This window comes from Triticum urartu, chromosome 5 (genome assembly GCF_003073215.2).
Source record: "Triticum urartu cultivar G1812 chromosome 5, Tu2.1, whole genome shotgun sequence".
NCBI lineage: Eukaryota > Viridiplantae > Streptophyta > Magnoliopsida > Poales > Poaceae > Triticum > Triticum urartu.
In genome coordinates this window covers 452,685,809-452,736,983 of record NC_053026.1, presented here as the reverse complement: position 1 = coordinate 452,736,983, position 51,175 = coordinate 452,685,809, and the positions used below count along the sequence as shown (strand labels likewise).

Sequence of the window (51,175 nt, the reverse complement as noted above, 5' to 3'; positions counted from 1 at the left end):
TGGCACAGAATTAAGACATTGTGGAAATTGTTTCACAACTAATACAGTCTGGAACACCATAGTGTGATGGTGTGTCTGAACATCATAACTGCACCCTATTGGATATGATGCATACCATGATGTCTCTTATCGAATTACCACGATAGTTTATGGGTTAGGCATTAGAGATAACCGCATTCACTTTAAATAGGGCACCACGTAATTCTGATGAGATGACACCATATGAACTACGGTTTAGAGAAACCTAAGCTGTCATTTCTTAAAAGTTTGGGGCTGCGACGCTTATGTGAAAAAAGTTTCAGGCTGATAAGCTCGAACCCAAAGCGGATAAATGCATCTTCATAGGACACCCAAAACAGTTGGGTATACCTCCTGTCTTAGATCCGAAAGCAATAAGGGATTTTTCTAGAATCGGGTCCTTTCTCGAGGAAAAGTTTCTCTCGAAAGAATTGAGTGGGAGGATGGTGGAGACTTGATGAGGTTATTGAACCGTCACTTCAACTAGTGTATAGCAGGGCACAAAGAGTTGTTCTTGTGGCACCTACACCAATTGAAGTGGAAGCTTATGATATTGATCATGAGACTTCGGATCAAGTCACTCCCAAACCTCGTGGGATGACAAGGATGCGTACTACTTCAGAGTGGTACGTAATCCTGTCTTGGAAGTCATGTTGCTAGACAACAATGAACCTACGAGCCATGGAGAAGCGATGGTGGGCCCGGATTCCGATAAATGGCTCGAGGCCATAAAATCTGAGAGAGGATCCATGTATGAAAACAAAGTGTAGACTTTGGCAGAACGGCTCGATGTTCGTAAGGCTATTGAGTACAGATGGATTTTAAAAGGAAGACGGACAATGATGGTAAGTATCACCATTAAGAAAGCTCGACTTGTCGTTAAGATTTTTTCCGACAAGTTCAAGGAGTTGACTATGATGAGAATTTCTCACTCGTAGCGATGCTAAGAGTCTGTTGGAATTATATTAGCGATTACTGCATTATTTATGAAATCTTGCAGATAGGATGTCAAAACATTGTTTCCTCGACGATTTTCTTGAGGAAAGGTTGTATGTGATACAACCGGAAGGTTTTGTCAATCCTGAAAGATGCTAATAAGTATGCAAAGCTCCAGCAATCCTTCTAAGGACTAGAGTAAGCATCTCGGAGTTGGAATGTATGCTTTGATGAGATGATCAAAGATTTTGGGTGTATACAAAGTTTATGAGAAACTTGTATTTCCAAAGAAGTGAGTGGGAGCACTATAGAATTTCTGATGAGTATATGTTGTTGACATATTGTGGATCAGAAATGATGTAGAATTTCTGGAAAGCATATAGGGTTATTTGGAAAGTGTTTTTCAATGGAAAGCCTGGATTAAGCTACTTGAACATTGAGCATAAAGATCTATAAGGATAGATCAAAACGCTTAATGGTACTTTCAAATGAGCACATACCTTGACATGATCTTGAAGGTGTTCAAGATGGATCAGTCAAAGAAGGAGTACTTGCCTGAGTTGTAAGGTATGAAGTTAAGACTTAAAGCTCGACCACGGCAGAAGAAAGAGAAAGGACGAATGTCGTCCCCTATGCTTTTGTCATAGGCTCTATACGGTATGCCATGCTGAGTACCGCACCTGATGTGTGCCTTGCCACATGTCTGGCAAGAGGGTACAAAGGTGATCCAGGAGTGGATCACTAGACAACGGTCAAAATTGTCCTTGGAGTAATAAGGACATGTTTCTCAATTATGGAGGTGATAAAGAGTTCGGCGTAAAGGGTTACATCGATGCAAGCTTTAACACCTATCCGAATGACTCTGAGTAGCAAACCGGATACGTATAGTGGAGCAACCATTTGGAATAGCTCCAAGTGGAGCGTGGAAGCAGCATTTATAATATGACCTAGAGATTTGCAAAGTACATACGGATCTGATTGTTGCAGACCCGCTGACTAAAACCTCTCTCACAAGCAAAACATGATCAAACCCCAGAACTCATTGAGCCTTAATCACATGATGATGTGAACTAGTTTAGTGACACTAGTAAACTCTTTGGATGTTGGTCACATGGCGATGTGACCTATGAGTGTTAATTGTTGGGGAACGTAGTAATTTCAAAAAATTTCCTACGCACACGCAAGATCATGTGATGCATAGCAACGAGAGGGGAGAGTATGATCTACGTACCCTAGTAGATCGACAACGGAAGCGTTTGGTTGATGTAGTCATACGTCTTCACGGCCCGACCGATCAAGCACCGAAACTACGGCACCTCCGAGTTCTAGCACACGTTCAGCTCGATGACGATCCCCGGACTCCGATCCAGCAAAGTGTCGGGGAAGAGTTCCGTCAGCACGACGGCGTGGTGACGATCTTGATGCACTACTGTCGCAGGGCTTCGCCTAAGCACCGCTATAATATTATCGAGGACTATGGTGGAAGGGGGCACCGCACACGGCTAAGAATATGATCACGTGGATCAACTTGTGTCTTTCTGGGGTGCCCCTGCCTCCGTATATAAAGTACTAAAGGGGGGGGGGGCGCGGCCGGCCTAGGAGAGGCGCGCCAGGAGAGTCCTACTCCCTCTCGGAGTAGGATCCCCCCCAATCCTAGTTGGAATAGGATTCGCGGAGGGGGGAAAAGAGAGAGAGGGGCCGGCCCCCTCTCCTTGTCCTATTCGGACCAAGGGAGGGGAGGGGCGCGCGACCCATGATGGGCTGCCTCTTCTCTTTTCCACTAAGGCCCATTATGGCCCATATAGCTCCCGGGGGGTTCCGGTAACCTCCCGGTACTCCGGTAAAATCCCGATTTCACCCGGAACACTTCCGATATCCAAACATAGGCTTCCAATATATCAATCTTTATGTCTCGACCATTTCGAGACTCCTCGTCATGTCCGTGATCACATCCGGGACTCCGAACAAACTTCGGTACATCAAAATGCATAAACTCATAATATAACTGTCATCGTAACCTTAAGCGTGCGGACCCTACGGGTTCGAGAACAATGTAGACATGACCGAGACATGTCTTCGGTCAATAACCAATAGCGGAACCTGGATGCTCATATTGGCTCCTACATATTCTACGAAGATCTTTATCGGTCAGACCGCATAACAACATACGTTGTTCCCTTTGTCATCGGTATGTTACTCGGCGAGATTCGATCGTCGGGTATCTCAATATCTAGTTCAATCTCGTTACCGGCAAGTCTCTTTACTCGTTCTGTAATACATCATCCCGCAACTAACTCATTAGTTGCAATGCTTGCAAGGCTTAAGTGATGTGCATTACCGAGAGGGCCCAGAGATACCTCTCCGACAATCGGAGTGACAAATCCTAATCTCGAAATACGCCAACCCAACATGTACCTTTGGAGACACCTGTAGAGCTCCTTTATAATCACCCAGTTACGTTGTGACGTTTGGTAGCACCAAAGTGTTCCTCTGGTAAACGGGAGTTGCATAATCTCATAGTCATAGGAACATGTATAAGTTATGAAGAAAGCAATAGCAACATACTAAACGATCGGGTGCTAAGCTAATGGAATGGGTCATGTCAATCAGATCATTCACTTAATGATGTGATCCCGTTAATCAAATAACAACTCTTTGTTCATGGCTAGGAAACATAACCATCTTTGATTAACGAGCTAGTCAAGTAGAGGCATACTAGTGACACTTTGTTTGTCTATGTATTCACACATGTATTATGTTTCCGGTTAATACAATTCTAGCATGAATAATAAACATTTATCATGATATAAGGAAATAAATAATAACTTTATTATTGCCTCTAGGGCATATTTCCTTCAGTCTCCCACTTGCACTAGAGTCAATAATCTAGATTACACAGTAATGATTCTAACACCCATGGAGCCTTGGTGCTGATCATGTTTTGCTCGTGGAAGAGGCTTAGTCAACGGGTCTGCAACATTCAGATCCGTATGTATCTTGCAAATCTCTATGTCTCCCACCTGGACTAGATCCTGGATGGAATTGAAGCGTCTCTTGATGTGCTTGGTTCTCTTGTGAAATCTGGATTCCTTTGCCAAGGCAATTGCACCAGTATTGTCACAAAAGATTTTCATTGGACCCGATGCACTAGGTATGACACCTAGATTGGATATGAACTCCTTCATCCATACTCCTTCATTTGCTGCTTCCGAAGCAGCTATGTACTCCGCTTCACATATAGATCCCGCTACAACGCTTTGTTTAGAACTGCACCAACTGACAGCTCCACCATTTAATGTAAACACGTATCCGGTTTGCGATTTAGAATCGTCCGGATCAGTGTCAAAGCTTGCATCAACGTAACCTTTTACGATGAGCTCTTTGTCACCTCCATACATGAGAAACATATCCTTAGTCCTTTTCAGGTATTTCAGGATGTTCTTGACCGCTGTCCAGTGATCCACTCCTGGATTACTTTGGTACCTCCCTGCTAGACTTATAGCAAGGCACACATCAGGTCTGGTACACAGCATTGCATACATGATAGATCCTATGGCTGAAGCATAGGGAACGTCTTTCATTTTCTCTCTATCTTCTGCAGTGGTCGGGCATTGAGTCTTACTCAACTTCACACCTTGTAACACAGGCAAGAACCCTTTCTTTGCTTGATCCATTTTGAACTTCTTCAAAACTTTGTCAAGGTATGTGCTTTGTGAAAGTCCAATTAAGCGTCTTGATCTGTCTCTATAGATCTTAATGCCTAATATGTAAGCAGCTTCACCGAGGTCTTTCATTGAAAAACTCTTATTCAAGTATCCCTTTATGCTATCCAGAAATTCTATATTATTTCCAATTAGTAATATGTCATCTACATATAATATCAGAAATGCTATAGAGCTCCCACTCACTTTCTTGTAAATACAGGCTTCTCCAAAAGTCTGTATAAATCCAAATGCTTTGATCACACTATCAAAGCATTTATTCCAACTCCGAGAGGCTTGCACCAGTCCATAAATGGATCGCTGGAGCTTGCACACTTTGTTAGCTTCCTTTGGATCGACAAAACCTTCTGGTTGCATCATATACAACTCTTCTTCTAGAAATCCATTCATGAATGCAGTTTTGACATCCATCTGCCAAATTTCATAATCATAAAATGAGGCAATTGCTAACATGATTCGGACAGACTTAAGCATCGCTACGGGTGAGAAGGTCTCATCGTAGTCAATACCTTGAACTTGCCGAAAACCTTTTGCGACAAGTCGAGCTTTGTAGACAGTAATATTACCGTCAGCGTCAGTCTTCTTCTTGAAGATCCATTTATTCTCTATTGCTTGCCGATCATCGGGCAAGTCAACCAAAGTCCACACTTTGTTCTCATACATGGATCCCATCTCAGATTTCATGGCTTCAAGCCATTTTGCGGAATCTGGGTTCACCATCGCTTCTTCATAGTTCGTAGGTTCATCATGATCTAGTAGCATGACTTGTAGAACAGGATTACCGTACCACTCTGGTGCGGATCTTACTCTGGTTGATCTACGAGGTTCAGTAGTATCTTGTTCTGAAGTTTCATGATCATCATCATTAGCTTCCTCACTAACTGGTGTAGGTGTCACAGAAACAGTTTTCTCTGATGTACTACTTTCCAATAAGGGAGCAGGTACAATTACCTCGTCAAGTTCTACTTTCCTCCCACTCACTTCTTTCGAGAGAAACTCTTTCTCTAGAAAGTTTCCGAACTTAGCAACAAAAGTTTTGCCTTCAGATCTGTGATAGAAGGTGTATCCAATAGTTTCCTTTGGATATCCTATGAAGACACATTTCTCCGATTTGGGTTCGAGCTTATCAGGTTGAAGCTTTTTCACATAAGCATCGCAACCCCAAATTTTCAGAAACGACACCTTTGTTTCTTGCCAAACCACAGTTCATAAGGCGTCGTCTCAACGGATTTTGATGGTGCCCTATTTAACGTGAATGCGGCCGTCTCTAGAGCGTATCCCCAAAACGATAGCGGTAAATCAGTAAGAGACATCATAGATCGCACCATATCTAGTAAAGTACGATTACGACGTTCAGACACACCATTACGCTGTGGTGTTCCGGGTGGCGTAAGTTGCGAAACTATTCCACAATTTTTCAAATGTACACCAAACTCGTAACTCAAATATTCTCCTCCACGATCAGATCGTAGGAATTTTATTTTTCTTGTTACGATGATTTTCTACTTCACTCTGAAATTCTTTGAACTTTTCAAATGTTTCCGACTTGTGTTTCATTAAGTAGATATACCCATATCTGCTTAAGTCATCTGTGAAGGTGAGAAAATAACGATATCCGCCACGAGCCTCAATATTCATCGGACCACATACATCTGTATGTATGATTTCCAATAAATCTGTTGCTCTCTCCATAGTACCGGAGAACGGTGTTTTAGTCATCTTGCCCATGAGTCACGGTTCGCAAGTACCAAGTGATTCATAATCAAGTGGTTCCAAAAGTCCATCAGTATGGAGTTTCTTCATGCGCTTTACACCGATATGACCTAAACGGTAGTGCCACAAATAGGTTGCACTATCATTATCAACTCTGCATCTTTTGGCTTCAACATTATGAATATGTGTGTTACTACTATCGAGATTCAATAAGAATAGACCACTCTTCAAGGGTGCATGACCATAAAATATATTACTCATATAAATAGAACAACCATTATTCTCTGATTTAAATGAATAACCGTCTCGCATCAAACAAGATCCAGAAATAATGTTCATGCTTAACGCTGGCACCAAATAACAATTATTTAGGTCTAATATTAATCCCGAAGGTAGATGTAGAGGTAGCGTGCCGACTGCGATCACATCGACTTTGGAACCGTTTCCCACGCGCATCGTCACCTCGTCCTTAGCCAATCTTCGCTTAATCCGTAGTCCCTGTTTCGAGTTGCAAATATTAGCAACAGAACCAGTATCAAATACCCAGGTGCTACTGCGAGCATTAGTAAGGTACACATCAATAACATGTATATCACATATACCTTTGTTCACCTTGCCATCCTTCTTATCCGCCAAATACTTGGGGCAGTTCGGCTTCCAGTGACCAGTCTGCTTGCAATTGAAGCACTCAGTTTCAGGCTTAGGTCCAGGTTTGGGTTTCTTCTCTTGAGTAGCAACTTGCTTGCCGTTCTTTTTGAAGTTCCCCTTCTTCTTCCCTTTGCCCTTTTTCTTGAAACTAGTGGTCTTGTTGACCATCAACACTTGATGCTCCTTCTTGATTTCTACCTCCGCAGCTTTCAGCATCGCGAAGAGCTCGGGAATAGTCTTATTCATCCCTTGCATATTATAGTTCATCACAAAGCTCTTGTAGCTTGGTGGCAGTGATTGGAGAATTCTGTCAATGACGCAATCATCTGGAAGATTAACTCCCAATTGAATCAAGTGATTATTATACCCAGACATTTTGAGCATATGCTCACTAACAGAACTGTTCTCCTCCATCTTACAGCTATAGAATTTATTGGAGACTTCATATCTCTCAATCCGGGCATTTGCTTGAAATATTAACTTCAACTCCTGGAACATCTCATATGCTCTATGACGTTCAAAACGTCGTTGAAGTCCCGATTCTAAGCCGTAAAGCATGGCACACTGAACTATTGAGTAGTCATCAGCTTTGCTCTGCCAGACGTTCATAACATCCGGCGTTGCTCCAGCAGCAGGCTTGGCACCCAGCGGTGCTTCCAGGACGTAATTCTTCTGTGCAGCAATGAGGATAATCCTCAAGTTACGGACCCAGTCCGTGTAATTGCTACCATCATCTTTCAACTTTGCTTTCTCAAGGAACGCATTAAAATTCAACGGAACAACAGCACGAGCCATCTATCTACAATCAAGCATAAACAAGCAAGATACTTATCAGGTACTAAGTTTCATGATAAATTTAAGTTCAGTTAATTTACTTAAAGAACTCCCACTTAGATAGACATCCCTCTAATCCTCTAAGTGATTACGTGATCCAAATCAACTAAACCATGTCCGATCATCACGTGAGATGGAGTAGTTTCATTGGTGAACATCACTATGTTGATCATATCTACTATATGATTCACGCTCGACCTTTCGGTCTCCGTGTTCCGAGGCCATATTTGTATATGCTTGGCTCGTCAAGTATAACCCGAGTATTCCGCGTGTGCAACTGTTTTGCACCCGTTGTATTTGAGCGTAGAGCCTATCACACCCAATCATCACGTGGTGTCTCAGCACGAAGAACTTTCGCAACGGTGCATACTCAAGGAGAACACTTCTTGATAATTAGTGAGAGATCATCTTATAATGCTACCGTCAATCAAAGCAAGATAAGATGCATAAAAGATAAACATCACATGCAATCAATATAAGTGATATGATATGGTCATCATCATCTTGTGCTTGTGATCTCCATCTCCGAAGCACCATCGTGATCACCATTCTCACCGGCGTGACACCTTGATCTCCATCGTAGCATCGTTGTCGTCTCGCCAAGCTTGTGCTTCCACGACTATCGCTACCGCTTAGTGATAAAGTAAAGCATTACATCGCGATTGCATTGCATACAATAAAGCGACAACCATATGGCTCCTGCCAGTTGCCATAACTCGGTTACAAAACATGATCATCTCATACAATAAAATTTAGCATCATGTCTTGACCATATCACATCACAACATGCCCTGCAAAAACAAGTTAGACGTCCTCTACTTTGTTGTTGCAAGTTTTACGTGGCTGCTACGGGCTTAAGCAAGAACCAATCTTACCTACGCATTAGAACCACAACGATAGTTTGTCAAGTTGGTGCTGTTTTAACCTTCGCAAGGACCGGGCGTAGCCACACTTGGTTCAACTAAAGTTGGAGAAACTGTCACCCGCAAGCCACCTCCGTGCAAAGCACGTCGGGAGAACCGGTCTCGCGTAAGCGTACGCGTAATGTCGGTCTGGGCCGCTTCGTCCAACAATACCGCCGAACCAAAGTATGACATGCTGGTAAGCAGTATGACTTATATCGCCCACAACTCACTTGTGTTCTACTCGTGCATATAACATCAACATATAAAACCTAGGCTCGGATGCCACTGTTGGGGAACGTAGTAATTTCAAAAAAATTCCTACGCACACGCAAGATCATGTGATGCATAGCAACAAGAGGGGAGAGTATGATCTACGTACCCTAGTAGATCGACAACGGAAGCGTTTGGTTGATGTAGTCGTACGTCTTCACGGCTCGACCGATCAAGCACCGAAACTACGGCACCTCCGAGTTCTAGCACACGTTCAGCTCGATGACGATCCCCAGACTCCGATCCAGCAAAGTGTCGGGGAAGAGTTCCGTCAGCACGACGGTGTGGTGACGATCTTGATGCACTACTGTCGCAGGGCTTCGCCTAAGCACCGCTATAATATTATCGAGGACTATGGTGGAAGGGGGCACCGCACACGGCTAAGAATATGATCACGTGGATCAACTTGTGTCTTGCTGGGGTGCCCCTGCCTCCGTATATAAAGGACAAAGGGGGGGGGTGCGGCCGGCCTAGGAGAGGCGCGCCAGGAGAGTCCTACTCCCTCTGGGAGTAGGATCCCCCCCCCCAATCCTAGTTGGAATAGGATTCGTGGAGGGTAGAGGAAAGAGAGAGAGGGGCCGGCCCCCTCTCCTTGTCCTATTCGGACCAAGGGAGGGGAGGGGCGCGCGGCCCATGATGGGCTGCCTCTTCTCTTTTCCAGTAAGGCCCATTATGGCCCATATAGCTCCTGGGGGGTTCCGGTAACCTCCCGGTACTCCGGTAAAATCCTGATTTCACCCGAAACACTTCCGATATCCAAACATAGGCTTCCAATATATCAATCTTTATGTCTCGACCATCTCGAGACTCCTCGTCATGTCCGTGATCACATCCGGGACTCCGAACAAACTTCGGTACATCAAAATGCATAAACTCATAATATAACTGTCATCGTAACCTTAAGCGTGCGGACCCTACGGGTTCGAGAACAATGTAGACATGACCGAGACATGTCTCCGGTCAATAACCAATAGCGGAACCTGGATGCTCATATTGGCTCCTACATATTCTACGAAGATCTTTATCGGTCAGACCGCATAACAACATACGTTGTTCCCTTTGTCATCGGTATGTTACTTGCCCGAGATTCGATCGTCGGTATTCCAATACCTAGTTCAATCTCGTTACCGGCAAGTCTCTTTACTCTTTCTGTAATACATCATCCCGCAACTAACTCATTAGTTGCAATGCTTGCAAGGCTTATGTGATGTGCATTACCGAGAGGGCCCTGAGATACCTCTCCGACAATCGGAGTGACAAATCCTAATCTCGAAATACGCCAACCCAACATGTACCTTTGGAGACACCTGTAGAGCTCCTTTATAATCACCGAGTTACGTTGTGACGTTTGGTAGCACACAAAGTGTTCCTCTGGTAAACGGGAGTTGCATAATCTCATAGTCATAGGAACATGTATAAGTTATGAAGAAAGCAATAGCAACATACTAAACGATCGGGTGCTAAGCTAATGGAATGGGTCATGTCAATCAGATCATTCACTTAATGATGTGATCCCGTTAATCAAATAACAACTCTTTGTTCATGGCTAGGAAACATAACCATCTTTGATTAACGAGCTAGTCAAGTAGAGGCATACTAGTGACACTTTGTTTGTCTATGTATTCACACATGTATTATGTTTCGGTTAATACAATTCTAGCATGAATAATAAACATTTATCATGATATAAGGAAATAAATAATAACTTTATTATTGCCTCTAGGGCATATTTCCTTCATTAATCACATAGCGATGTGAACTAGATTATTGACTCTAGTGCAAGTGGGAGACTGTTGGAAATATGCCCTAGAGGCAATAAAAAAATAGTTATTATTATATTTCCTTGTTCATGATAATAGTTTATTATCCATGCTAGAATTGTATTGATAGGAAACTCAGATACATGTGTGGATACATAGACAACACCATGTCCCTAGTAAGCCTCTAGTTGACTAGCTCGTTGATCAATAGATGGTTACGGTTTCCTGACCATGGACATTGGATGTCATTGATAACGGGATCACATCATTAGGAGAATGATGTGATGGACAAGACCCAATCTTAAGCCTAGCACAAAGATCGTGTAGTTCGTATGCTAAACCTTTTCTAAATGTCAAGTATCATTTCCTTAGACCATGAGATTGTGCAACTCCCGAATACCGTAGGAATACTTTGGGTGTGCTAAACATCACAATGTAACTGGGTGGCTATAAAGGTACACTACAGGTATCTCCGAAAGTGTCTATTGGGCTGGCACGAATCGAGACTGGGATTTGTCATTCCGTGTAAACGGAGAGGTATCTCTGGGCCCACTCGGCAGGACATCATCATAATGTGCACAATGTGATCAAGGAGTTGATCACGGGATGATGTGTTATGGAACGAGTAAAAGAGACTTGCCGGTAACAAGATTGAACAAGGTATCGGGATACCAACGATCGAATCTCGGGCAAGTACAATACCGCTAGACAAAGGGAATTGTATACGGGATTGATCGAATCCTCGACATCGTGGTTCATCCGATGAGATCATCGTGGAACATGTGGGAACCAACATGGGTATCCAGATCCCGCTGTTGGTTATTGACTGGAGAACGTCTCGGTCATGTCTGCATGGTTCCCGAACCCGTAGGGTCTACACACTTAAGGTTCGGTGATGCTACGGTTATAAAGGAAGTTTGTATGTGGTTACCGAATGTTGTTTGGAGTCCCAGATGAGATCCCGGACATCACGAGGAGTTCCGGAATGGTCCGGAGGTAAAGATTTATATATGGGAAGTCCTGTTTTGGTCACTGGAAAAGTTTCGGGTTTTATCGGTAACGTACCGGGACCACCGGGAGGGTCCCGGGGGTCCACCAAGTGGGGTCACCAGCCCCGAAGGCTTGCATGGGCCAAGAGTGGGAAGGGACCAGCCCCTGAGTGGGCTGGTGCGCCTCCCACAAGGCCCAAGGCGCAGCTAGGAGGAGAAGGGGGAAACCCTAGGCGCAGATGGGCCTAAGGCCCACCCTAGGGCGCGCCCCCCTCTCCCCCTCTTGGCCACCCCCTCCATCCCATCTAGGGCTGCCGCCCCCTAGGGGTGGGAACCCTAGAGGGGGCGCACCCTCCTCCCCTTCTCCTATAAATAGTGGGGTTTTTGGGCTGCCCAAGAGACACGATTTGATCTCTTCTTGGCGCAACCCTACCCCTCTCCCTCCTCGTCTCTTGCGGTGCTTGGCGAAGCCCTTCTGGAGTACCACGCTCCTCCACCACCACCATGCCATTGTGCTGCTGCTGGATGGAGTCTTCCTCAACCTCTCCCTCTCTCCTTGCTGGATCAAGGCATGGGAGACGTCACCGGGCTGTACGTGTGTTGAAGGCGGAGGTGCCGTCCGTTCGACACTAGGATCTCCAGTGATTTGGATCACGACGAGTACGACTCCTTCAACCCGTTCTCTTGAACGCTTCCGCATAGCGATCTACAAGGGTATGTAGATGCACTCTCCTTCCCCTCGTTGCTGGTTTCTCCATAGATAGATCTTGGTGACACGTAGGAAAATTTTGAATTTCTGCTATGTTGCCCAACACCACCACCCTCGTGGCCAGGTGGCAGCTCCTCTCGCGGTAATTTTTGCACAGTAAATCCTCAAATATTCCCGAAAAAATCATATTAAATTGGCATGGCATTCTGAGGACTTTTATTTTCGGGATATTTTTATATTGCTCGGATAAGTCAGGAAACAGACAGAAAATACTATTTTTACTTTATTTAATATAAATAACAGAAGGTATAGAGAGGGTACAGAAGTTTGTGCTTCTAGTTTCATCCATCTCATGCTCATCAAAAAGAATCCACTAACAAGGTTGATCAAGTCTTGTTAACAAACTCATTCCGATAATCATGAAACCAGAGAATTTTCGAATAACACTAAGTTACCTCAACGTGGATATGCACATCCCCAATAATAAGAATATCATATTTCTTTTTGACAGTAGGAAGAGGAAATTCAAAACCTCCAAATATAATCGATGGAATTTTTCTAATAGAGTTGATACTATGAACTTGAGGTTGTTTCCTCGGAAAGTGTACCGTATGCTCATTACCATTAACATGAAAAGTGACATTGCCTTTGTTGCAATCAATAACAGCCCCTGCAGTATTAAGAAAAGGTCTTCCAAGAATAATAGACATACTATCATCCTCGGGAATATCAAGTATAACAAAGTCCGTTAAAATAGTAACGTTTGCAACCACAACAGGCACATCCTCACAAATACCGACAGGTATAACAGTTGACTTATCGGCCATTTGCAAAGATATCTCAGTAGGTGTCAGCTTATTCAAGTCAAGTCTACGATATAAAGAGAGAGGCATAACACTAACACCGGCTCCAAGATCACATAAAGCAGTTTTAATATAATTTCTTTTAATGGAGCAAGGTATAGTAGGTACTATGGGGTCTCCGAGTTTCTTTGGTATTCCACCCTTAAAAGTATAATTAGCAAGCATGGCGGAAATTTCAGCTTCAGTTATCTTTCTTTTATTAGTAATGATGTCCTTCATATATTTAGCATAGGGATTTGTTTTGAGCACATCAGTTAATCTCATACGCAAAAAGATAGGCCTAATCATTTCAGCAAAGCGCTTAAAATCCTCATCATCCTTTTTCTTGGATGGTTTTGGAGGAAAAGGCATGGATTTCTGAACCCAAGGTTCCCTTTCTTTACCATGTTTCCTAGCAACAAAGTCTCTTTTATCATAACGTTGATTCTTTGATTGTGGGTTATCAAGATCAACAGCAGGTTCAATTTCTACATCATTATCGTTACTAGGTTGAGCATCATCATGAACATCATCATTAATATTTTTACTAGGTTCATGTTCATTACCAGATTGTGTTTCAGCATCAGACATAGATATATCATTTGGATTATCAGGTGGTTCAGCAATAGGTTCACTAGAAGTTTGCATAGTTCTATCATTTTTCTTCTTCTTCTTTTTAGAAGAACTAGGAACATCAATATTATTTCTTTGAGAATCTTGCTCGATTCTCTTAGGGTGGCCTTCAGGATACAAAGGTTCCTGAGTCATTCTACCAGTTCTAGTAGCCACTCTAACATCATAATCATTTTTCTTATTATTCATTTCATTAAGCACTTCTTTTTGAGCCTTAAGTACTTGTTCTACTTGAGTGGTAACCATAGAAGCATGTTTGCTAACAAGTTTAAGTTCACCTTTAATATCAGTCATATAATCACCCAAGCATCTAATCATATAAGCATTTTCTTTTAATTGTCTACCAAAATAAGCATTGAAGTCGTCTTGCTTATACATAAAGTTATCAAACTCATCCAAGCATTGACTAGCAATTTTAATAGGAGGGACTTCAGCTTTATCATATCTATAGAGAGAATTTACCTTTACTACCTGTGTCGGGATATCAGGATCAGGAGGTTCTTTAGTGAATAAATAACTGAGATCATATGTTTCTTCAACAGGCGGTATATTAAGACCATGTATTTCTTCAATAGGAGGTAAATTCTTAACATCTTCAGCTTTAATACCTTTTTCTTTCATAGATTTCTTTGCCTCTTGCATATCTTCGGGACTGAGAAATAAAATACCTCTCTTCTTCGGAGTTGGTTTAGGAATAGGCTCAGTAATTGGAGCAAGAGATGGCTCAGGAGCTGGCTCAGGAGGTGCCAAATTATTTTCATTTGTCAACATATTATTCAATAGAATTTCAGCTTCATCCGGTGTTCTTTCCCTGAAAAGAGAACCAGCACAACTATCCAGATAATCTCTGGAAGCATCGGTTAGTCCATTATAAAAGATATCAAGTATTTCAGGTTTCTTAAGAGGATGATCAGGCAAAGCATTAAGTAACTTGAGAAGCCTCCCCCAAGCTTGTGGGAGACTCTCTTCTTTAATTTGCATGAAGTTGTATATTTCCCTCAAAGCAGCTTGTTTCTTATGAGTAGGGAAATATTTAGTAGAGAAGTAATAAATCATATCCTGGGGACTACGCACACAACCAGGATCAAGAGAATTAAACCATATCTTAGCATCACCCTTTAATGAGAACGGAAATATTTTCAGTATATAATAGTAACACGATCTCTCATCATTAGTGAATAGGGCAGCTATATCATTTAACTTAGTAAGATGTGCCACAACAATTTCAGATTCATAGCCATAAAACGGATCAGATTCAATCAAAGTAATTATATCAGGATCAACAGAGAATTCATAATCCTTATCAGGAACACATATAGGTGAAGTAGCAAAAGCAGGGTCGGGTCTCATTTTATCTCTAAGTGATTCCTTGTTCCATTTAATTAATAACATCTTAAGCTCATATCTATCTTTGCAAGCAAAAATAGCGGCAAAAGATTCCGTATCAAAAAGATAACCCTCAGGAATAACAGGCATATTTTCATCATCACTATCATCATCGTATTCAGATTCAATAATTTCTTTTTCTCTAGTCCTAGAAATTTGTTCATCAAGAAATTCACTAAGGGGCATAGTAGTATCAGGCATAGAAGCAGTTTCATCATAAGTATCATGCATAGCAGAAGTGGCATCATCAATAACATGCGACATATCAGAACGAATAGCAGAAGCAGATGTAGGTGTCGCAAACTTACTCATAACAGAAGGCGAATCAAGTGCAGAGCTAGATGGTAGTTCCTTACCTCCCCTCGTAGTTGAGGGATAGATCTTGGTTTTTGGAGATCTCAAGTTCTTCATAGTGTCCATCAGATATAAATCCCAAGTGACTCAAAGAATAGAGCTATGCTCCCCGGCAACGGCGCCAGAAATTTGTCTTGATAACCCACAAGTATAGGGGATTGCAACAGCTTTCGAGGGTAGAGTATTCAACCCAAATTTATTGATTCGACACATGGGGAGCCAAAGAATATTCTCAAGTATTAGCAGCTGAGTTGTCAATTCAACCACACCTGGAAACTTAGTATCTGCAGCAAAGTGTTTAGTAGCAAAGTAATATGATAGTGGTGGTAGCGGCAACAAAAGTAAAGACAGCAAAAGTAATGTTTTTGGTATTTTGTAGTGATTGTAACAGTAGCAACGGGAAAGTAAATAAGCGTAAACCAGTATATGGAAAACTCGTAGGCACCGGATCAGTGATGGATAATTATGCCGGATGCGGTTCATCATGTAACAGTCATAACATAGGGTGACACAGAGCTAGCTCCAATTCATCAATGTAATGTAGGCATGTATTTCGTATATAGTCATACGTGCTTATGGAAAAGAACTTGCATGACATGTTTTGTCCTACCCTCCCGTGGCAGCGGGGTCCTATTGAAAACTAAGGGATATTAAGGCATCCTTTTAATAGAGAACCAGAACAAAGCATTAGCACATAGTGAATACATGAACTCCTCAAACTATGGTCATCACCGGGAGTGGTCCCGATTATTGTCACTTCGGGGTTGCCGGATCATAACACATAGTAGGTGACTATAGACTTGCAAGATAGGATCAAGAACTCACATATATTCATGAAAACATAATAGGTTCAGATCTGAAATCATGGCACTCGGGACCTAGTGACAAGCATTAAGCATAGCAAAGTCATAGCAACATCAATCTTAGAACATAATGGATACTAGGGATCAAACCCTAAATAAACTAACTCGATTACATGATAAATCTCATCCAACCCATCACCGTCTAGCAAGCCTACGATGTAATTACTCACGCACGGCGGTGAGCATCATGAAATTGGTGATGGAGGATGGTTGATGATGACGACGGTGACGAATCCCCCTCTCTGGAGCCTCGAACAGACTCCAGATCAGCCCTCCCGAGAGGTTTTAGGGTTTGGCGGCGGCTCCGTATCGTAAAGCGCGATGATTTCATCTCCCTAATTTTTTCTCATCGAAACTCAATATATGGAGGTGGAGTTGGAGTCGGAGACGCAACATGGGGCCCATGAGGTAGTGGGGCGCGCCCTAGGGGGGCGCCCCCCACCCTCGTGAGAAGGGTGTGGGCCCCCTGGTCTTCATCTTTGGCGAGGATTTTTTATTGTTGTTTCTAAGATGTTCCGTGGAGTTTCAGGTCATTCCGAGAATATTTGTTTTCTGCACATAAAACAACACCATGGTAATTCTGCTGAAAACAGCGTCAGTCCGGGTTAGTTCCATTCAAATCATACAAGTTAGAGTCCAAAACAAGGGCAAAAGTGTTTGGAAAAGTAGATACGACGGAGACCTATCACTCGCGAACTGCCTCGGGGTTCCCAAGCCCCCGGCAGTTCCAGCTAATGCAACTCATTGGGCCGGGCAGGACCGATCAACGGTCTCTGCCGAATTTTCCGGAGTAGGCTTCTTATTTTTGGGAAACTTTTCGGTCCCCTCATCCTCATCCTATGCAACTGCTTCCAAGACCGGATCCCCATGAATAGCATCACCTGCGCCAGCCAGGAGCAAGAGCTGCTTCGGCTTATACACATACGTTGGAGCGTCCTTCCTCTTATTGTGTGATCTGTCCCTGTTTTTCACCGGCGAGTTCACCTCCTGCTCACCATCAGGTCTGGATTTGGTACTTGAGTTCATGGTTTCTTGTTTGTTACTTGGCGCCAAGCTCTGTCCCCTGGATGAACTGTCATTAGAAGTTGGTTTCTTGTTCTCCTCAGGTGCTCTCAGACTCGGCCCAAAGGGTAGGTCACCCTTCTCATCTCCGGTGCCCGGGGTTTGACAGAAAAATCAAAGTGTCCTAGCCTACCACATGAGAAACAAAAGTAGGGTATCTGCTCATATTGGATGTCATATGGTTCTACCTTCTTCCTCTGAGCAGAATCAATCAGTATCCATCTACGGAGCGGCTTGCTGACTTCCAATGAAACCCTAGCTCTCAGGTAACCACCATTATGATCGAACTTAGCACTAGTGGCTCCCTTGTCAATTATCCGCGCAATGGTTAGGGCCCATGCATCACCTCTCAGATTATAAGGCAAATTAAGAACCCTAGCCCACACCTGGAGCCGATCAAAACTGATCTCATCTGGGCGCATGTGTTCCTCGAACTCAGCCAAGATTACCGCGTTCTTCTTGATATGCCATGGCGATCCAACCCAGACTCTGTATCGATCTCTCTGTGTCTCAAATTCTGCAACAAATTTGTTCGGTCCAACCAAGCGGAATTGCAAACCTCTCGGATTCCCCCATGCTGGCCGAAGCGCGTTGCCAATGGTTTGGATATGATATTGATTGCGGTGAAGAATTTTGCCAGCCAACAGCCACTTCGCCTGACCACCCTCATCGCGATCGTCGATGACGAGTGGGGTAGCCTCCTCCTCGGAGATATCCAGCTTCCTGAGCACTTCCTCCAGCAGCGATTTTGCTGATCTAGGGTTAGTGGGTCCCGAGGTCCCCTGCGTGCTCGACGGAGAGGATGTTGCCATCTCCTACGCCGCTGTGCTCCAGGCAGCCCGCCGATCAGGATCCGCGGCCGCCAATGAGTTCCACGTTGAAACCCTAGAGATTGCCGCCAGGAGCGCCTTATAGGTTCCGGGGAAAAACTTTTGCGTGTTCTAACTGCGGTCAGTCATACATCACTCTATAGAGTGCTTAGCCACATATAGTGGTAGTGGAAGGAGCAGATAATACAACAGCTATACCCATAGACACGAGTTCACGATATGGATACGATCGTAGAGAGCCGGACACGACAGGCACGAGGGCCACTTAGTTGGTGGCGGGGCTCTTCCCGTTCATGGCCGGCAGGACCTGCGCGTCCGGCACCACGTGGCAGACCGCCGCACCGCCGGGCTTCACGCCGAGGAGCCGGAAGGTGGCATGCTCCGGGTCCCACCGGGACGCGTCGGTGCGGCACACGGCAACCGCGGTCATCGCCATGTCCCGGCGCTTGCCATCCAGGGCCAGGACATAGGCCCTCACCGGGCCGGTGGCGCGGCAGCCGTACACGGCCCCTTCGCCGGCTTCTCCCCGGCACACGACGAAACTGGACCCCTCGACCACCCTCACGGAGCGGAAGGCGTACAGCTCCAGCGGCTTTTCTGCCGACGCCTCGGCGGCGGCAGCGGCCTGATGGATCCTGTGGAAGGGCAGGCTTTCCCCGACGCGCACCGCGTCCTCGGAGTAAATTGCAGAAAACCACCAGTTTGAAGGTTAGGTTTGCAAAAAACACTACAATACATTTTTTGCAAAGAAACTATATCTTCAGTAATCTTTTTGCAAAAACCACTGATCGGCGGATCTGGCTCTGTTAAGAGTGTTTATGACAGATGGGGCCCATTTTCTGCGTATGTGGCATAACTTTTTGTGTAAGGTGGGTTTTAATATAAAATTACAAACTAGACCCTCAAATTTTACACAAACACCCTCAAATAAAAAAATGAAAAACACAATTGACCACCAGTGGAGCTCGTGCAAATCAGCCTCATCCCGCCGTCGACCTCACGTTGACCATGGCCGACCGGCGATCCCCCACCATCTCATGTCGTCCTTCTCCTCCCCAATGCTCCTCCGTGGTGGAACTTCTCCCCGGAGAGGATCTAGATCGGGGGTCCTCGTCCTCCTCCGTGGTGGAACCGCTCCTCCCCGACGAGATCTGGATCGGGGGTCCTCGTCCTCCTCCGTGGTCGAACTGCTCCTCCCCGACGAGATCTAGCGTGGTGGGCACCGCCGTCCTGCCGCCATGGTGGGCGCCGCCGCCCTACCTCCGTGCTACAGTATGCTATGGTGCATCAGTGGTGGAACTGCTCCTCCTCCATGGTAGACATCGCCGGCCTATCGGCCGCCAGCTAGATGTGCACGCCGTCCTGGTGCATCGGTAACCGCCCCTGCTGCTCCAGCCTTTTCCCTCCCGTTCTCTTCTTTCCCAGGTCGTCTCCCTTGCCCTCCCACCCTCTTCTTCCCCAGGACGCCCCTGCTCCTCCGATCGCTGACCCAACTGCTCCAGTCACAGCGTCCTTGTCGAGGAACGACAACGACGACTCCCAGTGGCGGCCGTCCTGCCGGTGTCAGGCTCAAGCTGTCAGGACCCCGATTCCAAGTCACATCGATCTAGCCGGTAACACCTCATATCACTTTGCAGCCTCACGCACGGTATTCCCGCGGGTGTCGCCTTACCATGGCCCGGGACCGTTTGCGCCTTTTGGCTCACGTATATGATAGTGTCGCTAGCATCCATATGATAGAGAACCCGGGCCGACATGGCCAGTCGTGAACCCAAAGCGGCACCAACCTATGGGGACAGGCATACATGAATCACATCGGGCATGTCGGTCAGCAGCGTGTGAATCCGGGCTGTAGCACTGGGCTAACAGGACTCCGGAAACCTGGGCTGTAGCAGGCTAGGCAGGACTCTGGATGTCACCGCGTGACATTTCCCCGAAGGGACAGACACAGGAACGAAGTGAAACACATGCCGGCCAGTCAAGTGTCCTGAGCAGTAGTGCTGGGCTAGCAGGACTCCGGTGAACCGGGCTGTAGCGGACTACTATGGCTCATGGAAGCACTAGACTACATTTCCCCATAAGAGAGGCTGCCAAGGATAAACAACTAGATTGTCGGATCCCACACATACCAAGCATTTCAACCATACACACAATATGCTCGATATGTGTAAATACAACATGGCATCACAACATAACTCTACGACTCAAGTATTTATTCATTAGGCTCCGAGGAGCGAGATATTACAAACATGGGTCTCATGACCCAACAATCATAGCATACAAATCAAAGCACATGCGGAAGCTTAACATGTCTGAGTACAGACATCTACAAATGAAAAAGGCTGGGAAGCCTGACTATCTACCAGATCCTGCCAAGGGCACAAGATCGTAGCTGAGGTAACAAGCTAAACGTCGAAGTCCACGTGGAACTACTAGCGAGACTGAAGTCTCTCTGCAAAAACATAAATTAAGCAAACGTGAGTATAAATGTACCCAACAAGACTTACATCAGAACTAACTACATATGCATCGGTATCAACAAAGGGGTAGTGGAGTTTAACTGCAGCAAGCTAGCTTTGACTCAGTGGCTAACCTGAACTACGACTGCAAGCAACTCTTTTGAGGTGGCGCACACGAGTCCACATATTCACCATTCAATACACCACTATGGATCCGCTCCCGTCTCCCTACGAGAAGGCCATCCATTGCACTCACACTTATCTTGCGAGTTTTAGAGTATCCACTTTCACTTGTCTATGAACTGTTATAGGCAAACCAGAAGTCCTTTACCGCGGACACGGCTATTCGAATAGATCATTTATAACCCTGCAGGGGTGTACTTCTTCACACACGCTCTCGCCACTTACCACCATGTACACGTCGTGTATCTCAGCAACCTTCAAGCAGAAGCCTAGCGAGGGAGTCGGCCACGACCTGACTAACCACACAAGTCTCTAGTCCAGGTTTATCGCCTATTCGGGTTCCATCCGCGAGGAGATCCGGCCGGAGTTTCGCTCACAGCTCCAAACGATGTGTGTAGGGTTCCCGAGACACCAAACGGGCGCCCGGTACACCGTGCCACGGTGTATCTACCGCACATCAATAGCCACCCCTAGGGTCAGCGCTACGCACGACCGCCAACACATATCCTACAAACCCAGAAACTAGTTGCAACTCCTGGACAGAGGACAAGGGCAGTTAATAAGTCGAGAGGGTCCATTGGTTTCGGGCCCAATGCGTGGTAGTAGCTGTTCATGGATCACAAACACAGAACTCAGTTCCTAGGAACGGTTTCAATGAACAACCCACCAATGTACTCCTACATGGCCTCTCACTCTACCTTTACCAAATCGTGTTCAACACACTTAGCTCACACACAGTAGGACATGTTCACACTTTCCAATTCATCCCCGATGAATCAGACCTGACACAACTCTAAGCAATAGCAGGCATGACAAACAAGCATGGAATGAGTAGGCACATCAGGGCTCAAACAACTCCTACTCATGCTAGTGGGTTTCATCTATTCTGTGGGCAATGCAGGTCATGCAGAGGAAAGGGGTTCAACTACTGCAACAAGTAAAGATGAATCGTTGTTGTCCTAATGCAGTAAAAGAGAGCAGGAGCGAGAGAGTGGGATTGTATCGGAATGGAACAAGGGGTTTTTGCTTGCCTGGCACTTCTGAAGATATTATAGCTCTTCATCGGTGTCATCGAACTCATCGTCGGGAGCACGTCTATCATCGAGAGGGGACAAATACCGGCAACAGAGAAGGAAAACACAATCAATGCAATGCACAATATGATGCATGATCATGACATGCCAATATGTTGTGTTTTGAGCTAATGCAACTACAACCAGAAGGTTTTGAGCTTATTTGAACCAAAGATTCAAATACAACTCAAGTTGTGGGTTCATATAAGTGCATTAACATGTTTGACCTAAACAACAAGGTTAAGTTGCTCTAACATGCATGAAACTAGTACAGATGGATAGATTGGATTTCTCTGATCATTTTTCATATATAATTTATTTCATTCTGAGCTATAGATTAATTTCTATGATTTTTTGAAGTTTATAACATTTTCTGGAATTTCCTATATAAAATTAAATCCAGAAAATACTTATTGCGTCGGCATAGCGTCACTGTGACGTCACCAGGTCAACAGGGCCGGTCCAAGTCAAACCTGACCAATGGGGCCCACTGGTCAGTGACTCAGGGCCAGTTAGTGTCGCTGACAGGTGGCCCTAGTCAACTGCCACGTCAGCCAGTCAACCCTGACGCGTGGGTCCGCTAGTTTTGTTAATTAATCTAGCTTAAAACTAAACAACGACTTAATTGGGCAGCAGGGCCTACTGTCATTGTCTAAAGGGTGGGGTTAGCTGCTAATGATGTGCCACGTCGGAGTCACCGTAGTTCAGCCGGCAGCGACCAAAGCCGTGGCAGCAACTCGCCGGAGTTGCTCGGGTTTCGCGTACAGGCCGTGGTTTGAGCCGCGTTTGGTCTCTACGGGTAGCTGGCATTGCAGCGCGTCGGCTGGTGGCAGTAGCTGGGCCTGGGGTGGCCGAAGTCGACGGCCACGAGCTCAAAGGTGGCAGCCGGACTTCGGTGGGGCACGGGCGGGGCACTGCGGCTTGCGGGCGAGCGAGCGAGGTAGCTGGGCGGCATCTCTGGCGTTCCAGGAGCACCTTGGTGCAACTGGTCGGAGCTGAGGTGCTCAGGAGCGAGGACCTCATCGGCCATGGCGGACGGCGGCTCCGGTTACTCGCGGGGCAGTGGCTACGGGACGAAAACGACGACGTGGTTAAGGGGGAAAGGACCGGGAGCTCACGGTGAGGCCGACGACAGGCTCAGCTGGCTCGGGGACGACCGGAAGGCGACGAATCCGTCGATGGAGTCCGGCGGCCGTGCTCGGGGAAGACGACTCGTGGCTGCGATGTGGGGCTCCCGCGGTGGCATGGCTCGGGGTGGAAGAAAGAGGGGTTGAGGCGGAGCCTCTGGGCCGGTCAGAGAAGCGAGGGGGAGGCGGTGGGTGCAGCTACGACAAACGGCGTCGGTGGCGATGGCAGCGCTCGGCTGTGGGGAGGAGAGCAAGACAGAGGAGGGGGAAATCACGGGGAGAGTGAGAGAGGCCCAGGGGGTGCGTGGCGTCTCCCAGAGGCGTCCAGGCGTCGAGGGGGAGCGGCAAGCAGGAGGTGGTCGGGGCGCGTGGCCGCGCACACGTGGCACATGCCCGGCGTCCTTCTGTCACGAGGAAGATGACAGGGGGGAGGCCAGTGGGCTGGGCTGGCGAGCTGGGCCAGCCAGGTGGGCTTTGGTGGGTGCCAGGTAAGAGGCCCAGAAGCTGTTCTCTCTCTCTTTGCTGATTCTGATTTTCTATTTCTTTTATTCTATTTTGATTTAGTAAAATACTAAACCATTTAATAAAATCCTGGAAATAATTAGGGGTGCTGTCTGAATTATTCTAATGACCCATAACAACTTCCAGCATTTTTGGAGCACTTAAAATATATATAGCATTTAAATAGCTCCAATTCAAATATGTTTGAATTAATTCAAAGCCCGAAGATGTCCTGCAAAAATGTAAACCATTTTTTGGTAGATGCTTCCACCTCAATCGAGAAATGTTGAACATTTTTAGAGGGCATTTTGAGTTCAATGAAAAAGATTTTATTTTGACCCTAGTTGAATTCATTTGGTGCTAGGGTTTAAGCATCCCCATTTCAAGATTAATTGAAAATGAAAATGATGCATGGATGCAATGCCACTAATTACAAAAAGATATCTAGGGCTATGACAACTCACCCCCACTAAACAAGAATCTCGTCCCGAGATTCAAGTCGTGAGGTAAGAAGACATAGGGACACAAGCTAACACAATCTTCACGATCCAGATGTCTTTCTTGAGGATGTTGATTCATTGCATCACCTTGATCTCGACGTCTTGCTTTGAGAACTACGTCCAACATGACAACGAGTAGAAAGGGAGAATTTTTTTGAAGAATCGATCTTCCTGAGGTTCGAGCACTCAGGATCAACTCATGGAGTGAGACGTTGAAACATCTCTTGAGTTGGGACACAAAACATACATCAAGACGGATGGATAGTAACGGATGGTGAAGTTCAATTTGGTAGGGAACTATTCCACGCTTAGGTAGGATGGTGAATGGTTTCTAGATAGCGATGAAATAATTTCCATGATTCCATTACGGGACACCTCGGGGGAGGTGACTCGTCGAATTATTCCCTTAGGTGGCAAAAAGAATTACTTTTGATACAAAGATCATTGAAACTCTTTATACCAGCCTAAGACAATCACAATCGATCGTTTGGCGAAGTTCAAAGGAATGGCATATTCGGATTCCAATGGATGATGTGGACTACCTTGTTGAAGACAACGCGATGGATGATTTTGCTTATCATCGGGAATGGATGGGACCCATGGTAGTACCACTGTTGAAGATGATCCTAACTAGGAATTATCGAGAAGGTAGTCCAAGATAGAATGGCACAATGGCGGTGCAAGTTGGGAACAAAATGCAAATGTTGGGAATGATTCTAGTAACTGGGGATAAACTCAACAGTAGAGAGTGATCCCACTTTTTGAATGGTTCTAGCATAATCGGGGAAACCGAGAGCACAACAACCCCTGAGGAACAACTTCTAGAATAAGTTGCACTAAATCCTCATGGAAAAGATGGTCAAATAGCTCAATCAAGATACTACTACGATAGATCTTCTGGCTAGGTGTGCCGGCCAGAACATCAACCTTGTCGAGACCTACATCATAAATCTTGGAATAGCTCCAACCATCATATCTGCCTGAGATTCAGATCTGGTTGGTAACGGGATATTTCAGACAACATGTCCGGAAAGAAAGTTTGCAACACAAACCGACAAGATGATGTTGCGAGATTCTCGGGAATTGAACTACATTAGCAAGCTCCAAAACATAAGCTGGTTCTGCTACATACATGTGAGCACGTTGTCCAAGACAAGCATGACCACATAATAGTCTTACAACAAAACACTACGGAGTTCTGATTGGGAACCATCATTGCGAAGAGCGAAATCCTGCACATGTACCTTTGGGTCCTTAAGGATTAGCACTTAAGAACTTCTTTTCCTTGAACAAATCAATCAGTGGCTTGGTGTGCTAGGGATTCATATAGAATGAAGGTTGCAAGTCTCCAAACCACAGAATGCTTCGCATGTATGCATGATTGACTTGGGATGATTCCAGATGAAGCGAAACAAACTTTCTCAAATTCATGGCGGCAACTTGCATCATATGCACGTGAATTAGAGGAAGTCACTTCTTCCATCCGAACATATGCTTCATGAACGAAACACGAAGATAATGCTTATAAAGTTTCCAATACTAGCTGGATGTTCAACACGAATCATGGAGAAGGTGGCAGTGTTGTTGACGGGCTCAACAACAATTCATCCAGGTTTCCATGGGGATGAGATTTCATAGTTATGTGAACAAGTGATAGCATTGGTCAGACCCAAAAGATATAATGGTGTATGCTCGAGGGATCAACCACGAGTAAGACAACATTATGAACATCGTTGGTTCTGGTTTGATTTGACGATAACCCATACTCAAATCAAAGATTGGGTAAGACAATAGGTCCAACAACTGATCACGGGGACCAATTGATGAAGATATCATCTTTCTTCAACACACACACACACAGAAGATATCCCTTAGAGATGAACTAAGTTAAGCAAAGCTTTTACCTTCCAACTCTCCAAGTTGTTGTCTAGCTCAACCAACTAGCTGAGGGATATCCAACACAGATTCTTGGAGAAGGGGTGATTTATAAGAAAATCAACTTGATCACGAACTCAACATAGCGGTCAGGTGACATCCAGGTAATACTTCCGAGAAGATCTTCGGAAAATCACAAATCACCGATATGTCACTAAGCTCGAGAACAATCTTGCTTTTCAGGGCAAGACGATATGATCAAATAAGCAAGGATTGACACTATACTAACTCATTGATCGAAAAGTGCACCGGAAATAAGGACTAGGTAGCACGATCAACCTTAGGGTGATGATTCAATAATCAACACGCTAAGGATAAGATTATTATCCATTAACTACCAAGCAACACAGTTGCTAGGAGTATTGATTTCACACATAATGGTTCACTTGTCGGCATTCCGATTGCGACAACACGGGACCGAGGAATGAATAATGATGGCGAGAGGTATCACTACATCAAGAATTCATAATAGGTTGTGCAATTCCCATGATATTCTTGACATAGGACGGTAATACTCCAGGCAGAACAGAACAAAAGCTGGATTGGCATTTGATCTACAGAACACAACTACTTTGACCCAATCCCGGATATGGATGAGGTATTGGAGTTTGTTTCTCCTAGTCATTCCGGAATAGAATGGCTTGATGGACCACACGAATAATAGGCATCGATGAACACGATCGCGCACATACCCTTGACTATCATTTAATAGATGAAGGTCGGAATATAACTGAAGGGGGACAACTCAAAGAACATATGATTTTTTTTGAGTTGTGGATTCATGGATTAGCATGTTGAACCAAGTTCAACATGTTTCTTCCGGATAAAACCCATGCAGAAAAGGAAGGACTGGCAGATTAACAACACAGAATCGAGAACTCGCCAAGAGCACTCTAGTTGTGGTCCTTCGGTTCAACGAGGAACTTCTGCCATAAGTAGTTCATGGTAGTTGGAAGAACGAGGTACCAAGGACCTCGAGGACTATCGCAAAGGTTACTAATATCCTAAAGGAACTACCAAACACTATCAACATGAGGTAAGTAGAGTGAATCTTGGGTCAAGAACCCAGGAGTAGAATACCTACTACTAAATGGCATCACGAGATGCTTTCGAGAATGGTGGCCAGAATCATCACACCGGGAACACAAAACATAGCTAGATTACTAGGTGACTCCTTAAAACACCTAGGGTCATAAAAATAGCTCCAACATATATGTCGAGGCAACAGAGTACCTCAACTCACCGATTAGTGTGATTAATCTGGCCCAAATAGACATCAGGAACAGGAGGAAGGGGTTTGCAATTGCATCAAACTATTTAGAGACCTGGGATGACTCGGACAACATAACGGCTGTAAATGCTCAAAAGATTTGAGACATCCTGCAAAATGGTGGCATAACCACTCAACAACATCATATCAAGGTTCCAAGTCCAACTATCAACATACTGGAGTAGTAGAAACTGAACTAGAGCTTAAATCCATCAATCCTATAAGTCTCTATCATAGTAACTCGTCATCCAGATAGATAGATGAGAAGGCCTAGTTCTTAAACCTCGTAGAAGAGAAGAGGTTGACTCAGATCAGAAGGCATAAGGTAAAGGAGTAAAAAGAGCCTTACGTTCCCTTCCATAATCAATTCCCGTATATAACTAAAGCATTTCTAGACTCAACTTTGACCAGTTTGGCTTGGTAATCCTACAGGCAGTCAGGCTCTGATACCAAAGCTGTCAGGACCCCGATTCCAAGTCACATTGATCTAGCCGGTAACACCTCATATCACTTTGCGGCCTCACGCACGGTATTCCCACGGGTGTCGCCTTACCATGGCCCGGGACCGTTTGCGCCTTTTGTCTCACGTATATGATAGTGTCGCTAGCATCCATATGACAGAGAACCCGGGCCGACATGGCTAGTCTTGAACCCAAAGCGGCACCAACCTATGGGGACAGGCATACATGAATCACATCGAGCATGTCGGTCAGCAGCGTGTGAATCCGGGCTGTAGCACTGGGCTAACAGGACTCCGGAAACCTGGGCTGTAGCAGGCTAGGCAGGACTCTGGATGTCACCGCGTGACATTTCCCCGAAGGGACAGACACAGGAACAAAGTGAAACACATGCCGGCCAGTCAAGTGTCCTGAGCAGTAGTGCTGGGCTAGCAGGACTCCGGTGAACCGGGCTGTAGCGGACTACTATGGCTCATGGAAGCACTAGACTACATTTCCCCATAAGAGAGGCTGCCAAGGATAAACAACTAGATTGTCGGATCCCACACATACCAAGCATTTCAAACATACACACAATATGCTCGATATGTGTAAATACAACATGGCATCACAACATAACTCTACGACTCAAGTATTTATTCATTAGGCTCCGAGGAGCGAGATATTACAAACATGGGTCTCATGACCCAACAATCATAGCATACAAATCAAAGCACATGCGGAAGCTTAACATGTCTGAGTACAGACATCTACAAATGAAAAAGGCTGGGAAGCCTGACTATCTACCAGATCCCGCCGAGGGCACAAGATCGTAGCTGAGGTAACAAGCTAAACGTGGAAGTCCACGTGGGACTACTAGCGAGACTGAAGTCTCTCTGCAAAAACATAAATTAAGCAAACGTGAGTACCAATGTACCCAGCAAGACTTACATCAGAACTAACTATATATGCATCGGTATCAACAAAGGGGTAGTGGAGTTTAACTGCAGCAAGCCAGCTTTGACTCAGTGGCTAACCTGAACTATGACTACAAGCAACTCTTTTGAGGTGGCGCACACGAGTCCACATATTCACCATTCAATACACCACTATGGATCCGCTCCCGTCTCCCTACGAGAAGGCAATCCATAGCACTCACACTTATCTTGCGAGTTTTAGAGTATCCACTTTCACTTGTCTATGAACTGTTATAGGCAACCCAGAAGTCCTTTACCGCGGACACGTCTATTCGAATAGATCATTTATAACCCTGCAGGGGTGTACTTCTTCACACACGCTCTCGCCACTTACCACCATGTACACGTCATGTATCTCGGCAACCTTCAAGCGGAAGCCTGGTGAGGGAGTCGGCCACGACCTGACTAACCACACAAGTCTCTAGTCCAGGTTTATCGCCTATTTGGATTCCATCCGCGAGGAGATCCCGCCGGAGTTTCGCTCACAGCCCCAAACGATGTGTGCAGGGTTCCCGAGACACCAAACGGGCGCCCGGTACACCGTGCCACGGTGTATCTACCACCATCATAGCCCACCCCTAGGGTCAGCACTACGCACGACCGCCAACACATATCCTATAAACACCAGAAACTAGTTGCAACTCCTGGACAGAGGGCAATGCAGTTAATAAGTCAAGAGGGTCCATTGGTTTCGGGCCCAATGCGTGGTAGTAGCTGTTCATGGATCACAAACACAGAACTCAGTTCCTGAGGACGGTTTCAATGAAACAACCCACCATGTACTTCTGCATGGCCTCTCACTGCTACCTTTACCAAATCGTGTTCACACACTTAGCTCACACACAGTAGGGCATGTTCATCACTATTCCAATTCATCCCCGATGAATCAGACCTGACACAACTCTATGCAATAGCAGGCATGACAACCAAGCATGAATGAGTAGGCACATCAGGGCTCAAACAACTCCTACTCATGCTAGTGGGTTTCATCTAATTACTGTGGCAATGACAGGTCATGCAGAGGAAAGGGGTTCGGCTACCGCAGCAAGTAACAGATGAATCGTTGTTGTCCTAATGCAGTAAAAGAGAGCAGGAGCGAGAGAGTGGGATTGTATCGGAATGAACAAGGGGTTTTTGCTTGCCTGACACTTCTGAAGATATTATAGCTCTTCATCGGTGTCATCGAACTCATCGTCGGGAGCACGTCTATTGAGAGGGGACAAATACCGGCAACAGAGAAGGAAAACACAATCAATGCAATGCACAATATGATGCATGATCATGACATGCCAATATGTTGTGTTTTGAGCTAATGCAACTACAACCAGAAGGTTTTGAGCTTATTTGAACCAAAGATTCAAATACAACTCAAGTTGTGGGTTCATATAAGTGCATTAACATGTTTGACCTAAACAACAAGGTTAAGTTGCTCTAACATGCATGAAACCAGTACAGATGGATATATTGGATTTTTCTGATCATTTTTCATATATAATTTATTTCATTCTGAGCTATAGATTAATTTCTATGATTTTTTGAAGTTTATAACATTTTCAGGAATTTCCTATATAAAATTAAATCTAGAAAATACTTATTGCGTCAGCATAGCATCACTGTGATGTCACCAGGTCAACGGGGCCGGTCCAAGTCAAACCTGACCAATGGGGCCCACTGGTCAGTGACTTAGGGCCAGTTAGTGTCGCTGACACGTGGCCCTGGTCAACTGCCACGTCAGCCAGTCAACCCTGACGCGTGGGTCCGCTAGTTTTGTTAATTAATCTAGCTTAAAACTAAACAACGGCTTAATTGGGAAGCAGGGCCCACTGTCGTTGTCTAGAGGGTGGGGTTAATTAGTGGGGTTAGCTGCTAATGATGTGCCACATCGGAGTCATCGTAGTTCAGCCGGCGGCGACCAAAGCCGTGGCGGCAACTCGTCGGAGTTGCTCGGGTTACGCGTACAGGCCGCCGTTCGAGCCGCGGTTGGTCTCTACAGGTAGCTGGCGTTGCAGCGCATCGGCTGGTGGCAGTAGTCGGGCCTGGGTTGGCCGGAGTCGACGGGCACGAGCTCAAAGGCGGCGGCCGGAGTTCGGTGGGGCATGGGCAGGGCACTGCGGCTTGCGGGCGAGCGAGCGAGGTAGCTGGGCGGCATCTCTGGCGTTCTAGGAGCACCTTGGTGCAACTGGTCGGAGCTGAGGTGCTCAGGAGCAAGGACCTCATTGGCCATGGCGGACGGCGGCTCCAGTTACTCGCGGGGCAGTTGAAGGAAATATGCCCTAGAGGCAATAATAATGTTATTATTTTATTTCCTTATGTCATGATAAATGTTTATTATTCATGCTAGAATTGTATTATCCGGAAACATAATACTTGTGTGAATACATAGACAAACTAAAACGTCACTAGTATGCCTCTACTTGACTAGCTTGTTAATCAAAGATGGTTATGTTTCCTAACCATAGACATGTGTTGTCATTTTATTAACGGGATCACATTATTAGGAGAATGATGTGATTGACATGACCCATTCCATTAGCTTAGCACCCGATCGTTTAGTATGTTGCTATTGCTTTCTTCATGACTTATACATGTTCCTATGACTATGAGATTATGCAACTCCCGTTTGCCGGAGGAACACTTTGTGTGCTACCAAACATCACAACGTAACTGGGTGATTATAAAGGAGCTCTACAGGTGTCTCCAAAGGTAAATGTTGGGTTGGCGTATTTCGAGATTAGGATTTGTCACTCCGATTGCCGGAGACGTATCTCTGGGCCCTCTCAGTAATGCACATCACATAAGCCTTGCAAGCATTGCAACTAATGAGTTAGTTGCGAGATGATGTATTACGAAACGAGTAAAGAGACTTGCCAGTAACGAGATTGAACTAGGTATTGAGATACCGACGATTGAATCTCGGGCAAGTAACATACCGATGACAAAGGGAACAACGTATGTTGTTATGCGGTCTGACCGATAAAGATCTTCGTAGAATATGTGGGAGCCAATATGAGCATCCAGGTTCCGCTATTGGTTATTGACCGGAGACATGTCTCGGTCATGTCTACATTGTTCTCGAACCCGTAGGGTCCGCACGCTTAAGGTTTAGATGATAGTTATATTATGAGTTTATGAGTTTTGATGTACCGAAGTTAGTTCGGAGTCCCGGATGTGATCACGTACATGACGAGGAGTCTCGAAATGGTCGAGACATAAAGATTGATATATTGGACGGCTATATTCGGACACGGGAAGTGTTCCGGGTGATTTCGGAGAAAACCAGAGTGCCGGAGGGTTACCAGAACCCCCCGGGAGAAGTAATGGGCTGTATGGGCCTTAGTGGAGAGAGAGAGGAGCAGCCAGGGTGGGCCGCGTGCCTCCTCCCCCTGGTCCGAATTGGACTAGGATAGGGGGGGGGCGGCGCCCCCCTTTCCTTCTCCCTCCCCCCTTCCTTTCCCCCTCCTAGTAGGAGTAGGAAAGAGGGGAGTCCTACTCCTACTAGGAGGAGGACTCCTCCTCCTTGGCACACCATTGGGCCGGCCGGCCTCCTCCCCTTGCTCCTTTATATACGGGGGCAGGGGGCACCCCTAGACACACAAGTTGATCCACGTGATTGTTTTCTTAGCCGTGTGCGGTTCCCCCTTCCACCATAATCCTCGATAATATTGTAGCGGTGCTTAGGCGAAGCCCTACGACGGTAGAACATCAAGATCGTCACCACGCCATCGTGCTGACGGAACTCTTACCCGACACTTTGCTAGATTGGAGTCCGGGGATCGTCATCGAGCTGAACGTGTGCTAAAACTCGGAGGTGCCGTAGTTTCGGTGCTTGATCGGTCGGGCCATGAAGACGTACGACTACATCAACCGCGTTGTCATAATGCTTCCGCTGTCGGTCTACAAGGGTACGTAGATCACACTCTCCCCTCTTGTTGCTATGCATCACCATGATCTTGCGTGTGCGTAGGAATTTTTTTGAAATTACTACGTTCCCCAACAGTGGCATCCGAGCCTAGGTTTTATGTGTTGATGTTATATGCACGAGTAGAACACAAGTGAGTTGTGGGCAATATAAGTCATACTGCTTACCAGCATGTCATACTTTGGTTCGGCGGTATTGTTGGACGAAGCGGCCCAGACCGACATTACGCGTACGCTTACACGAGACCGGTTCTCCCGACGTGCTTTGCACAAAGGTGGCTAGCGGGTGTCAGTTTCTCCAACTTTAGTTGAACCGAGTGTGGCTACGCCCGGTCCTTGCGAAGGTTAAAAGAGCACCAACTTGACAAACTATCGTTGTGGTTTTGATGCGTAGGTAAGATTGGTTCTTACTTAAGCCCGTAGCAGCCACGTAAAACTTGCAACAACAAAGTAGAGAACGTCTAACTTGTTTTTGCAGGGCATGTTGTGATGTGATATGGTCAAGACATGATGCTAAATTTTAATTGTATGAGATGATCATGTTTTGTAACCGAGTTATCGGCAACTGGCAGGAGCCATATGGTTGTTGCTTTATTGTATGCAATGCAACTGCGCTGTAATGCTTTACTTTATCACTAAGCGGTAGCGATAGTCGTGGAAGCATAAGATTGGCGAGACAACAACGATGCTACGATGGTGATCAAGGTGTCACGCCGGTGACGATGATGATCATGACGTTGCTTCGAAGATGGAGATCTCAAGCACAAGATGATGATGGCCATATCATATCACTTATATTGTTTGCATGTTATGTTTATCTTTTATGCATCTTATCTTGCTTTGATTGATGGTAGCATTTTAAGATGATCTCTCACTAATTATCAAGAAGTGTTCTCCCTGAGTATGCACCATTGCGAAAGTTCTTCATGCTGAGACACCACGTGATGATCGGGTGTGATAAGCTCTACTTTCAAATACAACAAGTGCAAAACAGTTGCATACGCGGAATACTCAGGTTATACTTGGTGAGCCAAGCATATACAGATATGGCCTCGGAACACGGGGACCGAAAGGTCGAGCATGAATCATATAGTAGATATGATCAACATAGTGATGTTCACCAATGAAACTACTCCATCTCACGTGATGATCGGACATGGTTTAGTTGATTTGGATCACGTAATCACTTAGAGGATTAGAGGGATGTCTATCTAAGTGGGAGTTCTTTAGTAATATGATTAATTGAACCTAAATTTATCATGAACTTAGTACCTGATAGTATCTTGCTTGTTTATGTTTGGTTGTAGATAGATGGCCCGTGCTGTTGTTCCGTTGAATTTTAATGCGTTCCTTGAGAAAGCAAAGTTGAAAGATGATGGTAGCAATTACACGGACTGGGTCCGTAACTTGAGGATTATCCTCATTGCTGCACAGAAGAATTACGTCCTGGAAGCACCGCTCGGTGCCAGGCCTGCTGCTGGACCAACACCAGATGTTATGAACTTCTGGCAGAGCAAAGTTGATGACTACTCGATAGTTCAGTGTGCCATGCTTTACAGCTTAGAATCGGGACTTCAACGACGTTTTGAACGTCATGGAGCATATGAGATGTTCCAGGAGTTGAAGTTAATATTTCAAGCAAATGCCCGGATTGAGAGATATGAAGTCTCCAATAAGTTCTATAGCTGCAAGATGGAGGAGAACAATTCTGTCAGTGAGCATATACTCAAAATGTCTGGGTATAATAATCACTTGATTCAATTGGGAGTTAATCTTCCAGATAATTGCGTCATTGACAGAATTCTCCAATCACTTCCACCTAGCTACAAGAGCTTTGTGATGAACTATAATATGCAAGGGATGAATAAGACTATTCCCGAGCTCTTCGCAATGCTGAAAGCTGCGGAGGTAGAAATCAAGAAGGAGCATCAAGTGTTGATGGTAAACAAGACCACTAGTTTCAAGAAAAAGGGCAAAGGGAAGAAGAAGGGGAACTTCAAAAAGAACAGCAAGCAAGTTGCTGCTCAAGAGAAGAAACCCAAACCTGGACCTAAGCCTGAAACTGAGTGCTTCTACTACAAGCAGACTGGTTACTGGAAGCGGAACTGCCCCAAGTATTTGGCGGATAAGAAGGATGGCAAGGTGAACAAAGGTATATGTCATATACATGTTATTGAGGTGTACCTTACTAATGCTCGCAGTAGCACCTGGGTATTTGATACTGGTTCTGTTGCTAACATTTGCAACTCGAAACAGGGACTACGGATTAAGCGAAGATTGGCTAAGGACGAGGTGACGATGCGCGTGGGAAATGGTTCCAAAGTCGATGTGATCGCGGTCGGCACGCTACCTCTACATCTACCTTCGGGATTAGTATTAGACCTAAATAATTGTTATTTGGTGCCAGTGTTGAGCATGAACATTATATCTGGATCTTATTTGATGCGAGACGGTTATTCATTTAAATCAGAGAATAATGGTTGTTCTATTTATATGAGTAATATCTTTTATGGTCACGCACCCTTAAAGAGTGGTCTATTCTTATTAAATCTCGATAGTAGTGACACACATATTCATAATGTTGAAGCCAAAAGATGCACAATTGATAATGATAGTGCAACTTATTTGTGGCACTACCGTTTGTGTCATATCGGTGTAAAGCGCATGAAGAAACTCCATACTGATGGACTTTTGGAACCACTTGATTATGAATCGCTTGGTACTTGTGAACCGTGCCTTATGGGTAAGATGACAAAAACACCGTTCTCCGGTACTATGAAGAGAGCAACAGATTTGTTGGAAATCATACATACAGATGTATGTGGTCCGATGAATGTTGAGGCTCGTGGCGGATATCGTTATTTTCTCACCTTCACAGATGACTTAAGCAGATATGGGTATATCTACTTAATGAAACATAAGTCTGAAACATTTGAAAAGTTCAAATAATTTCAGAGTGAAGTTGAAAATCATCGTAACAAGAAAATAAAATTCCTACGATCTGATCGTGGAGGAGAATATTTGAGTTATGAGTTTGGTGTACATTTGAAACAATGCGGAATAGTTTCGCAACTCACGCCACCCAGAACACCACAGCGTAATGGTGTGTCCGAATGTCGTAATCTTACTTTACTTGATATGGTGCGATCTATGATGTCTCTTACTGATTTACCGCTATCGTTTTGGGGTTATGCTCTAGAGACGGCCGCATTCACGTTAAATAGGGCACCATCAAAATCCGTTGAGGCGACACCTTATGAACTGTGGTTTGGCAAGAAACCAAAGTAGTCGTTTCTGAAAGTTTGGGGCTGCGATGCTTATGTGAAAAAGCTTCAACCTGATAAGCTCGAACCCAAATCGGAGAAATGTGTCTTCATAGGATATCCAAAGGAAACTATTGGATACACCTTCTATCACAGATCTGAAGGCAAGACTTTTGTTGCTAAATTCGGAAATTTTCTAGAGAAGGAGTTTCTCTCGAAAGAAGTGGGTGGGAGGAAAGTAGAACTTGACGAGGTAACTGTACCTGCTCCCTTATTGGAAAGTAGCACATCACAGAAACCAGTTTCTGTGACACCTACACCAATTAGTGAGGAAGCTAATGATGATGATCATGAAACTTCAGAACAAGATACTACTGAACCTCATAGATCAACCAGAGTAAGATCCGCACCAGAGTGGTACGGTAATCCTGTTCTGGAAATCATGCTACTAGATCATGATGAACCTACGAACTATGGAGAAGCGATGGTGAGCCCAGATTCCGCAAAATGGCTTGAAGCCATGAAATCTGAGATGGGATCCATGTATGAGAACAAAGTATGGACTTTGGTTGACTTGCCCAAAGATCGGCAAGCAATTGAGAATAAATGGATCTTCAAGAAGAAGACTGACGCTGACGGTAATGTTACTGTCTACAAAGCTCGACTTGTCGCAAAAGGTTTTCGACAAGTTCAAGGGATTGACTACGATGAGACCTTCTCACCCATAGCGATGCTTAAGTCTATCCGAATCATGATAGCAATTGCCGCATTTTATAATTTTGAAATTTGGCAGATGGATGTCAAAACTGCATTCGTGAATGGATTTCTGGAAGAAGAGTTGTATATGACGCAACCGGAAGGTTTTGTCGATCCAAAGGGAGCTAACAAAGTGTGCAAGCTCCAGCGATCCATTTATGGACTGGTGCAAGCTTCTCGGAGTTGGAGTAAACGCTTTGATAGTGTGATCAAAGTATTTGGTTTTGTACAGACTTTTGGAGAAGCCTGTATTTACAAGAAAGTGAGTGGGAGCTCTGTAGCATTTCTGATATTATATGTAGATGACATATTACTAATCGGAAATGATATAGAATTTCTGGATAGTATAAAGGGATACTTGAATAAGAGTTTCTCAATGAAAGACCTCGGTGAAGCTGCTTACATATTGGGCATTAAGATCTATAGAGATAGATCAAGACGCTTAATTGACTTTCACAAAGCACATACCTCGACAAAATTTTGAAGAAGTTCAAAATGGATCAAGCAAAGAAAGGATTCTTGCCTGTGTTACAACGTGTGAAATTGAGTAAGACTCAATGCCCAACCAATGCAGAAGATAGAGAGAAAATGAAAGATGTTCCCTATGCTTCAGCCATAGGATCTATCATGTATGCAATGCTATGTACCAGACCTGATGTGTGTCTTGCTATAAGTCTAGCAGAGAGGTACCAAAGTAATCTAGGAGTGGATCACTGGACAGCGGTCAAGAACATCCTGAAATACCTGAAAAGGACTAAGGATATTTTTCTCATATATGGAGGTGACAAAGAGCTCATCGTAAATGGTTACATTGATGCAAGCTTTGACACTGATCCGGACGATTCTAAATCGCAAACCGGATACGTGTTTACATTAAACGGTGGAGGTGTCAGTTGGTGCAGTTCTAAACAAAGCGTTGTGGCGGGATCTACATGTGAAGCGGAGTACATAGCTGCTTCGGAAGCAGCAAACGAAGGAGTCTGGATGAAGGAGTTCATATCCGATCTAGGTGTCATACCTAGTGCATCGGGTCCAATGAAAATCTTTTGTGACAATACAGGTGCAATTGCCTTGGCAAATGAATCCAGATTTCACAAGAGAACCAAGCACATCAAGAGACGCTTCAATTCCATCCGGGTTCTAGTCCAGGTGGGAGACATAGAGATTTGCAAGATACATATGGATCTGAATGTTGCAGACCCGTTGACTAAGCCTCTTCCACGAGCAAAACATGATCAGCACCAAAGCTCCATGGGTGTTAGAATCATTACTGTGTAATCTAGATTATTGACTCTAGTGCAAGTGGGAGACTGAAGGAAATATGCCCTAGAGGCAATAATAATCTTATTATTTTATTTCCTTATATCATGATAAATTTTTATTATTCATGCTAGAATTGTATTATCTGAAAACATAATACTTGTGTGAATACATAGACAAACTAAAACGTCACTAGTATGCCTCTACTTGACTAGCTTGTTAATCAAAGATGGTTATGTTTCCTAACCATAGACATGTGTTGTCATTTGATTAACGGGATCACATTATTAGGAGAATGATGTGATTGACATGACCCATTCCATTAGCTTAGCACCCGATCATTTAGTATGTTGCTATTGCTTTCTTCATGACTTATACATGTTCCTATGACTATGAGATTATGCAACTCCCGTTTGCCGGAGGAACACTTTGTGTGCTACCAAACATCACAACGTAACTGGGTGATTATAAAGGAGCTCTACAGGTGTCTCCAAAGGTAAATGTTGGGTTGGCGTATTTCGAGATTAGGATTTGTCACTCCGATTGTCGGAGAGGTATCTCTGGGCCCTCTCGGTAATGCACATCACATAAGCCTTGCATGCATTGCAACTAATGAGTTAGTTGCGAGATGATGTATTACGAAACGAGTAAAGAGACTTGCCGGTAACGAGATTGAACTAGGTATTGAGATACCGACGATCGAATCTTCGGCAAGTAACATACCGATGACAAAGGGAACAACGTATGTTGTTATGCGGTCTGACCGATAAAGATCTTCGTAGAATATGTGGGAGCCAATATGAGCATCTAGGTTCCGCTATTGGTTATTGACCAGAGACATGTCTCGGTCATGTCTACATTGTTCTCGAACCCGTAGGGTCCGCACGCTTAAGGTTTCGATGACAGTTATATTATGAGTTTATGAGTTTTGATGTACCGAAGTTAGTTCGGAGTCCCGGATGTGATCACGTACATGACGAGGAGTCTCGAAATGGCCGAGACATAAAGATTGATATATTGGACGGCTATATTCGGACACCGAAAGTGTTCCGGGTGATTTCAGAGAAAACCGGAGTGCCGGAGGGTTACCGGAACCCCCCCCCCCGGAGAAGTAATGGGCCGTATGGGCCTTAGTGGAGAGAGAGAGGAGCAGCCAGGGTGGGCCGCGTGCCTCCTCCCCCCTTGTCCGAATTGGACTAGGAGAGGGGGGGCGGCGCCCCCCTTTCCTTCTCCCTCCCCCCTTCCTTTCCCCCTCCTAGTAGGAGTAGGAAAGAGGGGAGTCCTACTCCTACTAGGAGGAGGACTCCTCCTCCTTGGCGCGCCATAGGGCCGGCCGGCCTCCTCCGCTTGCTCCTTTATATACGGGGGCAGGGGGCACCCCTAGACACACAAGTTGATCCACGTGATCGTTTTCTTAGCCGTGTGCGGTGCCCCCTTCCACCATAATCCTCGATAATATTGTAGCGGTGCTTAGGCGAAGCCCTGTCGCGGTAGAACATCAAGATCGTCACCACGCCGTCGTGCTGACGGAACTCTTCCCCGACACTTTGCTGGATCGGAGTCTGGGGATCGTCATCGAGCTGAACGTGTGCTAAAACTCGGAGGTGCCGTAGTTTCGGTGCTTGATCGGTCGGTCCATGAAGACGTACGACTACATCAACCGCGTTGTCATAACGCTTCCGCTGTCGGTCTACAAGGGTATGTAGATCACACTCTCCCCTCTCGTTGCTATGCATCACCATGATCTTGCGTGTGCGTAGGAATTTTTTTGAAATTACTACGTTCCCCAACAGCAGTGGCTACGGGACGAAAACGACGACGTGGTTAAGGGGGAAAGGACCGGGAGCTCACGGTGAGGCCGACGACAGGCTCAGCTGGCTCGGGGACGACCGGAAGGTGACGAATCCGTCGATGGAGTCCGGCGGCCGTGCTCGGGGAAGACGACTCGTGGCGGCGATGTGGGGCTCCTGCGGTGGCGTGGCTCGGGGTGGAAGAAAGAGGGGGTCGAGGCGGAGCCTCTGGGCCGGTCAGAGAAGCGAGGGGGAGGCGGTGGCTGCAGCTATGGCGAACGGCGTCGGTGGCGACGGTAGCGCTCGGCTGTGGGGAGGAGAGCGAGACAGAGAAGGGGGAAAGCACGGGGAGAGTGAGAGAGGCCCAGGGGGGTGCGTGGCGTCTCCCAGAGGCGTCCAGGCGTCGAGGGGGAGCGGCAAGCAGGAGGTGGCCGGGGCGCGTGGCCGCGCGCACGGGGCACACGCCCGGCGTCCTTCTGTCGCGAGGAAGACGACGGGGGGGGGGGGAGGCCAGTGGGTTGGGCTGGCCAGCTGGGCCAGCCAGGTGGGCTTTGGTGGGTGCCAGGTAAGAGGCCCAGGTGCTGTTCTCTCTCTCTCTGCTGATTCTGCTTTTCTATTTCTTTTATTCTGTTTTGATTTAGTAAAATACTAAACCATTTAATAAAATCCTGGAAATAATTAGGGGTGCTGTCTGAATTATTCTAATGACCCATAACAACTTCCAGCATTTTTGGAGCACTTAAAATATATATAGCATTTAAATAGCTCCAATTCAAATATGTTTGAATTAATTCAAAGCCCAAAGATGTCCTGCAAAAATGTAAACCATTTTTTGGTAGATGCTTCCACCTCAATCCAGAAATGTTGAACATTTTTAGAGGGCATTTTGAGTTCAATGAAAAAGATTTTATTTTGACCCTAGTTGAATTCATTTGGTGCTAGGGTTTAAGCATCCCCATTTCAAGATTAATTGAAAATGAAAATGATGCGTGGATGCAATGCCACTAATTACAAAAAGATTTCTGGGGCTGTGACACTGGCGCTGGCCCTGGCCTTTCCTTCTTCATCCCGGCGCCGCCCCATGGTCAACGGGGATGGAGGGGCGGCACTGAGCTTGCGTGCACACTTGCCGGCTGCGGAGGGAGAGAGGTTGGGAGCGAGGGGAAGGGCTGTGGCGTGATTGGAGGGCCTAGGAAGCAGGGGGAGAAAGTTGGAGGGCGTTTTTGCATGAAACCTAAACCGTTATGCCATGTAAGCAGAAAATGGGCCCCATCTGTCATAAACACGCTTAAGCCAGATCCGTCGATCAGTGGTTTTTGCAAAAAGATTACTAAAGATGCAGTGTTTTTTGTAAAAAAAATGTATTGTAGTGTTTTCTGCAAAGCTAGCCTTCAAAGTGGTGGTTTCATGCAATTTACTCGCGTCGTCGAGGAAGAACACCGCCGATGACGGCGTGGCGACGTTGCGGACGACGGCGGCGCGGTTCAGTAGGACGTTGGGGGAGGGGGCGCTGGTGGCTTCGCTCCGGGGCAAGGCGTTGTTGTAGCCGTAGTTGAAGTTCATGGGCCGCGGCGGGTCGTTGTCCTCCACGCTGTCCTCGGCGACTGCGCCTTCCGGAGTGCCAGTCTCTGCATTCATGTATGCGCCCTGTTCCGTTGATGCGTGGTGATCAAACTGGGGCAGGAGCTCGAGGATGGCGTCCGGCATGGGGGCGTCGGGCAGGGCGGCGCGCCAGAAGGCTTCCGCCGGCAACGTCCAAGCAGCGGACGCCGGCTGCCCGGACCGAGCCTGGGGGATTCAAGAGACAAGAAAACGCACCGATGAAATGTTTGACAAGACAAAATTCGGTCGTGTATGGTAGATGTCTGAGCCATGCATGGCCGGCTCTACTAGCTAGCTCTTTCGCACCATGAGAACCGTGGCCGTGACGGCGAGAACGAGGAGGCGCGCCATCGTCGGAGCTGCACGGAGGTAGGGGCCGAGCCAAGCTAGTTAGACCCACACGACCTTGAGGAAGCCTTGGTGCTCCTTGTGTGGAAACCAAGAGAGATCGTGCCGAATTTATAGAGGGGGGTGGCGACGGCGACGTGAAACGGAAATCGTCGGGAGCTGAGAATATAATCTCGGCGGCGATTGTTGCATCCGGGAGCAGAGAGCCACACGAGACGCCTCCGATCTCTGCATTCTGCACTTAACCGCCCCTTCTGGTCTGGGGAAAGAAACGATCGACGATGACCTACTCATCGGGTGGACGACACTGTGCGCCACCCGAGTGACCCGACGATGGTCGGGGACGATCGGAATATAATCTTCAGTGACGACGGTTGCTGTGAGGATGTCATGTGCAACGCTCGACGGTGCAGAAACTTCTTTTCAGCAAAACGTAGTGATGAAAGAATCACTACTCCTACGATTATGAACTGAAACTTCTGGATGACTACTGTCTGGTTGGGAATCACAGGTAACCACAAGGGGTTAGTGTATCTCCAACGCGAACACTCAGAACGCCCGCAAATGTCCAGACCAAGCTGTCTGTACATAGTTTGTCATCAAATGTGGACCCATCGATCCACGGACACATATGGTTGTTTGAAACCCCGCAAACTGGATGCAAACCAGAGGGAGCTTTGCGGCGTCTGGACCGTTATCACGTATGCATCCGACATCCCCATCTCATCCAAAAACCTCTCCCGCACCCGCACTCTCTCCCTCATGAGTGTACCTCCGCCCTGCGCCGCATTCATGACAGACCACAGAGGACACAACCGTTCACTGGAGCTGCTATTGAGACGACGCACTGGCCGAGTGCGCCGCCCGCTCCGCGCCCCTGTCTCCGTGACTGTTCAATGCCGGAGAGATTTGACCGTACGAGATGACTCTCTACCACATCCAAACTGGCTGCCAGTTTGTCCGCCCGCCAGCATTATACAGAGATGATGACCGAGAATAAACCCACTCCGACGCCTACATTAGAACAGCGGGCGCCGGTTGGCCTGGCCGACGTCCGCTATTCGTACGTGTCCATGCCCGTCACGATCCACACTGCACCATCTTCGTCATGACCGTGGGCTCTAGAGCCATGTGGGAGAGCGTCTCGACCGCGTAGAAGCAAGAGTCTGCTAGCCTTGTGGTTGGTTGGCAAGCCCTTCGTGCGTGATGGATAGCGATTGGGTTGCCAACGATCTCGCCAGAGGTCAGTGACAACAATCACGCAATGGAGGAGGCGTCTGACGACGAACTGGCGACAAACTGGCGCCCCCGCCCACATCGGAAGAGCTGCCGGCACTGCTGTTGTCTGTGTTCCGATAGGCACAGGAGGACCAACGCTACAACCTTCAGCTCATCGACGAGTACCACTCGCGGAGGGACAAATCGCCGGCGAGCAGGGAACGATGACGTCGCCATGACCACGATAGCGGAAGAGCAGGGTTTCCTGGATGAGGGTGGACACTGTGCCAGTCCATATGAAGCACCCACAACATCCGCTGAGAGTGATCGTGGGTGCGCATCCTACGGGCGAAGACCAACGATTTGTTTTGTTGGGGAACGCAGTAATTTCAAAAAAATCCTACGCACACGCAAGATCCATCTAGGTGATGCATAGAAACGAGAGGGGAGAGTGTTGTCCACATACCCTCGTAGATCGTAAGCGGAAGCATTATGACAACGCAGTTGATGTAGTCGTACGTCTTCATGATCCGACCGATCCTAGCACCGAAGGTACAACACCTCTGCGATCTGCACACGTTCAGTTCGGTGACGTCCCACGAACTCTAGATCCAGCTGAGTGTCAAGGGAGAGCTTCGTCGGCATGACGGCGTAATGACGGTGATGATGAAGTTACCGACGCAAGGCTTCGCCTAAGCACTACAACGATATGACTGAGGTGGAAATCTGTGGAGGGGGCACCGCACACGGCTAAGAGATCAACTTGTGTGTCTATGGGGTGCCCCCTCCCCCGTATATAAAGGAGTGGAGGAGGGAAGGGTCGTCCCTCTCTATGGCGTGCCCTAGGGGGAGTCCTACTCCCACCGGGAGTAGGATTCCCCCTTTCCCTAGTAGGAATAGGAGAGAAGGAAGGGGAAGAGAGAAGGAAGGAAGGGGGGCCGGCCCCCCACCCAATTCGAACTGGCCTAGGGGGGCCCTCCTCCTTGGCCTTCCTCTCCTCTATTCCACTAAGGCCCAATAAGGCCCATATACTCCCCGAGGGGTTCCAGTAACCCCCCGGTACTCCGGTAAATGCCCGAACTCACCCGGAACCATTCTGATATCCAAATATAGGCTTCCAATATATCGATCTTTATCTCTCGACCATTCTGAGAATCCTCGTCATGCCCGTGATCATATCTGAGACTCCGAACTACCTTCGGTACATCAAAACACATAAAATCATAATACCGATCGTCACCGAACGTTAAGCTTGCGGACCTTACGGGTTCGAGAACTATGTAGACATGACCGAGACTCATCTTCGGTCAATAACCAATAGCGCAACCTGGGATGCTCATATTGGTTCCTACATATGAAGGAAATATGCCCAAGAGGCAATAATAAAGTTATTATTTATTTCCTTATTTCATGATAAATGTTTATTATTCATGCTAGAATTGTATTAACCGGAAACATAATACATGTGTGAATACATAGACAAACATAGTGTGACTAGTATGCCTCTACTTGACTAGCTCATTGATCAAAGATGGTTAAGTTTCCAAACCATAGACATGAGTTGTTATTTGGTCAATGGGATCACATCATTAGGAGAATGATGTGATTGACTTGACCCATTCCGTTAGCTTAGCACTTGCTCGTTTTTGTTTACAGCTATTGCTTTCTTCATGACTTATACTTGTTCTTATGACTATGAGATTATGCAACTCCTGAATACCGGAGGAACACTTTGTGTGCTACCAAACATCACAACGTAACTGGGTGATTATAAAGGTGCTCTACAGGTGTCTCCGATGGTACATGTTGAGTTAGCATAGATCAAGATTAGGATTTGTCACTCCGATTGTCGGAGAGGTATCTCTGGGCCCTCTCGGTAATGCACATCACTATAAGCCTTGCAAGCAATGCAACTAATGAGTTAGTTGCGGGATAGTGCATTACGACACGAGTAAAGAGACTTGCCCGTAACGAGATTGAACTAGGTATTGGGATACCGATGATCGAATCTCGGGCAAGTAACATACCGATGACAAAGAGAACAATGTATAGTGTTATGCGATTTGACCGATAAAGATCTTCGTAGAATATGTAGGAACCAATATGAGCATCCAGGTTCCGCTATTGGTTATTGACCGGAGACATGTCTCGGTCATGTCTACATAGTTCTCGAACCCGTAGGGTCCGCACGCTTAAAGTTCTGTGACGATCAGTTTTATGAGTTTATATGTTTTGATGTACCGAAGGTAGTTTGGAGTCCCGGATATGATCACGGACACGACGAGGAGTCTCAAAATGGTCGAGACATGAAGATTGATATATTGGAAGCCTACATTTGGACATCGGAAGAGTTCCGGGTAAAATCCGGATTTTACCGGAGTACCGGAGGGGTTACCGGAACCCCCCGGTGGCTAATGGGCCTTGTTGGGCCATAAGGGAAAGAGAGAGGGGCCGGCCTAGGGCAGGCAGCGCGCCTCCTCCCCTCTGGTCCGAATTGGACTAGGAGAGGGGGGGGGCCTTTCCTTCTCTTTATCTTCCTTCCTTTCCCCCTCCTAGTAGGAGTAGGAAAGAGGGGAATCCTACTCCTACTAGGAGGAGGATTCCTCCTCCTGGCGCACCAACAAGGGCCGGCCTGCCTCCCCATTGCTCCTTTATACACAGGGGCAGGGGGGCACCTCTAGACACACAAGTTGATCTCGAAGATCTCTCCTAGCCGTGTGCGGTGCCCCCCTCCACCATAATCCACCTCGGTCATACTGTAGCGGTGCTTAGGCGAAGCCCTGTCACGGTAGCTTCATCAACATCGTCACCACGCCGTCGTGCTGACGAAACTCTTCCCCGAGCTCTACTGGATCGTGAGTTCGCGGGATGTCACCGAGCTGAACGTGTGCTGAACGCGGAGGTGCCGTATGTTCGGTACTGAGGATCGATCGATCATGAAGATGTACGAATACATCAACCGCGTTGTCATAATGCTTCCGCTTAACAGTCTACGAGGGTACGTGGAAAACACTCTCCCTCTCGTTGCTATGCATCACCATGATCCTACGTGTGCGTAGGAATTTTTTTGAAATTACTACGTTCCCCAACAGTGGCATCCAAGCCAGGTTTTATGCGTAGATGTTATATGCACGAGTAGAACACAAGTGAGTTGTGGACGATACAAGTCATACTGCTTACCAGCATGTCATACTTTGGTTCGGCGGTATTGTTGGATGAAGTGGCCCGGACTGACATTACGCGTACGCTTACGCGAGACTGGTTCTACCGACGTGCTTTGCACATAGGTGGCTGGCGGGTGTCAGTTTCTCCAACTTTAATTGAGCCGAGTGTGGCTACACCCGGTCCTTGAGAAGGTTAAAACAACACTAACTTGACGAACTATCGTTGTGGTTTTGATGCGTAGGTAAGAACGGTTCTTGCTCAGCCCGTAGCAGCCACGTAAAACTTGCAACAACAAAGTAGAGGACGTCTAACTTGTTTTTGCAGGGCATGTTGTGATGTGATATGGTCAAGACATGATGCTATATTTATTGTATGAGATGATCATGTTTTGTAACGGAGTTATCGGCAACTGGCAGGAGCCATATGGTTGTCGCTTTATTGTATGCAATGCAATCGCCCTGTAATTGCTTTACTTTATCACTAAGCGGCAACGATAGTTGTAGAAGCAATAGTTAGCGAGACGACAACGATGCTATGATGGAGATCAAGGTGTCGCGCCGGTGACGATGGTGATCATGACGGTGCTTCGGAGATGAAGACCACAAGCACAAGATGATGATGGCCATATCATATCACTTATATTGATTGCATGTGATGTTTATCTTTTATGCATCTTATTTTGCTTTGATTAGTGGTAGCATTATAAGATGATTGTCGGTGTCAAAACCGGGGGATCTCGGGTAGGGGGTCCCGAACTGTGCGTCTAAGGCGAATGGTAACAGGAGGCAGGGGACACGATGTTTACCCAGGTTCGGGCCCTCTTGATGGAGGTAATACCCTACGTCCTACTTGATTGTTCTTGATGAAATGAGTATTACAAGAGTTGATCTACCACGAGATCATAGAGGCTAAACCCTAGAAGCTAGCCTATGGTATGATTGTATGTTGTCCTATGGACTAAACCCTCTGGTTTATATAGACACCGGAGGGGGCTAGGGTTACACAGAGTTGGTTACAAGGGAGGAGATCTACACATCCGTATTGCCTAGCTTGCCTTCCACGCCAAGGAGAGTCCCATCCGTACACGGGATGAAGTCTTCAATCTTGTATCTTCATAGTCCAACAGTCCGGCTGTCCGGAGACCCCCTAATCCAGGACTCCCTCAGTAGCCCCTGAACTAGGCTTCAATGACGATGAGTCCGGCGCGCAGTATTGTCTTCGTCATTACAAGGCGGGTTCTTCTCCAAATTTTGAATATCTGCTAAGTAGTGTCCGGCTCCCCATAAATGTTGCACTTCTTGGCTTCTGCGCCCAATAAGGACTATATTCCATGTGGCAAGCGAATGCGAGGAGCCAGGGCATTTTTACATTCGCCCCCTAGCTAGGTAAATAAATTGTCTATTAAAGGGATGGGGATTCTTAGATCCAATCCACACCATCCTCCCACGGCGAGAGTCCATCGGAGCGCGCTCGGAAAAACCCATTCCATCATGGCCGGCCATCGCAGCTCCTCCTCCTGCTCCCGTAGCCCTAAGCCCGGTTATTGGGAGAAGTGTTCCGTCCCGCACAGCCGATTAGTAGAGTTGCAGACCCAGGGATTTATTCCTCCAGCGTATATGGTCCCCGTCCGAGCCGGGCTCGCCACCTATAATGGCGAGGAGCAAGCGGAGAGCTTCCCCAATCCCTCCAAGGGGAAGCGGGTATGCCTTGTCCCTTACTTACTAAGGGGACTCGGATTTCCAATTCATCCATTCCTCCACGGGATCCTGGAGTTTTACGGCCTCCAGTTGCATAATTTCACCCCTGCTTCCATATTACACATCGCCGGTTATGTTGCCCTTTGTGAGCTGTTTCTGGGCTGCGAGACTCATTTCGAGCTGTGGAAAAGGCTATTCTGCCTTGTGCCCTGCACACAGGAGGGGTCACTTTATCAAGTGGGCAGAGCCGAAATATGGCGCATCGCCGAGACCAGATACCTATTCGGTACCCCGAAGAGGACGTCCGAATACTGGCCTTCAGAGTGGTTTTACATGGAGGACATCCCCCTTCCAGACCCTGTTCGGCGGGGTCTTCTTGAGTTCAACAATGCTCCTCTGAATAAACGCCGAAGTTGGCGCCCACGGAGACCCCAGGTGGAAGACAACGGAGAAGCCCTTTACCTGATGGACCGGATTAAAGTGCGGGCTCAATCAGGATTGACGATAGTCGAGGTTATGTCAATATGCATAATGCGGGGGGTGCAGCCGCTTCAATATCGAGGGCACCCCCTGTGGTGTTTTAACGGGGAAGATGATGCCACCCGCTGCGGGCGTAAGGGACCGGACTCCGCTGCTGCCTTCAATATCGAGGGCACCCCCTGTCCGAGTTGTTCAAGGGAGAGGAAGAGGAATTCATCCGTATTAAGCCACGGGATGGATTCTCCATGTACAACCCTCCAAACTGGGTGAGTTGTCACTCTTCACTCCCAACCTTCCCGCATTCTTCGTCGTAGATACTCACCTTGCCATTTCACGGCAGGAACTGCGAAAAGCTGTAAGGGAGGTCAATAGCCCACCTCCACAACCAGAGGACCCTAGTCGGGCCCTCGATCCCGGACTCGAAGAGGATCCGGACATATTTGTGGAGCTGATAGACAGGCAATTCTATCAATTGAGATGTGATGACGCCATGGTGGCCATAACGGCCGACTATCCTGGACTACTCCCTGCATCGCACGTAAGAAAAAACCAAAGTCCCAATTCCCAAAAAGGATCCCCTTTTATGCACTTCACCTACCGTACACATACGGTGTTTTATAGGGAAGGCCTTCGGGACGCCGTGCCGAACCCGCAGCAACTCGCCAACAAGGGGCACCGAAGCCGGGTAGGCCAAAAAGGAAGGCTATCAGGACGGAGACGCCGACGTAGAGGTATGACAAAAAACCCCGCTCCATGGTTGTCGTCTTCCTTAAAATATAATGACGTCCATGTTTCCTAGCAGAAAAAACGCTCGCCAGACTATATCCGGAGGGGCTGCCGATCACGCCTCAACCAGTCGGGCTCCAGGGCCGGACATAGAGGCGGAAGCTAACGTGGGGCAGACGCCGGATGTTCCTCCTACAGAGGATGCGGACAGATTATCTGCTACAAATTCTGAAGTGGAGAGCGCCATGAATCACAGGCGTTGCCGGGCCGTACTCCGTGACGCTTGTTTCTCCCAAGAGGCGTTCGATGCCTTCAACTCAGGAGATGCGTACATCCGTGTTGCTCAAAATGGTCTTGCCAGAGCCACGGACCAGTATGTAAAGGATATACGGGTAGGAAAATCTGACGATTATGTATATCAGTAGCCCCTGAGACTTGAAATAGTTGACGCAACTGATTTAAGGATCATTATTTGTGCAGGTTCTTACAGAGAAGAATTCCCGACTGTCTCAAGAGCTGGAAGAGTGCAAGGCCCAGCTAGGGGCCGCTGTTGCCGCGTTGAAGGAGTCCGAGAAGGGCCCCTCTGGTAATACTTGTTTCCATTGCAAAGAATACAGGTACCCGGTAGTATACGGCATGCATGCAAATCTAACAATAGATGTTGCAGATGACCCTGGAGTGAATCCGGCGGCCGTGGCGGTGAATGCGGCACGCGCTGATCGACAGCTAAATGCTAGCGAGCGCATGCTTACGCGAGTTAGGCAGGAGAAAAATAATCTCCAAGACGCCAATATCCGACTTGGCGTGGAACTGAAAGATGTCCGAGCCCAGCTTACGGATTCCGTGAAGGAGAATAAGCGGCTTCGGCGCGGCATTTTTAGTAAGTGCTTGAACGAAATTTTAAAGGAGTTCGACAAAGAAGCCGGCTAACAGAGGTATGTCTGCAGGTATGCTGACGGGTCGTCCCGCGGAGGAGATGCCCGTGTCTTCGGGTGATCTTCTACCAGAGCTCTCACAACTACATGAGCAAGTTCGGCAGGTGATGCAGGGTATTGCCCAAGCCTTGTGGCCGTCCGCGTCCCCGCCAGGAGGCATGGAGAGAAGCTCAAGGGAGCGCGGCGGTGCTTCCGATTATGGAAGATATCAGCCTGCCGACAAGGTGCAAGCGAAGCCTGGGCTATGGTGAAGACGCGATATACCAAAATGGACCCAAACCACATGGCCGAGGTCGGACCTGTGGGGCCCGATGGGAAAGAGATCCCCATCAGTTTAGTGTATGGTCAAGTAGAATTAGCCGCAAAGTATTCCCAACAGGATTGTAGGCTAGACAGCCTGTTGGATGGTATAGAGGAAGAATTTAATCAGTCTCAGTGACCGTGTACTTCAAGTGAAATATGTAATGTCCCTAGCCGGATTGTAAATCATTTGTCATGGCGGACCTTTTCGCTTCGACCTCAGGACCCGATAGTCCGGAGTGTATCCGAATACCCGCTCGGTTATGTAGAAACCGGGGTATGCATGGATACAAGGCGTAGGGGTCATAAGTGCTTGAACAGACAAGTACCCAACTAGCTATGTTATATTACATGGGTAGTAAGAAACATCTTCCAGGGAGAATAGTTTCGTAGGGGTTCCTTTCCCTGGGTACGCATGCCCTAATGTGCATGTCCGAACTGTGAAAAGAGACGCATGCTATAAACATCTAGGGGCATGTGTCAAATTTAAATAAAACTCATATTTTATTCACCGACCGAATATTCTCTTAAGAATGCTAGCTTTTGGCTTCACCCAATCTGAGGTACACATCCGGCTGACCCGGCAGTAACAATCGCAGAGGTGCTCCCCTTATGCCCTAGCCAAATTAACGGGAACGTAGGGCATAAATACAAGAGCCAGGCAACCCAGCTTGGCCAAAACTTAAGTCATATCGATGCATATAATGGCGAAAAAAGGTACATGCGGAAGAATAACACATGTGCGGGGCATAAAGCCCGGAAAAATAATTAGATTAAGCTT

The 51,175-nt window shown here is 46.6% G+C and overlaps 1 protein-coding gene across 1 annotated transcript; it reads right to left on the bottom strand.

Moving 5' to 3' along the window:
* Window positions 1-18,739: 18,739 nt before the first annotated feature.
* On the bottom strand, window positions 18,740-41,876 carry LOC125507128 (BURP domain-containing protein 15-like). Its single transcript, XM_048671812.1, has 3 exons — window positions 41,832-41,876; window positions 41,346-41,711; window positions 18,740-19,147 (listed from the first exon to the last, which is right to left on the bottom strand). The coding sequence occupies exons 1-3, from the start codon at window positions 41,874-41,876 to the stop codon at window positions 18,740-18,742; spliced, it is 819 nt and encodes a 272-aa protein (XP_048527769.1).
* Window positions 41,877-51,175: the final 9,299 nt, after the last annotated feature.

Excerpts from the sequence above, each read along its gene's own strand:
- LOC125507128 (XM_048671812.1), bottom strand. The coding sequence starts at position 41,876 with ATGGCGCGCCTCCTCGTTCTCGCCGTCACGGCCACGGTTCTCATG. Across the intron at positions 41,712-41,831 it reads TCACGGCCACGGTTCTCATG|GCTCGGTCCGGGCAGCCGGC; the intron begins GTGCGAAAGAGC and ends TGAATCCCCCAG. Across the intron at positions 19,148-41,345 it reads CGGTGTTCTTCCTCGACGAC|GACGCGGTGCGCGTCGGGGA; the intron begins GCGAGTAAATTG and ends ATTTACTCCGAG.